The following is a 60948-nucleotide window of genomic DNA, read 5'->3' on the forward strand; positions in this document are numbered from 1 at the left end:
AATTCCGGCAGTGGTCGACCTAATCATGGAAGTTTTGGCAACCACCCCTGACTGGACGATACCGTACATCGCGTATATCCTGAGAAAGGAACTCCCAGAGCACGAAGAAGAGGCTCGATAGATCGTCCGTCGATCCAAGGCCTTTACAGTCATAAAGGGACAGTTGTATAGAGAAAGCGCGACTGGAGTCGGTCAGAAGTGTATAACACCAGAAGAAGGTCAGATAATCCTTGATGATATCCACTCGGGGACCTGTGATCATCATGCGTCCTCTCGGACCATTGTGGCTAAAGCATACCGAGCGGGATTTTACTGGCCAAGAGCGAATGAAATGGCAAAAGAGATAGTCGACAAGTGTGGAGGGTGCCAGTTCTACTCCAACATGTCGCACAAGCCTGCATCAGCCCTGAAGACCATTCCACTCGTCTGGCCCTTCGCTGTTTGGGGACTGGACATGGTTGGTCCACTGAGAACAGGCAGGAGAGGTTTCACACATGTGCTTGTGGCAGTCGACAAGTTTACCAAATGGATTGAAGCTAAGCCCATCAAGAATCTTGATGCTTGCACTGCTATCAGTTTCATTAGGGAGTTAACATTCAGCTATGGAGTCCCGCATAGCATCATCACTGACAATGGGTCAAACTTTGATTTGGACAAGTTCAGAGCTTTTTGCGCCTCTCAAGGCACACGAGTCGACTACGCATCGGTCGCCCATCCCTAGTCGAATGGACAAGCAGAAAGGGCAAATGGTCTGATTCTCAAAGGACTAAAGCCTCGGCTGATGCGTGATCTCAAGCACGCAGCGGGTGCATGGGTCGATGAGCTTCCGTCAGTTCTGTGGGGATTGAGGACCACCCCAAATCGGTCGACTGGAAGAACTCTGTTCTTTCTGCTTTACGGAGCTGAAGCAGTCCTGCCGAGCGATCTACTTCACAATGCGCCACGAGTCGAGCTTTACACCAAAGATGAAGCAGAACAAGCCCGGAAAGACGCAGTCGACCTCCTGGAAGAAGAAAGAGAAATGGCTATGATCTGATCGACCATTTATCAGCAAGACTTGCGTCGATTCCATGCCAGAAATGTCAAGAGTCGAGCCTTCCAAGAAGTAGATTTGGTCCTCCGAGTGGACCAACAGAAACCACACAAGCTCGCCCCTACTTGGGAAGGCCCCTTCATCGTCACCAGAGTCCTCCACAATGGAGCATATCACCTTTACAATATCGGCCGCCAGATCGATGAGCCACGAGCTTGGAATGCGGAACTGCTCCGCCCCTTTTACACTTGAATTCTCACTCGGATGAGATGTAATAAGAAAAACTTCTGTAGTCTATTTATCAAAAACAAGAGTGTTACAATTCTTCCTATAATTGCTGTCGCCTTTGTTTGCGTGTGAAATCCCCCAGTGGGTAGCTTAGCTGCGAATCCATTTCGCCTAAGTTTGTAAAAAAAATCCTACCGAGTGGCGAGCCAGACTCTCACTCGGGGGCTTAGCTGCAGCCCAGTGCTCGCCTAAGTGTTTAAAAAATCCTACCGAGTGGCGAGCCAGACTCCCACTCGGGGGCTTAGCTGCAGCCCAGTGCTCGCCTAAGTGTTTAAAAAATCCTACCGAGTAGCGAGCCAGACTCCCACTCGGGGGCTTAGCTGCAGCCCAGTGCTCGCCTAAGTGTTTAAAAAATCCTACCGAGTGGCGAGCCAGACTCCCACTCGGGGGCTTAGTTGCAGCCCAGTGCTCGCCTAAGTGTTTAAAACATCCTACCGAGTAGCGAGCCAGACTCCCACTCGGGGGCTTAGCTGCAGCCCAGTGCTCGCCTAAGTGTTTAAAAAATCCTACCGAGTGGCGAGCCAGACTCCCACTCAGGGGCTTAGCTGTAGCCCAGTGCTCGCCTAAGTGTTTAAAAAATCCTACCGGGTGGCGAGCCAGACTCCCACTCGGGGGCTTAGCTACAGCCCAGTGCTCGCCTAAGTGTTACAAAAAATCCTACTGAGTGGCGAGCCAGACTCCCATTCGAGGGCTTAGCTGCAGCCCAGTGCCCGCCTAAGTGTTTAAAAAATCCCACCGAGTGGAGAGCAGACCTCCCACTCGGGGGATTAGCTACAGTCCAGTACTCGCCTAAGTTTTTAAAATCCTACCGAGTGGAGAGCAGACCTCCCACTCGGGGGCTTAGCTGCAGCCCAGTGCTCGCCTAAGTGTTTAAAAAACCCCACCGAGTGGAGGGCAGCCCTCCCACTCGGGGGATTAGCTACAGCCCAGTACTCGCCTAAGTTTTTAAAATCCTACCGAGTGGAGAGCAGACCTCCCACTCGGGGGCTTAGCTGCAGCCCAGTGCTTGCCTAAGTATGGAACACATCCCAATCCGCAAGACGACGAGGTGCAATCGACTGCTACTCTCTCTTCGGAGCTGCACCACAAAACAAAGTTATTCGAGTGAAGAACAAGCTCACTCGACAGATTAATCATGAAGATATTCAACGATAAATCAAGTTCAGATAAGATCCAAAGGTCCTAGACCGCAGATCAAAGTACTCGAGCCTCCAGCTCGACAGAGTTTAACGTTACAAAATCCACTCGGCATTCCGAGGCAAATTTAAAGTGAAGCATAAAAGTTTTTATTCCTCAGGCGGAGGACTGGAAGGGGCGACGAACTCGTCCAAGTCGATCCCGTCTGCAATGCGAGTGGCAGCAGCAATGAAAGTCTCCATGAAGTCTTGAAAGTTGTGCTTCCTGGTATTGGCAACTTGGATGGCGGCCAACTTTTCTTCTCGCGCCTCCTTGCAGTGGACGCGGACCAGAGACAGAGCGACGTCAGCGCCACATCTAGCAGAAGATTTCTTCCATTCCGCCACTCGACCTGGGACTTCATTCAGTCGAGTCATCAGGGACTCGAGGTCATTCTGAAGCGTCGTCCTAGGCCAGAGCGACGTGTCGATCCGCGACATCGCAACCTTCAACCGAGCAAGATAGTCAACAACTCCGGCAACACGAGATTCCAGTCGGAGCACGTTCATAGCAGCCTCGTCCTTCACTGGAGAATTGATGGGGTCCAAGCTGTCTCCACTCGACTGGTCTCCTCTTCGAAGTTCTGGCAGAATTCTGTAAACACAATTCAAGGATAAGTCAGTGGCTCTACGCAGGTTTGGTAACTGCAAGTCAGTCGGGACCGGAGTAATTACCCTCGAGCATGACGAACAGCTTCTTGGCGAGTCCACCGAGATAAGCCTCCAGATCGTTCCTCTTCCCCGCCAGTTCACTTGCCTTGTCATTCAGAGCATCTTGTCTTTCTTCAGACGGCTGACCTCTTGATTAGCCGACGTCGAGAGCAGTTTTCAGCCTGGAGTTTTCCTTTTCAAGAGTACCGACTGAAGCCAGTTTTTCTTCAGCAAGCTTCGTTTTGTTCAGGGCCTCCTTCTGCGCTTCGGCAAGGTCTTGATCCTTCTTCTTCAGAGCCTCCTCCATTTTGTCTGCTGAAACAGCAAGTGAGATCAACATCGAGGACGGCCAGAAAGAAAGGACAGTCGACAAAAGCTCACCAGCCATACCTTTTGCTTCGTCCCTCGCCTTCTGCAAGTTCTCCTGAGCAAGCTTCAAGTCAAGGTTCAGCTGGATCTGTTTGTTCTCCAACTCAGTGTAGCGAGCCACAAGTTCGCAGGATTTCTGCAAAAAATCAGTCGACAGACATCCAAGATAAGTTGCTTCCGAGTAACCAAGAGACAATGATGGCGTTTCTAAGACTACAGCCGAATCAAAAACATTCGACAGTAGTCTCGGGGACTACACCCAGTGGGTGCACTCAGCGTGCCCCCACTGGTTCGACCAAAAAAAATCGACTGCCCGCAGTCGACCGTGTACAGTTCCATTCGACATGGCCTGACCAGACCGAGTGAAGAAGTTCAGCTAAAGCAACACAATATAAAGACTACAGTCGACTGCCAGCAGTCCACCGTAGTCTCGGGGACTACACCCAGTGGGTGCACTTAGCGTGCCCCCACTCGTCAAAAAGATTAATAGACACACCCAGTGGGCTGTACAGATATAAAGATCTTCGGAAAAGAGATTCTTCAGATAGCATATCCTAACAGAACACAGCGGTGAATCGACTGACCTAGACGTTGCTCTGAAGAGCTGAACTCGCGTCATAAGCTGCTTGGCTGGGCTCCCGAACCACCTTCACTTGCTCCATCATGATCCCCGCCTGGCGTATAGCCTCTTTAGCGGCACCCACTTGGTCCTCAGGGATGTGGTGTGTGGCAAAAAGCGAAGGCGGATTTGCAGTCGACGTCGAAGGCCGGACACTCGTCAGAGGTTCAGCGAAGGTCACAGAAGCCCGAGTGGTATCACCACCCTCCCGGACTACGGCCTCAGGTGCCGGAGTAGTTTGTGGGGTCTTGCCAGCCGGCGCCTCCTGTGGGGAACGTTGCAGAAAACAAAAATTTTCCTACGGTTTCACCAAGATCCATCTATGGAGTTCATCTAGCAACGAGTGATCGGATTGCATCTACATACCTTTGTAGATCACGCGCGAAGCGTTCAAAGAACGGGGATGAGGAAGTCGTACTCGACGTGATCCAAATCACCGGAGATCCTAGCGCCGAACGGACGGCACCTCCGCGTTCAACACACGTACGGTCAGCGTGACGTCTCCTCCTTCTTGATCCAGCAAGGGGAAGGAGAGGTTGATGAAGATCCAGCAGCACGACGGCGTGGTGGTGGATGCAGGAGTCACCGCAGCAGGGCTTCGCCGTTCTACTGCGAGAGGGAGAGGTGTAGCAGGGGAGAGGGAGGCGCCAAGACTCAAGGGTGCCGCTGCCCCTCCCCCCCCTTTATATAGGCCCCCTAGGGGGTGCGCCGGCCCTAGGAGATGGGATCTCCTAGGGGGGCGGCGGCCAAGGGGTGGAGTGCCCCCCAAGCCAGGTGGGGCGCCCCCCCCCCCTAGGGTTCCACCCTAGGCGCATGGGGTGGGCCAAGGGGGGCGCACCAGCCCACTATGGGCTGGTTGCCCTCCCCACTTTAGCCCATGGGGCCCTCCGGGATGGGTGGCCCCACCCGGTGGACCCCCGGGACCCTTCCGGTGGTCCCGGTACAATACCGGTGACCCCGAAACTCTCCCGATGGCCGAAACTGCACTTCCTATATATAATTCTTTCACCTCCGGACCATTCCGGAACTCCTCGTGACGTCCGGGATCTCATCCGGGACTCCGAACAACATTTCGGGTTACTGCATACATACTCTACAACCCTAGCGTCACCGAACCTTAAGTGTGTAGACCCTACGGGTTCGGGAGACATGCAGACCTGACCGAGACTCTCCGGTCAATAACCAACAGCGGGATCTGGATACCCATGTTGGCTCCCACATGCTCCTCGATGATCTCATCGGATGAACCACGATGTCGAGGATTCAAGCAACCCCGTATACAATTCCCTTTGTCAATCGGTATGTTACTTGCCCGAGATTCGATCGTCGGTATCCCAATACCTCGTTCAATCTCGTTACCGGCAAGTCACTTTACTCGTACCGTAATGCATGATCCCGTGACCAGACACTTGATCACTTTGAGCTCATTATGATGATGCATTACCGAGTGGGCCCAGTGATACCTCTCCGTCATACGGAGTGACAAATCCCAGTCTTGATCCGTGTCAACCCAACAGACACTTTCGGAGATACCCGTAGTATACCTTTATAGTCACCCAGTTACGTTGTGACGTTTGGTACACCCAAAGCACTCCTACGGTATCCGGGAGTTACACGATCTCATGGTCTAAGGAAAATACTTGACATTGGAAAAACTCTAGCAAACGAACTATACGATCTTGTGCTATGTTTAGGATTGGGTCTTGTCCATCACATCATTCTCCTAATGATGTGATCTCGTTATCAATGACATCCAATGTCCATAGTCAGGAAACCATGACTATCTGTTGATCAACGAGCTAGTCAACTAGAGGCTTACTAGGGACATGTTGGTGTCTATGTATTCACACATGTATTACGATTTCCGGATAACACAATTATAGCATGAATAAAAGACAATTATCATGAACAAGGAAATATAATAATAATGCTTTTATTATTGCCTCTAGGGCATATTTCCAACAGTCTCCCACTTGCACTAGAGTCAATAATCTAGTTACATTGTGATGAATCGAACACCCATGGAATTCTGGTGTTGATCATGTTTTGCTCTAGGGAGAGGTTTAGTCAACGGATCTGCTACATTCAGGTCCGTATGTACTTTACAAATATCTATGTCTCCATCTTGAAAATTTTCACGAATGGAGTTGAAGCGACGCTTGATGTGCCTGGTCTTCTTGTGAAACCTGGGCTCCTTGGCAAGTGCAATAGCTCCAGTGTTGTCACAGAAGAGTTTGATCGGCCCCGACGCATTGGGTATGACTCCTAGGTCGGTGATGAACTCCTTCACCCAAATTGCTTCATGCGCTGCCTCCGAGGCTGCCATGGTACTCCGCTTCACATGTAGATCCCGCCACGACGCTCTGCTTGCAACTGCACCAGCTTACTGCCCCACCATTCAAAATATACACGTATCCGGTTTGTGACTTAGAGTCATCCAGATATGTGTCGAAGCTAGCATCGACGTAACGCTTTACGACGAGCTCTTCGTCACCTCCATAAACGAGAAACATTTCCTTAGTCCTTTTCAGGTACTTCAGGATATTCTTGACCGCTGTCCAGTGTTCCTTGCCGGGATTAATTTGGTACCTACCTACCAAACTTATGGAAAGGTTTACATCATGTCTGGTACACAGCATGGCATACATAATAGAACCTATGGCTGAGGCATAGGGGATGACACTCATCTCTTCTATATCTTCTGCCGTGGTCGGACATTGAGCTGAGCTCAATTTCACACCTTGCAACACAGGCAAGAACCCCTTCTTAGACTGATCCATATTGAACTTCTTCAATATCTTATCGAGGTATGTGCTTTGTGAAAGACCTATGAGGCGTCTTGATCTATCTCTATAGATCTTGATCCCTAATATATAAGCTGCTTCTCCAAGGTCCTTCATTGAAAAACTCTTATTCAAGTAGGCCTTAATGCTGTCCAAAAGCTCTATATCATTTCCCATCAAAAGTATGTCATCTACATATAATATGAGAAATGCTACAGAGCTCCCACTCACTTTCTTGTAAACGCAGGCTTCTCCATAAGTCTGCATAAACCCAAACGCTTTGATCATCTCGTCAAAGCGAATGTTCCAACTCCGAGATGCTTGCACCAACCCATAAATTGAGCGTTGGAGCTTGCACACCTTGTCAGCATTCTTAGGATCGACAAAACCTTCCGGCTGCATCATATAAAATTCTTCCTTAAGGAAACCATTAAGGAATGTCGTTTTGACGTCCATTTGCCATATCTCATAATCATAGAATGCGGCAATTGCTAACATGATTCGGACGGACTTCAGCTTCGCTACCGGTGAGAAAGTCTCATCGTAGTCAACCCCTTGAACTTGTCGATAACCCTTAGCGACAAGTCGAGCTTTATAGATGGTAACATTACCATCCGCATCTATCTTCTTCTTAAAGATCCATTTGTTTTCTATGGCTCGCCGCTCAACGGGCAAGTCAGTCAAAGTCCATACTTCGTTTTCATACATGGATCCTATCTCGGATTTCATGGCTTCCAGCCATTTGTCGGAATCCGGGCCCGCCATCGCTTCTTCATAGTTCGAAGGTTCACCGTTGTCTAACAACATGATTTCCAAGATAGGGTTGCCGTACCACTCTGGTGCGGAACGTGTCCTTGTGGACCTACGAAGTTCAGTAGCAACTTGATCTGAAGTTTCATGATCATCATCATTAACTTCCTCTCTATTCGGTGCAGGCACCTCACGGACATTTTCTTGAGTTGCGCCATTTTCCTGTTCAAGAGGTAATACTTCATCAAGTTCTACTTTCCTCCCACTTACTTCTTTCGAGAGAAATTCCTTCTCTAGAAAGGATCCATTCTTGGCAACAAAGATCTTGCCTTCGGATCTGAGGTAGAAGGTATACCCAATAGTTTCTTTAGGGTATCCTATGAAGACGCATTTTTCCGACTTGGGTTCGAGCTTTTCAGGTTGAAGTTTCTTGACATAAGCATCGCATCCCCAAACTTTTAGAAACGACAGCTTAGGTTTCTTCCCAAACCATAATTCATACGGTGTCGTCTCAACGGATTTCGACGGAGCCCTATTTAAAGTGAATGCGGCAGTCTCTAAAGCATAGCCCCAAAAAGATAGCGGTAAATCGGTAAGAGACATCATAGATCGTACCATATCTAATAGAGTGCGATTACGACGTTCGGACACACCATTACGCTGAGGTGTTCCAGGCGGCGTGAGTTGTGAAACTATTCCACATTTTCTTAAGTGTGTGCCAAATTCGTGACTCAAATATTCTCCTCCACGATCTGATCGTAGAAACTTGATTTTTCTGTCACATTGATTTTCAACCTCACTCTGAAATTCCTTGAACTTTTTCGAAGGTCTCAGACTTGTGTTTCATTAAGTAGATATACCCATATCTAGTCAAGTCATCAGTGAGGGTGAGAACATAATGATAACCACCGCGAGCCTCAACACTCATTGGACCGCACACATCAGTATGTATGATTTCCAATAAGTTGGTTGCTCGCTCCATTGTTCCTGAGAACGGAGTCTTGGTCATTTTACCCATGAGGCATGGTTCGCATGTGTCAAATGATTCATAATCAAGAGACTCTAAAAGTCCATCTGCATGGAGCTTCTTCATGCGTTTGACACCTATGTGACCAAGGCGGCAGTGCCACAAGTATGTGGGACTATCATTATCAACCTTACATCTTTTGGTATTCACACTATGAACATGTGTAGCATTACGCTCGAGATTCATTAAGAATAAACCATTCACCATCGGAGCATGACCATAAAACATATCTCTCATATAAATAGAACAACCATTATTCTCAGATTTAATGAGTAACCATCTCGAATTAAACGAGATCCTGATACAATATTCATGCTCAAAGCTGGTACTAAATAACAATTATTGAGGTTTAAAACTAATCCCGTAGGTAAATGTAGAGGTAGCGTGCCGACGGCGATCACATCGACCTTGGAACCATTCCCGACGCGCATCGTCACCTCGTCCTTCGCCAGTCTCCGTTTATTCCACAGCTCTTGCTTTGAGTTACAAATATGAGCAACCGCACCGGTATCAAATACCTAGGAGCTACTATGAGTACTGGTAAGGTACACATCAATTACATGTATATCACATATACCTTTCGTGATGCCGGCCTTCTTGTCCGCTAAGTATTTGGGGCAGTTCCGCTTCCAGTGACCACTTCCCTTGCAATAAAAACACTCAGTCTCGGGCTTGGGTCCATTCTTTGACTTCTTCCTGGTAGCTTGCTTAACGGGCGCGGCAACTCCCTTGCCGTCCTTCTTGAAGTTCTTCTTACCCTTGCCTTTCTTGAACTTAGTGGTTTTATTCACCATCAACACTTGATGTTCCTTTTTGACTTCTACCTCTGCTGATTTCAGCATTGCAAATACTTTAGGAATGGTCTTTTCCATCCCCTGCATATTGAAGTTCATCACAAAGCTCTTGTAGCTCGGTGGTAGCGACTGAAGGATTCTGTCAATGACCGCGTCATCCGGGAGATTAACTCCCAGCTGAGTCAAGCGGTTATGTAACCCAGACATAGTGAGTATGTGCTCACTGATAGAACTGTTTTCCTGCATCTTACAGCTGAAGAACTTGTCGGAGACTTCATATCTCTCGACCCGGGCATGAGATTGAAAAACCATTTTTAGCTCTTCGAACATCTCATATGCTCCGTGTCTCTCAAAACGCTTTTGGAGCCTCGGTTCTAAGCTGTAAAGCATGCCGCACTGAACGAGGGAGTAATCATCGGAACATGTCTGCCAAGCGTTCCTAACGTCTTGTTCTGTAGGGAGAACAGGTGCTTCACCTAGCGGTGCTTGTAGGACATAATCTTTCTTGGCAGCTATGAGGATGATCCTCAGGTTCCGGACCCAGTCCGTATAGTTGCTGCCATCGTCTTTCAGCTTGGCTTTCTCTAGGAACGCGTTGAAGTTGAGGGCAACGTTGGCCATTTGATCTACAAGACATGTTGTAAAGGTTTTAGACTAAGTTCATGACAATTAAGTTCATCTAATCAAATTATTCAATGAACTCCCACTTAGGTAGACATCCCTCCAGTCATCTAAGTATAACATGATCCGAGTTAACTAGGCCGTGTCCGATCATCACGTGAGACGGACTAGTCAACATCGGTGAACATCTTCATGTTGATCGTATCTTCTATACGACTCATGCTCGACCTTTCGGTCTTCTGTGTTCCGAGGCCATGTCTGTACATGCTAGGCTCGTCAAGTCAAGCTAAGTGTTTGCATGTGTAAATCTGTCTTACACCCGTTGTATGTGAACGTTGGAATCTATCACACCCGATCAACACGTGGTGCTTCGAAACAACGAACTGTCGCAATGGTGCACAATTAGGGGGAACACTTTCTTGAAATTATTATGAGGGATCATCTTATTTACTACCGTCATTCTAAGTAAACAAGATGCAAAAACATGATAAACATCACATGCAATCAAATAATAATAGTGACATGATATGGCCAATATCACATAGCTCCTTTGATCTCCATCTTGGGGCTCCATGATCATCTTGTCACCGGCATGACACCATGATCTCCATCATCATGATCTCCATCATCGTGTCTCCATGAAGTTGCTCGCCAACTATTACTTCTACTACTATGGCTAACACGTTTAGCAATAAAGTAAAGTAATTTACATGGCGTTTCTCAATGACACGCAGGTCATACAAAAAATAAAGACAACTCCTATGGCTCCTGCCGGTTGTCATACTCATCGACATGCAAGTCATGATTCCTATTACAATGGCATGAACATCTCATACATCACATATATATCATTCATCATTCATCACAACTTTGGCCATATCACATCACAAAACACTTGCTGCAAAAACAAGTTAGACGTCCTCTAATTGTTGTTGCAAGTTTTACGTGGCTGCAATAGGGTTCTAGCAAGAACGTTTTCTTACCTACGTGAAAGCCACAACGTGATTTGTCAACTTCTATTTACCCTTCATAAGGACCCTTTTCATCAAATCTGCTCCAACTAAAGTGGGAGAGACAGACACCTGCCAGCCACCTTATGCAACTAGTGCATGTTAGTCGGTGGAACCGGTCTAACGTAAGCGTACGTGTAAGGTTGGTCCGGGCAGCTTCATCCCACAATACCGCTGAAGCAAAATAAGACTAGTAGCGGCAAGGAAGTTGACAACATCTACGCCCACAACAAATTGTGTTTTACTCGTGCAAAGAGAACTACGCATAGACCTAGCTCATGATGCCACTGTTGGGGAACGTTGCAGAAAACAAAAAAATTCCTACGGTTTCACCAAGATCCATCTATGAGTTCATCTAGCAACGAGTGATTAGATTGCATCTACATAACTTTGTAGATCACGCGTGGAAGCGTTCAAAGAACGGGGATGAGGAAGTCGTACTCCACGTGATCCAAATCACCGGAGATCCTAGCGCCGAACGGACGGCACCTCCGCGTTCAACACACGTACGGTCAGCGTGACGTCTCCTCCTTCTTGATCCAGCAAGGGGGAAGGAGAGGTTGATGAAGATCCAGCAGCACGACGGCGTGGTGGTGGAAGCAGGAGTCACTGCAGCAGTGCTTCGCCGTTCTACTGCGAGAGGGAGAGGTGTAGCAGGGGAGAGGGAGGCGCCAAGACTCAAGGGTGCCGCTGCCCCTCCCTCCCCCCTTTATATAGGCCCCCTAGGGGGTGCGCCGGCCCTAGGAGATGGGATCTCCTAGGGGTGGCGGCGGCCAAGGGGTGGAGTGTCCCCCAAGCCAGGTGGGGCGCCCCCCCACTCCTAGGGTTCCCAACCCTAGGCGCATGGGGTGGGCCAAGGGGGGCGCACCAGCCCACTATGGGCTGGTTCCCCTCCCCACTTTAGCCCATGGGGCCCTCCGGGATGGGTGGCCCCACCCGGTGGACCCCCGGGACCCTTCCGGTGGTCCCGGTACAATACCGGTGACCCCCGAAACTCTCCCGATGGCCGAAACTGCACTTCCTATATATAATTCTTCACCTCCGGACCATTCCGGAACTCCTCGTGACGTCCGGGATCTCATCCGGGACTCCGAACAACTTTCGGGTTACTGCATATTCATATCTCTACAACCCTAGCGTCACCGAACCTTAAGTGTGTAGACCCTACGGGTTCGGGAGACATGTAGACATGACCGAGATGGCTCTCCGGTCATAACCAACAGCGGGATCTGGATACCCATGTTGGCTCCCACATGCTCCTCGATGATCTCATCGGATGAACCACGATGTCGAGGATTCAAGCAACCCCGTATACAATTCCCTTTGTCAATCGGTACGTTACTTGCCCGAGATTCGATCGTCGGTATCCCAATACCTCGTTCAATCTCGTTACCGGCAAGTCACTTTACTCGTACCGTAATGCATGATCCCGTGACCAGACACTTGGTCACTTTGAGCTCATTATGATGATGCATTACCGAGTGGGCCCAGTGATACCTCTCCGTCATACGGAGTGACAAATCCCAGTCTTGATCCGTGTCAACCCAACAGACACTTTCGGAGATACCCGTAGTATACCTTTATAGTCACCCAGTTACGTTGTGACGTTTGGTACCCAAAGCACTCCTACGGTATCCGGGAGTTACACGATCTCATGGTCTAAGGAAAAGATACTTGACATTGGAAAACTCTAGCAAACGAACTATACGATCTTGTGCTATGTTTAGGATTGGGTCTTGTCCATCACATCATTCTCCTAATGATGTGATCTCGTTATCAATGACATCCAATGTCCATAGTCAGGAAACCATGACTATCTGTTGATCAACGAGCTAGTCAACTAGAGGCTTACTAGGGACATGTTGGTGTCTATGTATTCACACATGTATTACGATTTCCGGATAACACAATTATAGCATGAATAAAAGACAATTATCATGAACAAGGAAATATAATAATAATCCTTTTATTATTGCCTCTAGGGCATATTTCCAACACCTAGAGGCAATAATAAAAGGATTATTATTATGTTTCCTTGTTCATGATAATTGTCTTTTATTCATGCTATAATTTTGTTATATGAAAATCGTAATACATGTGTGAATACTTAGACACCAACATGTCCCTAGTAAGCCTCTAGTTGACTAGCTCGTTGATCAACAGATAGTCATGATTTCCTGACTATGGACATTGGATGTCATTGATTACGGGATCACATCATTAGGAGAATGATGTGATGGACAAGACCCAATCCTAAACATAGCATAAGATCGTATAGTTCGTTTGCTAGAGTTTTTCCAATGTCAAGTATCTTTTCCTTAGACCATGAGATTGTGCAACTCCCGGATACCGTAGGAGTGCTTTGGGTGTACCAAACATCACAACGTAACTAGGTGACTATAAAGGTATACTACGGGTATCTCCGAAAGTATCCGTTGGGTTGACACGGATCGAGACTGGGATTTGTCACTCCGTATGACGGAGAGGTATCTCTGGGCCCACTCAGTAATGCATCATCATAATGAGCTCTATGTGACCAAGTGTTTGGTCATGGGATCATGCATTATGGTACGAGTAAAGTGACTTGCCGGTAACGAGATTGAACGAGGTATTGGGATACTGACGATCGAATCTCGGGCAAGTAACGTACCGATTGACAAAGGGAATTGAATACGGGATTGATTGAATCCTCGACATCCTGGTTCATCCGATGAGATCATCGTGGAACATGTGGGAGCTAACATGGACATCCAGATCCCGCCGTTGGTTATTGACAGGAAAGTCGTCTCAGTCATGTCTGCGTGTCTCTTGAACCCGTAGGGTCTACACACTTAAGAGGTTCGGTGACCGCTAGGTTGTAGGGATATGTATATGCAGTAACCCGATGTTGTTTGGAGTCCCGGATGAGATCGGAGCGTCACGAGGAGTTGAATAGGTCCGGAGGTAAAGAATTATATATAGGAAAGTGCTATTTCGGCCATCGGGACAAGTTTGGGGTCACCGGTATTGCCGGGACACCGGGAAGGGTCCCGGGGGTCCCCCGGGTGGGGCCACCTATCCCGGAGGGCCCCATGGGCTGAAGTGGGAAGGGATCCAGCCCAAAGTGGGCTGGGGCGCACTTCCCTTAGGGCCCATGCCTAGGGAGGGGAAACCCCTAAAGGGGCGCCCCCTTGCTTGGGGCAAGCCCCCACCCCTTGGCCGCCGCCCCCCCTAGGCCCCCTATATATAGTGGGGGGAGGGAGGGCCTCTCACATGCCATTGGTGCCTCCCTCTCCCTCTCCAACACCTCCTCCTCCTCCATAGAGCTTGGCAAGCCCTGCCGGAGTACTGCAGCTCCATCACCACCACGCCGTCGTGCTGCTGCTGGAGCCATCTTCCTCAACCTCTCCTTCCCCCTTGCTGGATCAAGAAGGAGGAGACGTTATGCTGACCGTACGTGTGTTGAACGCGGAGGTGCCGTCCATTCGGCGCTAGGATCTCCGGTGATTTGGATCACGTCGAGTACGACTCCCTCATCCCCGTTCTTTGAACGCTTCCACTCGCAATCTACAAAGGTATGTAGATGCAATCCGATCACTCGTTGCTAGATGAACTCATAGATGGATCTTGGTGAAACCGTAGGAAATTTTTTGTTTTCTGCAACGTTCCCCAACAGTTACTTCCTCCGAGAAGGGCCTGAACTCGTAATCCTCGTGTGCTTATAACCCCTCCATAGATAAGATCTAGCCTCTCCATACATACCCCCCTACATCACTGTCAGAGTTAGAACCACGATAGTCAGCTTTGTACCAGAGGGACGCCCCTGACTGACGTCCTGCAGCAGACAACCCGCCTTGAACATCGCCAGAGTTGTGACAACCTGCACGCGGCTATGGAAAGGGGGAGGTGGGGGAGCGGACGCATCTAGACCGGCACACCCCTATAGCAGTGACGGGTGCCCCGAGCACGTCAGCGCCGCCATTCCCCAACCCCCCCACCACCGGACACACCCCAGTGTTGCATTATCTCAGTTGTCATCGTAAAACGCATAAAGCCACCGTCGCATGCCCGACCTGTTGGGGATCGTAGCAGAAATTTAAAATTTTCTACGCATCACCAAGATCAATCTATGGAGTAATCTAGCAACGAGGGGAAGGAGAGTGCATCTACATACCCTTGTAGATCGCTAAGTGGAAGTGTTCAAGTGAACGGGGTTGATGGAGTCGTACTCGTCATGATCCAAATCACCGATGATCCTAGTGCCGAACGGACGGCACCTCCGCGTTCAACACACGTACAGCCCGGTGACATCTCCTACGCCTTGATCCAGCAAGGGGAGAAGGAGATGTTGGGGAAGACTCCATCCAGCAGCAGCACGACGGCGTGGTGGTGGTGGAAGAGCGCGGGACTCCAGCAGGGCTTCGTCAAGCACTACGAGAGATGAGGAGGGAGAGGGGTAGGGCTGCGCCAACAAGGGAGGAACTTCATGTGTTGGGCTGCCCCTTTGCCTCCACTATATATAGGGGGAGAGGGAGAGCTGCGCCCCCACCTAGGGTTTCCTCCCTAGGGCTGGCGGCAGCCCTAGATCCCATCTAGGGTGGCGGCCACAAGGGGGAGAGGGGGAGGCGCACCTGAGGTGGGCCTTAGGGCCCATCTGCCTAGGGTTTGCCCCCCTCCCCTCTTGGAGGCGCCTTGGGCCTTGGTGGGAGGCTCCCCAGCCCACCTAGGGGCTGGTTCCTTCCCACTATTGGCCCATGTAGGCCTCCGGGTCTGGTGGCCCCACCTGGTGGACCCCCGGACCCCTCCGGTGGTCCCGGTACACTACCGGTGATGCCCGGAACACTTCCGGTGGCCAAAACCATACTTCCTATATATTAATCTTTACCTCCGGACCATTCCGGAACTCCTCGTGACGTCCGGGATCTCATCCGGGACTCCGAACAACATTCAGTAACCGCGTACATACTTTCCCTATAACCCTAGCGTCATCGAACCTTAAGTGTGTAGACCCTACGGGTTCGGGAGTCATGCAGACATGGCCGAGACAACTCTCCGGTCAATAACCAACAGCGGGATCTGGATACCCATGTTGGCTCCCACATGCTCCATGATGATCTCATCAGATGAACCACGATGTCAAGGATTTAATCAATCCCGTATACAATTCCCTTTATCTAGCGGTACGATAATTGCCCGAGATTCGATCGTCGGTATCCCGATACCTTGTTCAATATCGTTACCGGCAAGTCTCTTTACTCGTTACGTAACACATCATCCCGTGATCAACTCCTTGATCACATTGTGCACATTATGATGATGTCCTACCAAGTGGGCCCAGAGATACCTCTCCGTTTACACGGAGTGACAAATCCCAGTCTCGATTCGTGCCAACCCAACAGACACTTTCGGAGATACCTGTAGTGTGCCTTTATAGCCACCCACTTACGTTGTGACGTTTGGCACACCCAAAGCACTCCTACGGTATCCGGGAGTTGCACAATCTCATGGTCTAAGGAAATGATACTTGACATTATAAGAGCTTTAGCATACGAACTACACGATCTTGTGCTAGGCTTAGGATTGGGTCTTGTCCATCACATCATTCTCCTAATGATGTGATCCCGTTATCAACGACATCCAATGCCCATGGTCAGGAAACCGTAACCATCTATTGATCAACGAGCTAGTCAACTAGAGGCTTACTAGGGACATGGTGTTGTCTATGTATCCACACATGTATTCCTATCAATACAATTCTAGCATGGATAATAAACGATTATCATGAACAAGGAAATATAATAATAACCAATTTATTATTGCCTCTAGGGCATATTTCCAACAGTCTCCCACTTGCACTAGGGTCAATAATCTAGTTCACATCGCCATGTGATTAACACTCATAGGTCACATCGCCATGTGACCAACATCCAAGAGTCTACTAGACTCAATGATCTAGTTCACATCACTATGTGATAAACACTCAAAGAGTTCTGGGTTTGATCATGTTATTCTTGTGAGAGAGGTTGTAGTCAACGGGTCTTGCCATATTCAGATCCCTATGTATTTCGCAAAACTTTATACCGTAGATGCTGCTACCACGTTCCACTTGGAGCTATTCCAAATTATTGCTTCATTATACGTATCCGGTATCTCTACTCAGAGCTATCCGGATAGGTGTTAAGCTTGCATCGACGTAACTCTTTATGTCGAACTCTTTATCACCTCCATAACCGAGAAACATTTCCTTATTCCTCTAAGGATAATTTTGACCGCTATCTGGTGATCCACTCCTAGATCACCTTTGTACCCTCTTGCCAGACATGTGGCAAGGCACACATCAGGTGCGGTACTCAGCATGGCATACCGTACAGAGCCTATGACAAAAGCATAGGGGACAACCTTCATCCTTCCTCTTTCTTCTGCCGTGGTCAAGCTTTGAGTCTTACTCAACTTCACACCTTACAACTCAGGCAAGAACCCCTTCTTTGACTGATCTATTTTGAACTCCTTCAAAAACATGTCAAGGTGTGCGTTCTTTGAAAGTGTTATCAGGCGTCTTGATCTATCTCTATAGATATTGATGCCCAATATGTAAGCAGCTTTATCTAGGTCTTCCTTTGAAAAACACCCTTCAAACAACCGTTTATGCTTTCCAGAAATTCTACCTCATTTCGAATCAACAATATGTCATCCACATATACTTATCAGAAATGTTGTAGTGCTCCCACTCACTTTCTTGTAAATACAAGTTTCTAGCAAACATTGTATAAACCTAAAAGCTTTGATCACTCCATCAAAGCATATATTCTGACTCCGAGATGCTTGCTCTAGTCCATAGAAGGATCGCTGGAGCCAGCATACCTTTTAGCACCCTTAGGATTGACAAAACTTTGATTGTATCACATACAACTCTTTCTTATGAAAACTGGTAAGAAAACTTGTTTTTGACATCCATCTGTCAGATTTCATAAACGAAAAATACAGCAAATGCTAACATGATTCTGACGGACTTAAGCATCGCTACGGGTGAGAAATTCTCATCGTAGTCAACTCCTTGAACTTGTGAAAAACTCTTTGCCACAAGTCGAGCTTCATAGACGGTAACAATACCGCCCACGTCCGTATTCTTCTTAAAAATCCATTTATCTCAATGGCTTGCCGATCAACGGGCAAGTCCACCAAAGTCCACACTTTGTTCTGATACATGGATCCTATCTCGGATTTCATGGCTTCTAACCATTTGTCGGAATATGGGCCCACCATCGCTTCTCCATAGTTCGTAGGTTCGTTGTTGTCCAACAACATGACATCTAAGACAGGATCACCGTACCACTCCGGAGTAGTACATATCCTTGTCGACCTACGAGGTTCGATATCAACTTGATCCGAAACTTCATGATCACTATCATTAGTTTCCTGTTCAACAGTCGTAGGTTCCACATAAACATATTTCTGTGTTGCACTACTCTCCGATTAAAGTGAGGGTTCGACAACCTCATCAAGTTCTATCTTCCTCCCACTCAATTCTTTCGAGAGAAACTTCTACTCGAGAAAGGACCCGTTCTTGGCGACAAACATTTTTGCCCTTGGATCTGAGATAGAAGGTATACCTAACTGTTACCTTTGGGTATCCTATGAAGATGTATTTGTCCGCTTTGGGTTCGAGCTTTTTCCGGCTGAAGCCATAAGCATCGTAGCCCCAAACATTAAGAAACGACAACTTTGGTTTCTTGCCAAACCAATGTTCATATCATGTCGTCTCAGCGGACTTAGATCGTGTCCTATCTAAAGTGAATGCAGTTGTCTCTAACGCATAACCTCGAAATGAAAAACGGTAGATCGGTAAGAGACATCATAGATCGCACCATACCTCATAAGGTTCGATTACGACGTCTGGACACACCATTACAACTGTGGTGTTCCAGGTGGCTTCAACTTTGAAACAATACCACAATGTCTTAAGTGATTTTCCAAACTCATAACTCTGAAAATCCCCTTTTGATCAGATCGTAGAAACATGATCTTATTGTTATGATGATTCTTAACTTCACTCTGAAATCGCTTGAACTTTTCAAACGTTTCAGACTTGTGCTTCATTAAGTAGATATACCTATATCTACCCAAATCGTCAGTGAAGATGAGAAAACAGCGATATCCACCGCACGCTTCAATTCTCATTGGATCACACGCATCAGCATGCATGATTTCCAACAAGTCACTTGCCCATTTCATTGTACCTGAAAACGGGGTCTTAGTCATCCTGCCCATGAGGCATGGCTCGCATGTGTCAAGTGATTCAAAATCAAGTGACTCCAAACATCCATCGACATGGAGTTTCTTCATGCATCTTACGCCAATATGACTTAAGCGGCAGTGCCACGAGAAACTGGTACTATCATTATTAACTCTACATCTTTTGGCGTGAACATGTGTATTACCACAACCGAGATTCAATGAACCATTTGTTCGAAATATGCCCTAGAGGCAATAATAAAAGCATTATTATTATATTTCCTTGTTCGTGATAATTGTCTTTATTCATGCTATAATTGTGTTATCCGGAAATCGTAATACATGTGTGAATAATAGACACCAACATGTCCCTAGTAAGCCTCTAGTTGACTAGCTCGTTGATCAATAGATAGTCATGGTTTCCTGACTATGGGCATTGGATGTCATTGATAACGAGATCACATCATTAGGAGAATGATGTGATGGACAAGACCCAATCCTAAACATAGCATAAGATCATATAGTTCGTTTGCTAGAGTTTTCCAATGTCAAGTATCCTTTCCTTAGACCATGAGATCGTGTAACTCCCGGATACCGTAGGAGTGCTTTGGGTATACCAAACGTCACAATATAACTGGGTGACTATAAATGTAGACTACGGGTATCTCCGAAAGTGTCTGTTGGGTTGACACGGATCAAGACTAGGATTTGTCACTCCGTATGACGGAGAGGTACCACTGGGCCCACTCGGTAATGCATCATCATTATGAGCTCAAAGTGACCAAGTGTCTGGTCACGGGATCATGCATTACGGTATGAGTAAAGTGACTTGCCTGTAATGAGATTGAACAAGGTATTGGGATACCGACGATCGAATCTCGGGCAAGTAACATACCGATTGACAAAGGGAATTGCATACGGGGTTGCTTGAATCCTCGACATCGTGGTTCATCCGATGAGATCATCGTGGAGCATGTGGGAGCCAACATGGGTATCTAGATCCCGCTGTTGGTTATTGACCGGAGAGTCGTCTCGGTCATGTCTGCTTGTCTCCCGAACCCGTAGGGTCTACACACTTAAGGTTCGGTGACGCTAGGGTTGTGAAGATATGTATATGCAGTAACCCGAATGTTGTTCGGAGTCCCGGATGAGATCCCGGACGTCACGAGGAGTTTCGGAATGGTCCGGAGGTAAAGAATTATATATAGGAAGTGCTGTTTCGGCCATCGGGACAAGTTTCGGGGTCACCGGTATTGTACCGGGACCACCGGAAGGGTCCCGGGGGTCCACCGGGTGGGGCCACCCATCCCGGAGGGCCCCATGGGCCAAAGTGGGGAGGGGAACCAGCCCAAAGTGGGCTGGTGCGCCCCCCTAGGCCCACCCCATGCGCCTAGGGTTGAAACCCTAGGGGTGGGGGGCGCCCCACCTTGCCTTGGGGGCCACTCCAGCCCTGGCCGCCGCCCCCCTAGGAGATCCAATCTCCTAGGGCCGGCGCCCCCCCTAGGGGAGCCTATATATATGAGGGGGAGGGAGGGGGCAGCCGCACCCTGAGTCCTGGCGCCTCCCTCTCCCCTGCTTCACCTAGCGGTGCTTGTAGGACATAATCTTTCTTGGCAGCTATGAGGATGATCCTCAGGTTCCGGACCCAGTCCGTATAGTTGCTGCCATCGTCTTTCAGCTTGGTTTTCTCTAGGAACGCGTTGAAGTTGAGGACTACGTGGGCCATTTGATCTACAAGACATATTGTAAAATATTTTAGACTAAGTTCATGATAATTAAGTTCATCTAATCAAATTATTAATGAACTCCCACTTAGATTAGACATCCCTCTAGTCATCTAAGTATTACATGATCCGAGTTAACTAGGCCGTGTCCGATCATCACGTGAGACGGACTAGTCAACATCGGTGAACATCTTCATGTTGATCGTATCTTCTATACGACTCATGCTCGACCTTTCGGTCTTCTGTGTTCCGAGGCCATGTCTGTACATGCTAGGCTCGTCAAGTCAACCTAAGTGTTTGCATGTGTAACTCTGTCTTACACCCGTTGTATGTGAACGTCTGAATAAAACACCCGATCATCACGTGGTGTTTTGAAACAGCGAACTGTCGCAACGGTGCACAGTTAGGGGGAACACTTCTTGAAATTATTATGAGGGATCATCTTATTTACTACCGTCGTTCTAAGTAAACAAGATGCAAAACATGATAAACATCACATGCAATCAAATAATAAACGTGACATGTTATGGCCAATATCACATAGCTCCTTTGATCTCCATCTTGGGGCTCCATGATCATCTTGTCACCGGCTTGACACCATGATCTCCATCATCATGATCTCCATCATCATGATCTCCATCATCGTGTCTCCATGAAGTTGCTCGCCAACTATTACTTCTACTACTATGGCTAACGCGTTTAGCAATAAAGTAAAGTAATTTACATGGCGTTTCTCAATGACACGCAGGTCATATAAAAGAATAAAGACAACTCCTATGGCTCCTGCCGGTTGTCATACTCATCGACATGCAAGTCGTGATTCCTATTACAATAGCATGAACAACTCATACATCATATATAGATCATTCATCATTCATCACAACTTTGGCCATATCATATCACAAAGCACTTGCTGCAAAAACAAGTTAGACGTCCTCTAATTGTTGTTGCAAGTTTTACGTGGCTGAATTAGGGTTCTAGCAAGAACGTTTTCTTACCTACGTGAAAGCCACAACGTGATTTGTCAACTTCTATTTACCCTTCATAAGGACCCTTTTCATCGAATCCGCTCCAACTAAAGTGGGAGAGACAGACACCCGCCAGCCACCTTATGCAACTAGTGCATGTTAGTCGGTGGAACCGGTCTCACGTAAGCGTACGTGTAAGGTTGGTCTGGGCCGCTTCATCCCACAATGCCGCTGAAGCAAGAAAAGACTAGTAGCGGCAAGAAAGTTGACAAATCTACGCCCACAACAAATTGTGTTCTACTCGCGCAAGAAGAACTACGCATAGACCTAGCTCATGATGCCACTGATGGGGAACGTTGCAGAAAACAAAAAATTTCCTACTCGTTTCACCAAGATCCATCTAGGAGTTCATCTAGCAACGAGTCATCGGATGCATCTACATACCTTTGTAGATCGCGTGCGGAAGCGTTCAAAGAACGGTGATGATGTAGTCGAACACGACGTGATCCAAATCACCGATGACCAAGCGCCGAACGGACGGCACCTCCGCGTTCAACACACGTACGGGACGGGAGACGTCTCCTCCTTCTTGATCCAGCAAGGGGGAAGGAGAGGTTTGATGAAGATCCAGCAGCACGACGGCGTGGTGGTGGATGCAGGGCGTCACAGTAGCAGGGCTTCGCCTATACTACGAGAGAGAGACGTAACGGGGAGAGAGGGAGGCGCCAGGGGCTGGTGTATGAAGTCCCTCCTCTCCCCCACTATATATAGGGGTGCTAGGGGGGGCGCCGGCCCTAGGAGATGGAATCTCCTAGGGGGGCGGCGGCCAAGGGTGGGGGGCTTGCCCCCCAAGAGGGGCGCCCCCTTTAGGGTTTCCCCTCAACCCTAGCCCGCATGGGCCCTAGGGGAGTGGCGCCCCAGCCCACTTTGGGCTGGGTTCCTTCCCACTTCAGCCCATGGGGCCCCCCGGGATAGGTGGCCCCACCCGGTGGACCCCCGGGACCCTTCCGGTGGTCCCGGTACAATACCGGTGACCCCGAAACTTGTCCCGATGGCCGAAACAGCACTTCCTATATATAATTCTTTACCTCCGGACCATTCCGGAACTCCTCGTGACGTCCGGGATCTCATCCGGGACTCCGAACAACATTCGGGTTACTGCATATACATATCTTCACAACCCTAGCGTCACCGAACCTTAAGTGTGTAGACCCTACGGGTTCGGGAGACAAGCAGACATGACCGAGACGACTCTCCGGTCAATAACCAACAGCGGGATCTGGATACCCATGTTGGCTCCCACATGCTCCACGATGATCTCATCGGATGAACCACGATGTCGAGGATTCAATCAACCCCGTATGCAATTCCCTTTGTCAATCGATATGTTACTTGCCCGAGATTCGATCGTCGGTATCCCAATACCTCGTTCAATCTCGTTACCGGCAAGTCACTTTACTCGTACCGTAATGCATGATCCCGTGACCAGACACTTGGTCACTTTGAGCTCATTATGATGATGCATTACCGAGTGGGCCCAGTGATACCTCTCCGTCATACGGAGTGACAAATCCCAGTCTTGATCCATGTCAACCCAACAGACACTTTCGGAGATACCCGTAGTCTACCTTTATAGTCACCCAGTTACGTTGTGACGTTTGGTATACCCAAAGCACTCCTACGGTATCCGGGAGTTACACGATCTCATGGTCTAAGGAAAAGATACTTGACATTGGAAAACTCTAGCAAACGAACTATACGATCTTGTGCTATGTTTAGGATTGGGTCTTGTCCATCACATCATTCTCCTAATGATGTATCTCGTTATCAATGACATCCAATGTCCATAGTCAGGAAACCATGACTATCTGTTGATCAACGAGCTAGTCAACTAGAGGCTTACTAGGGACATGTTGGTGTCTGTTATTCACACATGTATTACGATTTACGGATAACACAATTATAGCATGAATAAAGACAATTATCATGAATAAGGAAATATAATAATAATGCTTTTATTATTTCCTCTAGGGCATATTTCAAACAGCGGCAGCCCTAGATCCCATCTAGGGTGGCGGCCACAAGGGGGAGAAGGGGAGGCGCACCTGAGGTGGGCCTTAGGGCCCATCTGCCCTAGGGTTTGCCCCCCTGCCCTCTTGGAGGCGCCTTGGGCCTTGGTGGGAGGCGCCCCAGCCCACCTAGGGGCTGGTCCCTTCCCACTATTGGCCCATGTAGGCCTCCGACGCTGGTGGACCCCCGGGCCCCTCCGGTGGTCCCGGTACACTACCGGTGATGCCCGGAACACTTCCGGTGGCCAAAACCATACTTCCTATATATTAATCTTTACCTCCGGACCATTCCGGAACTCCTCGTGACGTCCGGGATCTCATCCGGGACTCCGAACAACATTCGGTAACCGCGTACATACTTTCCCTATAACCCTAGCGTCATCGAACCTTAAGTGTGTTGACCCTACGGGTTCGGGAGTTATGCAGACATGGCCGAGACAACTCTCCGGTCAATAACCAATAGCGGGATCTGGATACCCATGTTGGCTCCCACATGCTCCACGATGATCTCATCGGATGAACCACGATGTCAAGGATTTAATCAATCCCGTATACAATTCCCTTTGTCTAGCGGTACGATAATTGCCCGAGATTCGATCGTCGGTATCCCGATACCTTGTTCAATCTCGTTACCGGCAAGTCTCTTTACTCGTTCCATAACACATCATCCCGTGATCAACTCCTTGATCACATTGTGCACATTATGATGATGTCCTACCGAGTGGGCCCAGAGATACCTCTCCGTTTACACGGAGTGAAAAATCCCAGCCTCGATTCGTGCCAACCCAACAGACACTTTCGGAGATACCTATAGTGTGCCTTTATAGCCACCCAGTTACATTGTGACGTTTGGCACACCCAAAGCACTCCTACGGTATCCGGGAGTTGCACAATCTCATGGTTCCGGTCACCCTCCCCATCCGATGGCCACCGCACTCCTGCCAGAAGACGGCCCTGGTCTCCCTCCCCAGCCACTGGCCCAAGTCACCCCACCCCCACACACCAGCTATCGCCTCCTCGATCGACCACTTGCAGCACGGCGCGCAGGAGGGCCGTGGGGCAGCAAGCACAATAGTCGCTCCGGCCTTGCCCTCTTCCCACACTGCGGCAGCAAGGTCCTCCTCTGGCTTCTTCTTCCACCATCTCACGATGGGCTTCTTCCTATGCAACATCCATGGCCACGGCGGTAATAGCTTCATACCTTCTCTCCTTGTCCGGTCCCTGAGCAGCAAGGACTGCTTGGGGCTATACACATGCGCCCTTCTCACCGCCGCCGTTGGGCTCCACCTTCATCGCGTGATCCTCATCTGCAACCACTGTAGCTACACGGTGATCCGGCAACTTGCCCTCTCCACTGTGCTCCATCTTGCTCCTCAAGAGCCTTGATTCATCATTTTGCCCTCGCTTTCCTTCCCTTAAGGCCTTCTTTGATTCATAGGATAGGAATTTTATAGGAATAGTAACATCATAGGAAGTGAGGTGACATGCATGTCAATTCCTATAGAGAAAGAGATGCCATTTGGTGTATAGGATAGGATTTTTTTCCATTGAGTCTAGGCTAATGTTTTCTCCCTCCAAAACATGAAGGATTGATTCCAATCCTACATAGGAATAGGAATCCATTCCTACAAACCAAAGGGCTTCAAAGGAATTTTTTCTTTGCAAATCCTATCATTCCTACAAAAATCCTACAAACCAAAGGAGGCCTAAGTTACTACACCCTCCAATCTGAATTAATTGATGCAACCTCTATACAACATTGTATAGAAGTTGTATAGAGGCTGCATCAATTAATTTGGATCGGAGGGAGTACAAAATTTCACTGATTCCTGGGATATAGGTGGAGATTTTGGATGAGTTCTTGACGCTCAGATCTGTTCTTCCCTCAACGTATGAAATGGCAAAATCATTATTCAACAAGGAGTAAATCTTACTTGTTCTTGAATATGGATTATCCATTATATGAAAGTAAAAAACTGTGAACTAAATCATGGACGCAGCTTCAGTGACTTCATGAAGCTAAGTCTCAACGTAACTTAGCCCCCTCTATGAGCCGTCCATTGAAGATTCGATGTACCAGATTGACCCATATTTCAAACAAATTTTTTAAAACTGTTCAGAAAAAATTGAAAAAAAATCCAATAAATCATAAATGTTTCGTTTTCTAATCTGGGAAAGTTTCAACCCAGTTGGATGTATGATTTGTGATTAAATAGCCTTTTGAGCGCAAATAAATAAAAAATGTTTATGCACAAACGATACATCCAAATGGATTGAAAATTTCATAGAATACAAAACGAAATATTTATGATTTGTTGGAACTTTTTCAGTTTTTCTGAACAGTTTTGAAAAAATCGTACGAAAATTGGGTCAATCTGGTACGTCGGATCATCAATAGACAGCTGATAGAGGGGGCTAAGTTACGGTGAGACTTAGCTTCACAAAGTCACTGAAGCTGCGTCCCTAAATCATCGCATAGAAGTGCAGTCATGAGCGGGTCCCATGTTCCTATGTGTGTACTACGCTGCAAAATTCAGTCATTTGGCTAAATCATCAAGGTATGACCAAGTGCAAAATTATAATTTTTCAGCTGGCACTTGACGGTCCACTACCAGTGAACTAACGGTAGTGGAATATGTATACGTGTTGCAAAATTTCAGTGACATATTTGGAATAACGTAGGGTACGGGTAAATTTACAATGGCATATATGGAATTCACCCTTACACATTTTACAATGGCATAGGGTTTGGGCAATGAGCAATCTTCATATGCTATAAGTATCTAATTTGGATACCGACAGTCACGGCGAATCTCGCCGTCAGCGGCCGTCTTCACCCCAACCCTGCCGAGCTTTGTCATGGCGACGCTAAAGTCGTAGAAGAAGGTGCTCTAGTTGGACGCGTAGTAGTCTACGGTACTGCGTGATCTCTCGTCTGTGTACAACACCTGGTCGGAGCCCAGGAGCCCCCTGCCGTTCTGCAGGAGCTTGAAGTAGGAGTTGTCGAATCCCACCGGTGTCACGTCGTCCAGGAAAGCGAAGTTCTGTCTGGCACAGGTGCCTTGAAGCTGCGCGTCAAAGCTCGGGTTCATGCTCGGGTCCTTGCCCTTGGTCCTGTTCTGGAAGAAGCTGCAGTCCGCCGCGCCCAAGGTGTGGGCACCTGAGGGGGTGGTATATGGTGGTCAACAACAGGTCGGCCGACGTGATCAGATTCAGAAGTCGACGACGTGTTGAGCTGAATCATGTACCTGATAATGCGATCATGTCGATCTGGGAGAGGCCTAGGGTATAGAAGAAGGCATTGAGGCTGTCGAGGTTGTCATTGACGTGCGGCAGCATGACGCTGTTCGTCGTCGAGATCTTCCCATCGTACCTGCCCAGCTCCACTGTGTAGTTGGGCCCTCCGCTCTACAACACATTTGTTCATGGTCGTCTCATGGCAAAGGAAGATGGTCCTCTTCCTACTGTATTTTATTTTAAATAATGGGCTATTACGCAAAATTAAAGCTGCCCGTGTTATGTACTAGTAAATTTGGACGTTAGTTTAGCGTCACGCTAAAGCTATATATGCCATGCTTTGCTTTATTATGGTTGGATGTTCTCTGCTATGCCTTTGTTATTGCTCAATGGTTTGTTCCTGTAATTGGCTGTATGCACCAAACTTTACTTTGTTATATGGCTGGGTATATATCAAGTACATGTGATATATATGATATTTATCGATTTTCACATATTTGGCTAGAACAACACTACCTGGGAGACGGACTCTCTTGTGGCGAGGGCGATTATGTCGGCGCAGGACACCTTGTAACGGCATTGAGGGTCGCTGTCCACGGCAGCCTTGGCGTCCAGGATCGTCTGGAAGCCCTCCGGCTTCAGCGAATAGCCATCCTGGTTCCGCCACTCGTCGTCGCCGGTCGGGCTGATGATCATCACCGACGCGTCACAGCCCTGCATGCATGACGTGCGTCGGTCAGTCTGTCAGTTGTGCAAGAGAGCGCTGTTATTACTTGCCTGTTAACCGTACCATGACGGCGCAGTCATGGAAGAAGAGCCTGAGGGTAGCGGGCGCGGAGATGGGGGACTTGGCCATGGACTGCTTCACTGAGTACCGGACAATGCCCTCCAGGTTGGGGCAGACGCTGGCGTAGTAGTCCGGCCGCAGCTGCGCGGCCGCGAACGAGGACAGGACAGCGACTTCGAGGAGGATGAGGACGACGATGGCGGCGAGTGAGGCTAACGACTCGAGGTTCGCCATGGAATGGATCGACCCTGCTTCAATCAACTGTTATTTTTGTTAAGTCTGTTGCGTTGCGTGATCTTCTACAAGATGCAGTACGAGAGAGTGATGGCTGCCGCCCTACTCCAGCATATATATTCGACGGCCGATCGGAGCGCCGCGTGCGTCCATCCGCCGGCGGCCGCTGCTGGTCCAACGTGACTAAAGCAAAACTGCACTGAGGCTCACGCCACGACAACGTTGGTGTCTCGGTGATGTTCAAGCGCGCTGGATCCTTACCATCGAATAAGGATGTACGCATTCATGAACATACTTTCAAACTGCCGCGTTGTCACCTCCAAAAATGTCCACGTCGTTATTGCATGTGTCGCTTGGACTCCAGTGCACTGCAAACTGTCATCGTCACCTCCACATATCTGTCTCAAATGGCAGGAGTTGCAAAGTGACAAATATCTCCACTTCAAAATTTGTCTCATGTGACAGCTCACTGTTCTGGTAACGTACAAGTGAAGGACTATTTCTTTAGCGCAGGTTTGTTCTTTGGTGGGAATGGTAGAGACACGAGGTTTACATATCATCACTCAACGGCAACACACTACTACGACGGATATCTTTAATTGGGAATTACCTAGGGATAATGTATGTGGTCTAGTAATAAAAGGGGAGGCGCAGATAATGATAACTGCTTATTTTGTGATGAGAAAAATATATGGATCACTTGTTTCTTCATTGTGATGTAGCCAGCTGGTATATGCTTGGAGCATTGTTAAGTTATTGCTGCGATTATTTGATCGATATGGAAAACTAGAGATAACGCTCATTTCCGGAGTAGATTCAGTATGATCCTATTGCAGTGGTATATTTAGCATTTAATCTGTTTTCATATTGGTATATGGCATACCGTACACAAAGGAGCATCGAGCCAGCGAATAGGGGCAAAAAAAACCATCAAAGAGCTGTTGAGATTTTTCACAGGAGAAAAGGCTGGGGGCCAATGGTGCAGCGGATCACTGGATGCTTTGCCGTTTCACCAGGGGCTATTGAGAAAAAAAAAGTTTTCGGCGAAAAAGGTGCACTGATGAGATGTGAATCAAGTTTTGCGGATAGAAAGTTGTAACTGTAATGTTGAAGACTCGTAGTCTCAGTTCTGTTACAAGAAAGAAACTGTAGTGATGGTTCGCTTTTCTGGGATCTGGTTTAGTTTGGTCTTTGGAGCTCAAATATTGTGTAGGAGTTACTCTCTCCGTTTCAAAATTATTGAAGTTTTAGGTTTGCCTAAGTTCAACTAGTTTAAGTTTCACGAAGTCTAGAACACCAAATTGGTCTAATGAAATTTAGCGTTAAATATATTTTGAACTATGTATATATAGTGTTGTAGATCTTTGTTGGTTTTTACGTAAAGTTGGTCAAAGATAAACAAGTTTGACTTATGACATAGCTAGAACTTCAATTATTTTGGAACGGAGGAAGTATATAACAAGATATTTGAGATCAGGTGGGGGGTTGTGCCTTTCTGGTGATGCTTGGTTTCCTTTTTTTTCAAACCGGTGTCGTGTACGATCAATTTCATATGAATGAAATTGGAGCGGGGAGCCCTTGAACAGAAAAAATAATAATTTGCAAAAATACCACGGATACTTGGTTTTCAGCGTGCACTCTTGGTTGTAAGTGCGTGGCATGGTTGTACTTGTACCTTGTTAATATGTTGATGGCAGTTAACCAATCACACGAACCTGACATCTTCTATTGGAGCCTGACTATGTGGGGTATCTTCTCTATTGGATCTTTGTATGTCGAAATGGCCAACGAGGGTTACAAGTTTTGCACAAATTCGTTTGGAAACTCAAGTTACCACTAAACTTCAATATCTTGGTGATGAAAAAACCGGACGAAAATTAACCGCGGAGACTATCAACTGTTCCATTAGGAGTAGAATTCATGTGCGAACCAACCTGTGGTTGGATGGTTAGAGGGACTGTGGTATCCCCAGCCCATCAGGGTTCAAATCCTGGTGCTCGCATTTATTCCTGGATTTATTTCAGAATTTCCGGCGATGCGCATTCAATGAGAGGAGACATTCCCGTCGATGACCAGGCGCCTACGGTGACTTCGTAAATCTCAAGATGATATGTCGGCTCAGTCTTTCGGAGGTGCTCATAGGGGTAGGGTGTGTGTGTGCGGCTTCATAGGGATGACTGTATGCGCGTGTATATGAGCGCTTGTGTCTGTACTAATGTTCAAAAAAACTTAGAAAGATCATGTACCAATCAATAAAGAGTGCCCTGAACCCTAACCCCCTCATTCCAGCGAGAAGTGAGGCAGCGCACATGTGGAGAACTCCCAGTTCCACTTTAATCGATGAAAATCACCCTAGGAATTGTCGGAGTGCGGCCATACACTCACAGTTTCACATGTCGTCTCATGGTTCTCCACCTTGAGCCATCATATCTCATGTGTATTGAACGTGACCTGCGTTTTCGTTACCCACCGAGAAATGTCGTTACCAATTTCTTTTCTCCAAATTATTTGAATTTGAACTAAACAAATGATCATGTAGTGCGCCTATGACTTTGTAGAGACACAACCTGCTTTACCATAGCGGAAACGCCTACCAACTTTCACCTTGGAGGCCGTGGAATCGGTCGCGTGTTTCTTGTCTCTGCCAGTGGGCCACTTGCGTTAAAAAAAAAGAAGCTTAGCTAGGAGGACTCAGTCCCACGATCTAAGCAGAAGGAGCACAACAAATAGACCACCGGAACAAGCACGAGTTTGTGTATGTTGTAGGTAAACATAACCGGAAATGTAAACTAGCGACCGTTTGCTGGGGGCCAATCCTGGTGAACACGCTCTCTTCCATTGGTTTCGTTGCATGAGTCTTGGCACTGGGGATAGGAGACACGTCAACTTTTGGACTCGTTCGCTGTGATACAAAATCTAGTGAATGTTGTCCTATAAAAGACACTACCACCCACCACAAAGACTAGCGACGTCAACAGCCACATGGGAGACCTAGCATAGAATCGTGGTCCCTCCTTGTCTACTTTTTTTACGATATGGCAAAATATAGTTTCTTTTGCTTGGGTACATGGCAATTTTTCTAAAAATATTAACAAGGCAGTTTTTATAATTTTTTGAACTTCGTCACATGGCAAATTTGATCATTTTTTCCTAATGTTCACAAGTCAGGTTTGTTTTTGTACATGACTGTTTATTATTAATAACATGACATTTATATTTTTAAGAGGATAACATTTTTATTATTAAGAGGATGACATTTTTATTTGCTAATGTCCACATGTCGGGTTTGTTTTTGTATATGGAAGCATTTTATTATTAAGAGAATGACATTTTTATTATTAAGAGGATGGCATTTTTATTTCCTAAGGTTTACAAGTCAAGTTTGTTTTTGTACATGGCAATTTATTATTAATAACGTGGCATTTTTATTATTAGGAGGATGGTACACTTCTAGACTTTTTTTACTGTGACATTGCATTTTGTATTGGTCCATGGCGGAAACAAAGAACAAATGCTATCGCAAACATGGCATTCTTTTGAACAGTGGCATGGCATGAAACATCTCATGTAAAAAATCAACAAAAACAAAGTAATCAAATATGTCACTTGCAATTTTGTGAAAACTGTTTCTACTTGTGGTGTTTGCAAGGGTGCTAATAATTTAACATTGGGCCACAGTCCTTGCTTCTAACAAAAAGAGTAAATTTGGGGGATGGCAATTATCTAGAGTAAAAAATCATGGTCACTTTTTTTAAGCATCCCAAACCTTGATCGAACCCCCACATGAGAATGGTCATTCTATGGTGCCGCCTCTTGGGGAATCGCAACCACTTATTAATAAAGTAATTAGTGCTTCTGCATGCTCATTGGTAATTTTGTTGAGAACTTACTGTTTCCTAAAATGAACATGTGGTCCTATTTTAAGTTAATAAGAAAAAAATCGTTTTTGTCGAAACCCCCACTAATCTTTCGGTTAATGAACTCACGGTCCTGTTTTAAGTGAATCCAGAAAACCTTCCGCTTTCTTCAGAAAGCCCGCTGATAGTTCGTTTAATAAACCCGCAGTCCATGTAGAAAACAACATTTTTTCGGGAGATTCAAATGCTTTTTAACAATACCCATAAATTTCAAACCTAACTCCAATTTTGAAATGTTACATATGAAAGTTAATTAGGAAAATATGTAGAATATGAATATGATGTTGGTTTGCCTATTACATTTTTAAATGATATTTATGATGCAACCTTAATAAAAAACGTATGATCCATCTTTCTTTTGTACCGATGTAGATCTGGATTGAAAATCAACACCTCAGCAAAATCACATTAGAGACAAAAAACAATCTATAAGAGAGAGAGGGAGAGAGAGAGAGAGAGAGAGAGACCTTAAGATTGACCACATTCAAAATGCGTTGTTGGTTGTGTGAGCATTGAGGCCACTGTCAACGAGGGTGGAAAGTTGGATCAGCGGCGATACAGATGGGATGCACATAAACCTATTGGGGTCTTGACTCTTGCATCATGGTTTACAAGGTTAGGGGCGGGTGGTATTCTTTTTTTTCCATTGCAACATACGGCTTCTTTTGCTGATGACAAGTTAAAGTAAAGGACTTGGACCTATTGACTTCTTCAGTCATGGTCATTGGATTAGGGGTATGTCTTCTTTTTTCTCGTGTTGCAACACGGACTCTTTTGCTACTAATACGTATATTATAATACAGTTTTTCAAAGGAGGCATATCCCGGTTCCCTAAAAATAATACTATTTGGTGGAAAAAATAAATTCAAAATCATTTGAATACTTTTGGACGAAAAAAAATCTGAAATTTCTAAGATTCTACGAAAACCAGTTTGTCTGCCCCTTTGGGATAAAAAAATGGTATGGAGAAAAAGAAACCTTTACTGAACTAAGATGCAGGTGGCCTGCTGGAAATGATAATAGTGGCCTAGTATCACTTTTTTTTCAAGTGTGTAACCTCACGTGTATTGATGCATTTTGTTGGCTTATTATTTTGGGAAACGTTTGCCATCACCCAGCGGATCGTTGGCATGCGTCGTCCGCCTCTACAACTATCAGATTACTATCGATCGTACTATAGAGAACAAACCCTCATTACACGCATAAGCTTTGCAATGTGACCCGTATTGCGGAGGTTGCTTTTGCAACATGGGTTGTGTTGCATATCCAATCCCATGACTATGCGGCATGTAGGACCAATGCAACCATTCTTCCATTCTTATGTCAAACGAAGAGAGCACATCCACATGTTTTCCCTTGAGGCTCATCTTCTACCTCCAGGTCCCTCACATGGATGTGCTTCCCCCAAGCACGTGCCCAAAATAGTGTGCCGCGCATGCGAAAAGAGAGCATCCATAAGTGGATCTAGCTGCTGGAAAAAGCTTTTGTTAGAATAACTATGAGTTAGTGTTGCTCCTCACATGAGTTGTAACGTTGAGCAATTAGAGCTTAGTGCTAGAATATAGAAGGTCTAGAGTTCTCTCTTTATTATCCATGATCATGTGTTTGTAACTGCTGCTGTAACTCAACCTGGGTGTTCTATATATAAAGAGAAGACAGCCGGTGAGGTTCATCACGGCTTAACACAGCAATACTTCTGTTTACATGGTATCAGATGCCACCTGACCAATGTCAACCTCTTCCTCCTCTCTCATGGCTTCCGTGCCGGCGGCTACCACCGTCGTCACCGTGCGTCTCTCTCGCGACAACCATCTCATGTGGAAGGCACAGTTCCTCGCATTCCTGCGCACCTACGATCTCCTTGGCATCGCATCTGGCAGAGAGATGGCGCCTGCTTCGACCGTGGACCAGACCACGGGCACAGGCGATGCGCGCACCACCACTCAGGTGGAGAACCCGGAGTACACCATCTGGTACCGTAAGGACCAGACGATCCTCGGCAGCATCCTCGCTACCGTCTCCAAGGACATCTTGCCGTACGTCATGGCTGCCACCTCTGCGGCTGAGGCCTGAGGCAGCTGGAGCGGATGTTTGCATCGCGCTCTCGTTCTTGCCTCATTCAGATACGCGCACAACTGGCTACTCCGAAAAGGCACGACATGACGGGCACGGACTACTTCAAGATGAAGAAGACCTTGGCTGACACACTTGCATCCATCGGGCAGCCTCTTCATGCTGATGAGATCATTTCTTACCTGTTGTCAGGCCTTGGGGCGGAGTACGAGTCCCTCCTGGACTCACTGAACGTGAAGACTGATTTGACTCTTGATGATGTCTATGCTGCTCTTCTTGGCCATGAGCATCGTCATGAGCAGTACAGCTCCGACTTCCAGCTTGGTTCGAGCTCCTCGGCTAGCTACGTCGGTACAGGCTCCAACCACTCCGCCAACTTCTCCGGCAAACAGTAAGGACGCATCAATCAAGGCGAACAAGGTCGTGGTAATTATGGTGGCGGTCGAGGCCGCGGCCGCGGAAATGGTGGAAATGGTCGTAGCAGAGGCCGTGGTTACGGTGGCAACAATGGAAATGGTGGGGGACAGCAGCCCACGTGTCAGCTGTGTGGCATAAAAGGACATGTTGCCTTGAAGTGCCGCAAGCGCTTCGACAGCTCCTTCCATGGCGATGAGGAGCAGCACTCAGCGAATATCGTTGGCACTAGCGCCGGGTACCAGGTTGATCCTAACTGGTACTCGGACACGGGCGCTACAGACCATATCACTAGCGACTTGGACCGCCTCTCCTTCCGCGAGCGCTACAACGGCCACGAAAACGTCCAAGTCGGCAACGGAGCAGGTTTGCACATCGAACATATTGGTCAAAGTTCTATTAATACTTCCTCTTCTAAACCTCTTATTCTTCGAAACATACTTCATGTTCCACATATAAAAAAGAATCTCATATCCATCCATAAACTTACCAAAGACAATGATGTATTCATTGAATTTCACCCTGATTTTTTTGTCATTAAGGACCAAGCATCGAAGACAAGTCTGCTCCAAGGCAGATGTAGAGCCGGCCTCTACCCCATTCCACCGTCCACCCTCCACCATGTGAAGGCTGCCATGCTTGCGTCGGTCAATAAAAAGCAGTGGCATCATCTCCTCGGTCACCCATCGTCCCAAGTCGTTCAGTCAATTCTTCGTTTGAATAAACTTCCGTGTAGTCGTTCTCATGATGCATCCATATGTGATGCATGTCAGCAAGCCAAGAGTCACCAACTTCCGTATGGTTCATCTAGTTTTTCCGCAAAATTTCCTTTAGAACTCATATATTCGGATGTTTGGGGCCCTGCTACTATTTCAGTTGGTGGCTATAAATATTATGTCTCTTTTATTGATGCATTTAGCAAATTCACATGGATCTATTTGTTGCATGCTAAAACTGATGTTCAGCAAATTTTCATCTGTTTTCAAGCCCATGTTGAACGTCTTCTTAACCGAAAAATTCAATGTATTCAATCTGATTGGGGCGGCGAATATCAAGGCTTGCATAAATATCTTCAAGCTCAAGGCATTGCACACCATGTTTCATGTCCCTACACCCATCAGCAGAACGGCGCAGCTGAACGAAAACACCGACACATTGTGGAAACTGGACTTGCTCTTCTTGCACATGCTTGCATGCCCGTTCGCTTTTGGGATGAGGCGTTCCTCACTGCTACCTTTCTTATTAATCGTCTACCAACTCGAGTCATAGATAATGCATCTCCCATGGAGCGTCTTTTTGGTGACAAACCCGACTACACCATGTTGAAGTCATTTGGTTGTGCGTGTTGGCCGCATCTTCGCCCCTACAATTCTAGAAAACTTGCTTTTCGATCCAAAGAATGCATCTTTGTTGGTTATAGTTCACACCATAAGGGATACAAGTGCCTTGATGCTAGTACTGGGCGCATATATATTTCTCGCGATGTGGTTTTTGATGAAGCAGATTTTCCGTTTGCTCGCAAGCTTGAAGCTACACTTGCACCTGCAAATTCATCAACACAATCATACGTCCAACTTTTACCCCCCACATCAAGTTCACCAGCCCATATTCCAGCAAGCGGAAGTATTAATAGTACTAATGATCTAATGGCCGATGTGCAGTCTGTGTCTTTTGATGCTCATGCAGGCTCTATGGCTGATTCGGAGTTGGCACCGTCCTCACCACATTGCATGGACTGTTCTCCCCGACAAGCATCGCTTGGCTCTACAGCGGCCGACTCTGACACTTCTGGGTCGTCTCCTGACTCAGTTACTTCCACCACCTCGAGCTCAGGTTCTTCCGCCGGAAATAACTCCGTGGCCCCGGCACCTCCTGCTCCAAAGCAGATGCGTTCGCACACTCGTCTCAGTCGGGCATTGTCAAGCCATACATCCGCACTGATGGCACAGTTACATATGCGTGCACGACGTCATCTAATGAACCAGTAGAGCCTACTAGCTACACTGAAGCTGCACAACATCCATCTTGGAAGGCCGCAATGGATGATGAGATTGCCGCCTTGCATCGAAATGAAACCTGGAGTTTGGTTCCGTTTCGTCCAGGACTCAATATAATTGATAGTAAATGGGTTTTTAAGCTCAAACACAAGGCGGATGGCTCTATTAATCGGTACAAAGCTCGTCTAGTTGCTAAAGGATTCAAACAACGCCAAGGAATTGATTACGATGATACTTTCAGTCCAGTCGTGAAGCCCACTACTATTCGTGTTCTATTGTCTCTTGCAGTCACTCATCATTGGAGTATGCGGCAGCTTGATGTTCAGAATGCATTCTTGCATGGTTTTCTGAATGATGATGTGTACATGTATCAACCGCCGGGCTACATCGACCAACGGTTCCCTCATTATCTTTGCAAACTTAAGAAGCCTCTTTATGGGTTGAAGCAGGCGCCACGTGCATGGTTTTCCTGCTTGAGCTCTCGTCTTCTTGATCTAGGCTTCCGCGCATCGGCTGCTGATGTATCTCTGTTTATATTTCGGAAAGGGGGCATCCACATGTATTTCCTCATATATGTTGATGATATTATTGTGATCAGTTCGAGTGATGCAGCCATTGGTCGTTTACTCGATCAGCTTCGTCAAGATTTTGCCATTAAGGATGTTGGGGGATTGAGCTACTTTCTTGGTGCTGAAGTTCAGACTGTTGAAGGTGGTCTTGCTCTTTACTGCATGTAGCCTAGCTTCCTTGCATATCTGTCAGCATCCATGATCTCAACCCCATCAAATCTGTAGCGTCATCCTCTCCTGTCTCATCACTAGCATTGTAATCAAGCTTGTCTTCTACCCACTTGCTCTGGCTTGGGATCTCTCTTATTCATCTCTCTATCCTGATTTAAGTTGTCAAAATTCATCTTATCCAGTGCCCTTCATTTGGAATCCCTTATTACAGTATTTCTTTCTTTCTTTCTCAACATCATTTGTTGTCCAAGCTGATCCTCCATTTTCTTGTCCAAACCTTGACTTGATTGGACCTCTTCCATATCCAAGTTATGATCATTTGTACCATTTTTTTCCACAAGCGCCTTAACTTCCAAGCACATGAAATAACAGTTTTGTCCCTCCCTGCTCAATTCTGAATCTTTTAGGATCTGTCACATCTCTGTCCTGCCGCAAATTCTTAGAGCATTTTCCATCGAGATTAGTTAACTCAAAGTAGTCAGTCTACTCTGTACATTGCACTAGATCGTTGCTGACGCTAAGACTAACTACTCCGCGCGACGTTGAAAATAGTTTGGTCATTGCATAGGGAGCCTTTGAATGCTAGTGGGCGCTGCGGTGGTTCCAACCAACACCATACTCTTTGTCTGCGGTGGTTCCAACCAACACCATACTCTTTGGCCTCTTTCACAATTTTACAAAAAGGTTATTAAAAAAAATCTCGAGGTTAATTAGTCTCCCTCAATAGCAGCTACAAGAAACACTCACTCAATCCTAGCAAAGTAATACCTCCGTATCTAGACAAATTTAAGACAATTAATTTGGGACAGAGTAGGAGTTAGCTGACACCCAACACTCTGCTTATGATAAAATCGATCTTAATTTGCATACAATAAGACATTTTAATAAATGCTTTACCATAAAAAAGAAACCCAATGCAATGCTCTAAAACAAGACAAAAATTGCCAAACCCAGAAAATATAGCACAGATCTCAAATTGCCGGTAAACAAGATTTTTTTTTCAAAACTAGCATGTTTTTTACAGCAATTTCGGAAATTAGCAGTGTTAATAAGTTATTTGCAAAACTAGCACCCCGTCGGCCTCCCATTGGCCGAAGAGTGGCTCTTCGGCCAGCCGTTGACCGAAGAGGGCACTTCTGCCTCCCGTTGGCCGAAGTGTGCCCCAACTAGGCCGAAAAGGACACTTCAGCTTCCCATAGGCCGAAGAGCACTCTTCGGTCAACCGTAGGCCGAAGAGTCCCCGGGCCCAACCTTTTCGCGTGAACAGGTGACCGAAGTTGCATGGTCGCGCTCTTCTGCTTACTGTAGGCCGAAAAGGGAAGTTGTGTAACCATTTTGCAATGAAAAAAAATTGCACAGCCCTTTCCGTAAATATTTTCCCGCCAACTCTTTCCCCTCCATATGTTCCCGCCAACCCTTTCCCGCCATATGTTCACGCCACCCGTTTCCCGCCAACCCTTTCCCGCCATATGTTCCCGCCAACTCTTTCCCTCCATACCCCAGTCGTTCTTTCCCGCCATTTTCTCTCCTCTCTACCTATAAAACCCCCTTGACCCGGAGGTGAATAAGCAGTCCAGTGTAGTCAAGATGTCCCATTATCCTTTCGATCATAGTTTTCACCCTGAGATGAGCAGCACTCTTCTGAGGCTAGCTACCGATTTCAGGATGGACAATAGGATAGTTCCATGGGAAGAACTCACCGGTAGTGACACCATAATGAATGAGTTGGCTCACCAATTACGTAGGGCTGGGTAGCCTGAAAGGACTTATGCGGAGGTACGTAAAGAACTTCTTAGGTTGAATGAAAGGTGGAAGAAGGTAGTGGAGCCGAAGAGTGAAACTTTTAGAAGGACTTTAGAAAAGCATCCATTTTTATGGACTGAGGAGAGCGAGGACGAAGATGATATCTTCATGCCGCCGCTCCCGGGTTCCGCATCATCGAAGGGCAAGAGTTCTGCATCCACGAAGGGCAAGAGTTCTGCATCGTCGAAGGGCAAGAGTTCTGCATCCACGAAGGGCAAGAGTTCTGCATCGTCGAAGGGCAAGAGTTCTGCATCAACGGAGGATGACGATGATGACTTCATGTAGTATGTAAGCTGTATTCCAGTTGTACCTCAACAAGTAGGGCATTATGTTCTACGTTAATTTCATTTTGTAGTATGTAAGCTGTATTTATTAAGTTCAACCGCACCGTTTAATTCAGATGTGCTTGTATCTTAATTATCGGTTGTAGTCTCTTTGAAAATGTAACTGGAATAACAATGCAAATTAATAGTAATATGTCTCTCGCATACATAAAACGATATATGTCTCCTGATCAGATAGAAGCAAGTGCAATAGTAACACATACATGAAGCATGTCTCATACATAAATACTGACTCACGTATGCGAATAGTCTGAAACTAACATAGATAATGACTCATACATAGATAATCATATCACTGCGGGGGTCGACGACGAATCTGGGTCTTCCTCGGGCGAGGACCGGAAGGCGATAAGCGCTGAGGCGGTGGACGATGCTCACGAAAACCACGACCATAGATAACCTCGTCTGTCACTGTCTGTGTCTCCTGCGACGGTGGTGGTGGTGGAGTGTGAGACACCGTGTGCGAGAAGTCATAAATGTTTTCAGCTTGGTCATCGTCATCGCCATAGCCCTCTAATCCACATCCAGCACCACTAAGTATCGGTGATTGCACTGAATGCATGAACTGTCGCGACTGGTTGCCTACCGCAATATAGTAAAACGGGTAAAATTAATTTGCGAACCTACAATGTTGAAAAGAATGTACAAAGTAGTGTTACCTAGTTCCATTTGATGAGACCAGGAAGAGGTGCCTGGTTGAGAAGGCGATGGCTGATTCCAGGAAGAGCTCCCTGGTTGTGAAGGAGATGGTTGATGCACAGAGAGGCGTGGTTGCTGCACGGAGTGTCGTGGTTCTGAACGCTGCACAGAGTGTCGTGGTTCTGAACGATGGACAGAGGGACGTGGGGGCCGATGTGCGGGACGAGGAACGACAACATCCGTAGATCGCCTACATGTAAGTGATGCATAAATCCCTCTTAACTTCTCATCCATACGCCTCAACCATGAGAGGTGCTCTGGCTGTGGGATAGTATCCCCCCTCTCAACCTGCCGCATTAAAGCGGAAACCTCCTCTCGCGCCTGGACTGTCAAGTCACTCTGCACATGAAGAGTTAACCCATTGTATATGATAAGGTTATGATAGAACTACACATATGAGAAGCATGACACGTACCGCGTGGTGTCTCGTTCCCACAACAGAGGTAGTTGGGTACATATCGCTGGTCAGAGGGGCTTCAATCTGATCAGGAGCAGCTGATGGAACCAAATAGATCCTCGTTGTATGCCGGTAAGTTTGTAAATACAACCCAAACTTGTCCCAGTCAAAGGGCCCAACCTCATTCCAGATATTTGTCGGTGTCGTAGTCCATTCTTGAACGTAAGGGCTAATGCTCTGAAGCCAAACAGCCATGGACTTGTTTCCTCCTACGCGACTGTACCTAAGATTGACAGATTAATCAGATTGACATGCGCGTTGCATGGTTAGATATATTCTGAATGTAGTGCTGACAACTTTAATATTATTACTTACTTGTGAACGTGGTCTGGTATCCGTGGAATATCTGGAATTGCAGGCTCTTGACATAGACCAAACTGTCTCATCAACCTATGAAGAGCCATCTCCTCAACCGTCACGTCGAACACCAACTTTGCCTTGGTCATCCAGTAGTGCCGATCTCTAGTGCATAAGGCAGAGATCCCAACTGGATACCTGGATGTTATAGTCTGATACGAGTAGGGCTCCCAGATAACTTGATCCTCGTGCAAACTATCAAACTGCACCGTGAAGGACGGGTAGCAGCCCTTCACCTGGGTATGTGCAAACTGTCTCTGTACATGACAACAAATTTACATTAGTAATACTATTGCACGGCAAAAATAATCGAAGGAATTACATAATTTAAAACTACCTCTCCCCGTGCCCAAACAGATCCCATAATAGGCAAGTCACCGATAGCAGGCACGTAAGCCCCTGCCATGTCCTCCAACCCAAACGGTGTGTCAATGGAGACATAGGGTCGTCCAATAGGGAATCTCTCGTAAGACCAGAGCTGCAACAATAGTGGACATCCAACCAGACCTGACTTTCTAGACTTCAATAAGCAACCTTTGCACAAGCCTCTATACGTAGCTGCTAACACGGCAGAACCAAAACTCCTCTGGACAATATCCGCAGGGCAACGTGCGTCAGCTATCTCTCGTGCAATACCGATGAATCGTGCATCAACAGTGGTCACGTGGTTCTCCGTGAACATCGTCTTGCCGAACAACCATAGAATATATGCCTCTAGGGATCGATCAATCTGTGCGTCTGACAAATCTACTGCGGGGTATCCTAATGAGACAATCTACATAGAAAACATACAATTGTGTGAACGATGTACTATTTGTAACTAAAAAAACATAGTCATGTGACCAGGAAGGTTACCTGAAACTGGCTCAACCACCTAAAACGTGGCCCGTGAGGATCATCGTTTAAGCCCGTAGCAGTTGGCACCGCAGCTAGAAAACGGGCCTGCATATTTGCAAGCCAGCCAGGTTCTGCCTCTAAAGGACCTATGGCATCACCGGCCAAAGGTAATCCCAACAAGTAGGAGACATCTTGTAAAGTAGGTGCCATCTCTCCCCAGGGAAAGTGAAAGGTGTGTGTCTCTGGTCTCCATCTATCTACTAAGCAAGTAAGGAGTGACCTGTCGTAAGAGAATCGTTTCACTTGCCTCTTTTTCAACTGCATTGGTTCACCTGCCTCATCCAAGTTCGGATGGTCAACCCACTCTTCCAACGTACCCTCAACCAGTCGTGCCAAGGGTAGAAGTCCAGCCCAACTTAACCTACAAAAAAAGAGAATATAGCATGAAAAGTAAGTAATTATATGTTTCAATACCTATGTCAAACATGTAAGGCACTATATGTATCAATACCTATCAACCCATGAAGGGTGTATCATCCAGTTAGTCTTCGGGGTGCGAGTGACCAAAACGTCTAAGTTCTTGCCCCCTTGCATAAGTGCAGCCCGGTGACCTCTATCAATCGTGCCATTAAGCAACGGATACAAAGACATATCTGCAATCAAAACATAGTCCAGACATTGCAAATTAATACATAGTTCAGACATACAAAGTGAAACATAGTTCAGTCGACATTACAAATTAATACATAGTTCGGACATACAAAGTAAAATATAGTCCAGCCGACATTACAAATTAATACATAGTTCAGACATTGCAAAATAAAACATAGTCCAGACGATATTACAAATTAAAACATTCTCCCCCACATTATATAGCTTCTGAGTTATTCCTTCCTCGTCCTCCCCTTCGGCCTCGACTGCCACGTCCGCCTCTTGCTCCTGTTGTTGCAGCCGTCGATGTGGAAGCACTCGTCGATGTGGAAGCACCATCTTTGTTCAGGTCAGGACAATATTTCATACTATGCCCATAAGCCGCGCATAGCAAACATTGTCTGGTTGCTCCACCAGCTTCAGATTGGTCCATATCATTTCGGATTCGACGGGCCTTACGTCGACCCCTGCTTGTTCGCCGAAGTTCTGGATCCGGGATGTATACTCTCTCACCGTCGTTAACCTTGTTGAAATTGCCAACGACTCTAAACCCTGTCATCTCACCGGTCCATGTGTTCAGTACAGCCTCTTTTAAGTAGTATGGCGACACAAAGGAGACGACAGCTAACTCAATCTGGCCACAGGCAGCCAACACATGTGAGCAAGGCAGGTGCAACAACTTTGGTTTGTTGCATGTACACTCACATGTTGGATAAAATTCCGTTCCAATTTTTACCTCATGCGTCTTCACCTCATTCGCAGAACCAAAACCATCGGTAGGTAGCTGAACCTCATACCTCCTTTCCTGATTACCTACGAGTCTCACAGTGTGCTTCTTTGCTTTCTCTATCTTCTCTGCCATATACTCCATGACACGGCTACAGTAAGGTGTGTTCTGATTATCTATAATATGCTTCTTTGCTAACTCGTGTCGGTCTCTAAAATATCTCAAAGTGCCATGGAATACAGCCTCCACAATAGCTGTGAGTGGCAATGCTCTATTCCCTCTGAGTACAAAGTTATACACCTCTGCAAGGTTGGTTGTCATGTGGCCATACCTAGCTCCATGGGTGTCATGCAACAAAGACCAATTCACGGGAGGCTCTTTCTCTATCCACTCTGAAAAATCCTTTATTGCCCTCCCCTTCTTTCTCTTAGTATTAGGAGGGTCAATTGCTGGCAAGTCACAGAGACCAACTGGCTCCTCTAGCTCCGCCATGAGTGTTGCTAATTGTTGTTGGTCCTTTTCCATTTTCTTCCTGGCACGGACCTGCTTCTTAGTAAACTCATCAAGTTTTGACCAAATAAATTGGTATTTACGCTCCTGGTTCTGCCTGCACAATTTTTTAAACAAGTTCATCAATCGCTTGTTCTTAAACTGTGAGAAAAAGTTAGCCCCAAGATGGCGCATGCACCACCGGCTCTGCAAATCCTTCCAAGGTGTTGGTTCGTCTACTGTTGGATTCCTTAGTGTCTTCACAGCCTTCAATATACCAGCATGCCTATCATGAATGACACACACGTTTGGTCGATCCTTCACGATGGCAATTTTCACTTGCCGAAAGAACCACACCCAGCTCAGAAAGTTCTCACCCTCCACAAATGCCATGGCAAGTGGAATGATTTGATTGTTTCCATCCACGCCAATGGCAGTCAGGATTTGCCCTTTGTACTGACCAGTCAGGAATGTACCATCCACAAACATCACGGGAGGACAATGTCGGAAAGCTTCAATGCACATAGCGAAAGAGAAGAATACTCGTTTCAGCACCTTGAAATCTGGTATACTCAGCAACCTTGTATGTTGTACGTTAACATAAGTGCCGGGATTCCTCTCCTTCAGTACATCCAGGAGACGGACAACATTATCATACGAGTCAAAGAACGTCCCAAACCTTTCCTCCATAGCCTTCTGCTTAGCCCTCCAAGCCTTCCCATAATGATGTCATAATTCCATCTGACCTTCACTGCTGTCTGGATGTGTTTTGCTTCCATATCTTTTTTCTCCACTATCTCAGTATACATGAGTTGCGCAATGAGAGTTGAAGTCAGGTTTGGATGACGAACCAACAAGTTTTTCCTCACACAATTATGTGGGACCACATTCGTGACAACCCAGTGGATGTTATACTTCGGCACGTGCCCGTGCACCTTCGCAGGACAACCTGTTTCAACACACTTCACGGTATAGTTTGTTGGGTTTCATCTGTCTGTCCGGAAAACCCTCTGAGTAGACATAGCCCACTTTATCACTGCATACTTCAATTTTTTCTTTGTATCAAACATAGCCCCTATCTGGACTTGGTTCAGATTATATTGCCATGGAGTCTCATGGCCATCGTTCACAGTAAGGCCGGTGGATATGTCCTGATTCCATGCAGAAGGAATCGGTACCTCCACTTCATCCTCAGAATTTTCAGAATCCAGATCCTCTGCATATCCATCATCGTTCTCTTCCTCCATCACCCTCTGCATTTCATCGCCTTCCTCATCCCCATCAGCAACACCAGAACCAGCTAATATTATCGACTGAATATTCTGCCCAGTATCATGACCACAAACATTGTCCAACATGTAGTCTGAATCCTTCTCGGTTTGGCTAGGATCCACATCCGGTGGCTGTGACCCGGATAAATGAATCTCGTTAGCAACTCGACTACCCTGGCCGGGTTCATACCCCACATGGAGTTGTACGGTATTCTCCTCCTTCGCCACTGACTGCACTAGAACATATGGGTGGATTCTTCGGTCTCGGCAATGACTTAACAGGGTCAACCAATGCTGGCTCCTATCTATCGGCGTCAACTCCCACTTGACATTTTTTCAGGATTTGGTCCACAATGCATGAATACTGACGGAACATACTTCAGAATCCAACCCAAAACTAGTAGTCAACCAGTGCTTCAACTGTCTAATGTCCACTCTGTCCGGGTCTGAAAGTGTCATGACGCCATTTTTAAACTCGCTAAGATCAACCCCCAACTCATTATATCGAACATTACCAGGGCCATAGTAAACAGTCAAATTTACTGATACTGACATTTTCACCTGTCAGACATTGCCACCTTCTAATTAATCGCAATGAACAAATTGTTACCGGCTACACTAAATATCCGCTAAAATGCCAACACAAACCAATTAACACTAATAAAATGTGACGCGTGATTATACCTTCGACGCGTGTGGCCACCTCACGAAGAACTTGCACCAACAGACACCACCAACGCCACCCCCTCGGCGGCACGAAGCTGCACCTCCTCCTCACCAGCCAAACCGCCTCCTCCTCCTCAGCCCACCATGGCCTCTCCTCCTCACCCCATCATGACTCCACCTCACTTGTACGCACAAATAGCTATCCCATTGGGAAAAAATGACCGTAGGCCGGTGGAGATGGCTACGATCTACCGTTTCTGTGCTTTGGATTCGAAAATAGGTGGAGAAACGAAGAGATCAGCGAGGGGGGCGATGTACAGAGAGGAACGAGAGAGACAAAGGAAGAACAACGAGAGGAGAAAGAAGATGCCGCTCGGGCCTTATCCGCTACTCTTCGGCCACTGGTAAGCCGAAGACCTCTTCGGCCGCTGGCTGGCCGAAGAGGCCCATCTTCGGTCGCTGGCTGGCCGAAGAGGCCCGTCTTCGGGCCAGTTCGCGCACGCTTCGGCCTGGCTTAACCGAAGACGTGTCTTCGGGCTTCCGTAGGCCGAAAAGGTCCACTTCGGCCAATGGGAGGCCGACGGGGTGCTAGTTTTGCAAATAACTTATTAACACTGCTAATTTCCGAAATTGCTGTAAAAAACATGCTACTTTTGAAAAAAAATCGGTAAACAACACTAGGCCAACTTGTATATTTGTCGGGTTTCACTTGATTACTGAGTTCATTTTTGTCCGTTCCCACCATATATCAGGTTTTGCCGAGGTCCCGATAGACAGTACTCAGCAAACTTCTGAAACTAGGCATCTTCGTCGATTCCAGTAGTGTACAGAACAATGTAGAATGAAGCATTTTAGCAATGTTGTAACAAGAATTATATTTTCCTAATGCAACGTTCTACCACAAGACAAAAATTGTCGACCCCTCAAAATATAGCACATATCTCAAAGCAACGGTGAACGGCGAACCCACATGCACATATTCGGTTCCGTGCATGGTAGAATTGCTTTTCTCCGCAAAAACACCAATTCTTACTTGGGTTCGATTACCATTTAACTAGGGAATAAATGACTGAGTAAGGAGTAAGGATGACATTGCTGAACTGAAGATCCGAAGATAGACAAGGAGGATACAAGCTATGCATGACATTGCACTGCCATGCTGCTGCCATATGGCCAAAGGGGAGCAAGAACATAGACCTACATCTCCGAGCTGCCGCGAGTGGGTCCCATCCCGATGGCGAGGTCGCGGAGCACGTACTTCTTCATCTTCCCGGTGGACGTCTTGGGCAGCTCGGCACGGAAAACGACGGTCTTTGGCACCATGAAGTCCGGCATGCGCCCCCGGCTCCACGCGATCAGCTCGTCCGCGGTGACGGTGCAAGCTTCCTTGAGGCTCATGAACGCACATGGTGCCTCCCCCGAGACCTCGTCCGGCCAGGCCACGACCGCCGCCTCGTTCACCGCCGGGTGGCCGTACAGCGCCGACTCCACATCCATGCTGTTGATGCTGTCCTCGCCGCTCACGATCACGTCCTTGGAGCGGTCGCGGATCTCCAGGTAGCCGTCCTGGTGCATGACCCCAATGTCCCCGGGGTAATAGCTCATGTGCGACACATTTGAGGTGAATTGGCAAGAGTGCGACGTTGTTCGAGGGAATGGCTGTGGTGCGACAATTTTGAGCAGGTAAATAGCCCACGCACGACATGACTATTAAATGTGGTTAAATTGGTCGTCAACCAAGCCCGCCCGTTTATGTTAGGACATGTGGGTCCAACTTAATTGTTCGTCAAAACAGCTGACCGTGCCCTGCCGCCCGACCGTGCCGGGCCTGCCACTCTGCCCCCCTTCTTCTCCGGTGGCGGCGGATCTTGCGTTCTCGGCGGCGACGGCGGAGCCCTCGTTCTCAACGGCGGCGGAGACTTCTTCCTCAGAAAATGGTGAGTGAATTCAAACCCTAGTCGCCCTCCCGTTCCTCTCTCGGACCCGTAGATCTCAGCTCGTTTCCTCTGTTTTCGCTTGCGGAATCGATAGGTTGTGAGGGGAGCCCGTGGGCATACTGAGATGGAGCCGCCAGATTCAACTTCGAATAGGTGATGCGCCTCTCCCCGATCCAATTTTGCATGCAATTAGGGGGTGGCCTCGTCTGCTTTTTCCCCTTTTTCTCACGGGCTCACACTGTCCGCCACTGACAGAGGGGATGCTGCCGCTCGGACCTTCGAATTGACAGTTAATTTCTTTCCATCAAAGGCAAAATTAGTTGATGGTAGCATACAGAACATTGAGAGAGACACAATTGTTAAATGGGAGGTTGAGTTTACAGAGATTGATCCACAAGTTCTACAAAACATGGGAGAGACGGCAGTGAAGAAATGGGTGGAAAAAATTGGGGAGAATGTTGTTTGGGGTCCAGAGAAAGAAGTATCACTGTTGAGGTTTGATGATTGGAAAGGAGAGTATGTGAGAATAGAAGATGGTGAACAGGTTGTTGAAGAAATCGATCGGCAAAACGGCTGGACAAGCAAACGGGCTAATTTTTTTGCTGAGCTCGTTGATCTGAACATTTTTTCGAAGGTTGGATATGTGCCATCACAATTGGCTGCGCAAATGGTAGATGATGATTGGGCTACACAGAGGCCATTGATTCCCATGTGTACTGAACTTACAGTAATAGCCGAAGAGGGACATGTGACTGGAACTGAAACTGAAACTGCAGCAACTATTGATTGGAATGTAGTTGAATTAGATGAGCCTACTAATTTGGTCATTGCACCAATGCCTGACATTGAGATGGCCAAACTTTTTGGCATTCCAGTCGATGACAGAGATAAGCAGGAGAGGGGTGAATCTAGTTTGCCTGCTAATGCTGATGAAGAAGTAGATGGACAGTTGATGGAACAAGCTGTAGATGAAGTAGATGATGCACATGATGATGAGCTGGTGCATGTGTATGACAAAGAAAACACTGTCATTGAAGTAGGCAAGTTGTTCCCAAGCATGAAGGAGTTTAGGATGTGTTTCAATACTTATGCAGTGAAACATGAGTTTGATGCCAAGACTGTTTGGACTGATAGAAAGAAGTTTTATGCGAGGTGCAGAGGATTTGATGGTAGTGTGAAGCCTTGCAAGTGGTACATATCTGCTAGACTGCAACCTGATGGAAGTACTGTCAGGGTTAACCAAATCCCCAATCAACATACTTGTATTACAAGTTCACAGAGAGTATCAACCATGACATCACAACTTTGGGTTGCAGAAAAGATCACCCCAATTTTAGCCAAAACACCAAACACTACTACGAAGAAACTCAAAGTAGACTTGGAAAATATGTACCCCGTTAAACTGAAATATACCACCGTGTGGAAGGCAAAACAAAGGGTAATGAAAAATTTATATGGTGATTGGGCAAATACATTTAGGATGCTTTACAACTTCAAAGCAGAGGTGGAAAAGAGGTCACCTGGCAGTGTTGTGGAGATAGATACAGAGGTATCAGCCAAAGGTGAAGTCAAGTTCTCCAAGTTTTTTATGGCTTTGAAGCCTTGCATTGATGGGTTCAAAGCAGGGTGCCGTCCATATTTGAGCATAGACTCATCATTTTTGACAGGCAAGTGGAATGGTCAGTTGGCAGCATGCAATGCTCTAGATGGACACAACTGGATGTTTCCTATTGTTGTTGGCTTGTTTCAGTCAGAAACAGAGGCTTCATGGACATGGTTCATGATCCAGTTGAAAAGATGCCTAGGGCCAGTGTCGCCTTTGGCTATACACACAGATGCATGTAAGGAACTTGAAAATTCAGTGAAAAATGTTTTTCCACATGCTGAGCAGAGGGAGTGCTTCGGTCATTTGTGGATGAATTTGATCAAAAAATTTAGAGGAGAAGAATTTGGGCGCATGTGGCCAGTAGCAAGATCTTACACTAGACAGACACACAAATATCATCTTGATAAGATAATGGCAGCATGTGATGAGTTTGGTCCATGGCTGAACACCTACCATTCTTTGTTATGGTACAGGTCAGCATTCAACACTGCCATCAAGTGTGACCACATCAACAACAATTTGGCAGAGAGTTTCAACAACAAGGTGAAGGAGTTAAAAGATTTGCCTGTGCATGACATGGTTGACCAAATCAGGATCATGCTCATGCGGTTGTGGGAATTGAGAAGAAGGATAGGTGATTGTCTGCAAGGTGATAAGCTTCCAGCAGTGGTACAACAGGTGGTCAATAGGAGCAGATGTCTTTCACATTTGTTTGTTGAAAAATCTTCACCTTGGGGTGCTGAAGTTAGAGATAACAAAACTAGAAGGATACATGTTGTTAACACTGAATTGCATGATTGCACTTGCCTCGAGTGGCAATACACTGGTAAACCATGTGAGCATGCCATTCTCTTCTTAGCATCCCAACCGAAGATAAACATGCACCCATATTTGCATGAATATTATTCGGTAGCAAGATTCAAAACTGCATATGCTACTCCAATTCCAGCACTTACAGATCAGTCTCAGTGGCCTGAAGTGGACATTGAATTTTCCATGTGTCCTCCCTTGACGAAAAGAAAGGCTAGCAGGCCTAAACAGAGTAGATTCAAGGCATGGTTTGAGAAAGGTGGGAGTAGTAAGAAGGGAAATAAAGATGGAAAGCCAAAAAGGGCCCAAAAGGTAACAAAAACATATGCAAGTTGTGCCAGGAACTTGGGCACAGAGTGGGATCTGTCAAATGCCGTTACACTCCTGATAAGCCAAAGTATGTTCTTGTTTATTTGTCTGTGTTTTGATTTGGTGCTTTTTTCCAATTACTATATCTATAATGAAAGATCGTGGATGTCGCCTAGAGGGGTGGTGAATAGGCATTTTAAAATAATTACGGTTTAGGCTTGAACAAATGTGGAATAAACCTAGTGGTTAATTTGCCAAGCACAAAACCTAAAACAACTAGGCTCACCTATGTGCACTAACAGCTTATGCTAAGAAAGATAAGCAACTATGTGATAGCAAGATATATGACAAGAAACAATATGGCTATCACAAAGTAAAGTGCATAAGTAAAGGGCTCGGGTAAGAGATAACCGAGGCACGAGGAGACGACGATGTATCCCGAAGTTCACACCCTTGCGGATGCTAATCTCCGTTTGGAGCGGTGTGGAGGCACAATGCTCCCCAAGAAGCCACTAGGGCCACCGTAATCTCCTCACGCTCTCGCACAATGCAAGATGCCGTGATTCCACTAAGGGACCCTTGAGGGCGGTCACCGAACCCGTACAAATGGAAACCCTTGGGGGCGGTCACCGAACCTGTACACTTTGGCAACCCTTGGGGGCGGTCACCGAACCCGTCAAAATGCTCGGGGCGATCTCCACAACCTAATTGGAGACCCCGACGCTTGCCCGGAGCTTTGCACCACAATGATTGAGCTCCGAACACCAACAACCGTCTAGGGCGCCCAAGCACCCAAGAGGAACAAGCTCAAGGGTACCAAGCACCCAAGAGTAATAAGCTTCTCAACTTGCAACTTCCACGTATCACGTGGAGAACTCAAACCGATGCACCAAATGCAATGGCAAGGGCACACGGAGTGCCCAAGTCCTTCTCTCTCAAATCCCACCGAAGCAACTAATGCTAGGGAGGAAAATGAGAGGAAGAACAAGAAAGAGAACACCAAGAACTCCAAGATCTAGATCCAAGGGGTTCCCCTCACATAGAGGAGAAAGTGATTGGTGGAAATGTGGATCTAGATCTCCTCTCTCTTTTCCCTCAAAAACTAGCAAGAATCCATGGAGGGATTGAGAATTAGCAAGCTCGAAGAAGGTCAACAATGGGGGAAGAACACGAGCTCCAAGGATAAGGTTCAATGGGGAAGAAGACCCCCTTTTATAGGAGGGGGAAAATCCAACCGTTATGAGCTCAGCCCGCACACGAGCGGTACTACCGCTCAGGAGGAAGAAACAGGGAAAAGGAGCAACAAAACATGAACCTTGGGACGGTAGTACCGCAGGAGACAGCGGTACTACCGCTGGGTTAGGCGGTACTACCGTACCCTTCGGCGGTACTGCCGCGCAGAACGAAGGGTAAAGGGAAAGAGGGAATCGGGCGGTACTACCGCGGAGGAAGGGCGGTACTGCCGCTAAGGAGCGGTACTGCCGCGCTACTGCCGCGGCGAGGTACCGCACAATCCGACATAGAAAAAGACCCCTCGAATCGACGCGGTAGGGACCTGGTAAGCCAACGGTAGTACTGCTGCGGAGTCACCTCCGGTACTACCGCTGCGAAGCGGTACTGCCGCTTGTGACTCCTTAGCGGTACTACCGCTGGGACCCTGACAAAAACCACACTCAAGAAAACCAGAACTGCCATAACTTCTGCATATGAGCTCCGAATTGAGCAACCTCAAGCTTGTTGGAAACAAGACGACGAGTAGCATCAAAACAGCGACTGGTTATAGTAAGAAGAGGCAGGGGAGGTATGCCAACAAATAGAGGAGAGAAACCTCCAACCGAGAAGAACCAGCAAAAACCTCCAACATCGAAAACATCATAGAAGATGCGAGTGGACTCCGTTTTCGATGAACTCGAGCTTGTCACCAAGATGACCATAAGCTCCAAAACTCACAAAGAGAAGAACCAAACAAGAACCAATAAAGATGATGCAAGGATGCAATGGTTTGAGCTCTCTATGAACGATACGATCAAGCTACTCATTGAGAGCCCCCCTTGATAGTACGGCAATCGATCCTATAACCCGGTCTCCCAACTACCATCATGAGACCGGTAAAATAGAAAACCTACCAAGGGCAAACCTTTGCCTTGCACATGGTCCACTTGAGCTAGATGATGACGATCTTGACTCCCTCAAGTTGGACCACCTTTCTTGATTGTGTTGGCTCGATGAAGACTAGTTGATTGCTCCCCCATACTCCACTATGGGTGAGCCTTTCTTCCGCACATCTTCACAAGTCCATTGTCACCACAATGGACGGCAAGCTTCAAGCATTTGATCTCTTCGTGATTCTCCACTTGAACTTGCACACCACAACCTTTCTTGATTGTGTTGAGTCGATGAAGACTAGTTGATTGCTCCCCCATACTCTACTATGGGTGAGCTACTCTTCCGCAACCTAACCCCACAAAGAACCCTCACGAAGACCATGGGTTAGTACACAAAGCGTAATTGACAATGCTTACCATACCATGGGATCACTTGATCCCTCTCGGTACATCTTCTACGCTTTGTGGGTTGATCAACTTGATTCACTCTTTAACTTAGTCTTGATCAACCTCTCACAAGACCAATCTTTAGGTAATTCCTTGAATAGCACCTTGGTTAACACAAACTCTCCTTGAAACCAACACATGTACTCCAAGAAAAGCCTATGGACAAAACCTTCAAATATAACTCAAGGCAACCATTAGTCCATAGAGATTTTCATCAATAACCAAAACCAAACATGGGGGCACCGCATGTTCTTTCATATAACATTTTCCCAATGACCAGGAGGAAGCGAGCAAGTCAGCCCCTTGTTGTTGAACAGTGTTGGCCAACAAAAAAAGCAAGAGTCAATGGCGGTAGAAAGAAGAGAAGTGTGCCTCAGCCTGAGCAGAGTGAAGAAAATCCTGCTGCAGTCAACATTCAGATTGAAGAAACTGCTCTCGAGGTTGAAAATGAACCTGAGCGTGTCGAGGTTCAGACTGAAGAAACTGCTCTCGAGGTTGAAACTGAACCTGAGCGTGTCGAGGTCCAGACTGAAGAAACCCATGTTGAGGTACACACCGAAGAAACTGAAACTGCTGTCAACATTGAGACTGAAGACACTGATCACAAGGGTGTTGGCGAGGTGTTGAAAAGACCAGTGAAAAAACCAAGATGATCAGTGAACTTGTGTGTGTAGTTGAACCAAAAACAAGAAGTGCTAAGGCGAAGAAGGGCACGCGACGTGGTAGGAAGAGGTAGAACAGAGAACAGTTTGGAAATTTGGGGCATGTAATAATATTTGTAACTTGGTGCGTACTGGTAGTCACTATGTATCCCGTATTTCTATTCGAACTTGCTTGTTGGTACCTTGTCTAAACCAGCCAAATAAAATTCAAATTTAAATTCAAATTTGGGCTCAAATTTGAATTAGGGATGGGGTATTGATGTTTTAATGCTATCTAAAGTACCTCAACTGAAATATGTTTGTTTGCTGATCATTCCGAGCCCTTTTGGTAAGTTGAACTCATAGTCATGAAAAGTGTGTCTCAAATGACCTCCAAAGGTAGGGTAAACGGCCTCATATTTAAGCAAGTTTTTTTGCACCTTGTCTAAACCAGACAAATAATTTTTCTACACATCTATTCTACCTATATAGTGTAAATCTAAAGTCTCACTATTTATTGAATTAATTTTCTATTATTTTCTTTTTTTGGAAAAACAAGGTTTAATAGAAAATTATATATAAAACAAGTTTAAAACATGAAAATGAGAAAAGTAAGTTAAGATCTTTCTTAGTCAATCCAAAATGAAGTTTTGGTGAGGTTTTCACACTTTTCATTTTCAAAACCCCACCTATACACTCAGGTGCCCACTACTCTCTCCCTTGAACTCCATACTACATTATTCGAGGAATGACAATTTTGTGAAGGATTTTTCGCAAAAATGTATGTAAATCATATTTATATTTTTTTCTCATTACTATACGACATAATAAGACTATGTGCGCAAGTTTTATATTTTTTGATTTTTTTTTTGAATTAGTTATGCTCAACCCTAATCAGCCAAAACCCCTCAAAACCCCTCAAAACCCCTCAAAACCCCGCACACTACTGGGTCGTCGATCGTTGTGCGTGGACGGTTGAGATCAGGCGCTAGGGTTAGCTACAGTGTGCATTGATCTGCATGAGACGCGCTGATTGGTTGAATCGGTGGGGTTTGGATCAGCCTCTCTCGTTGGGGCATCAGGACCGTTCATTTGAATCCAATGACAAGAGTTGACACGGTGCATGGACCAAGCCTACGCAGTGCTCTTTCCATTGTTGCATGCGTGCCCGTGCCTACCCGCAGCATGCATGCTCACCCGCAGAACTGCGCCCGTGCTTGCATGCATGGCCTCGACGTAGCCCTGCTCCGCCACCCCTATGGACGCAGTAAGCTGTCGCATGCCTACCATTACAACCGATGCATCGTCGCATCAAAGCATGCACCCGGCCACAATGCAGCAGCCCGATGAAGACAACCAAAAAGCCAACGCTGCATGGCGTGCTGTACATGGCGTGCTCCTCTTTGAGGACGCAATACTGGCATGGGGTATCAATGTGGGTATCGATGCAGTTCAAACGGCGTGCTGCCCGTTACAAGATGGGCAAATGAAGGCGTCCATTATTGTCACGTCTCCCATTGACCGAACGTTGCCCTCTAGCCAGGCCCTGGCAAGATGTGCAAATTAATGGGCTACGGGCATGAATGCACGGGCGGCACACGCAGAGAACCCGGGGCAGGCGTGTCCCCTTGACCCACGACGGCGCAGACGCGTGCGTGAACCCGTCCCCCTTGACCCGCGACCGGTGGCACAGAAGGATCGCAACCCGTTTCCCACGCTCGTGTACACACTTTCATGGGGCACCACCAAACGCCGCCCGCCCATTAATTCTATGGGATGAAACCACGTCGCACTTGGGCTATTTAAGCCGGGCACTATCGTCTTCCTCTCCCTCCTCATCCACACCCCATCCTCTGCCTCCTCTGCCCTCCTTCTTCCTTCTTCTCCATCAAACCCTATCGAGCCCTCGAGCCACCCCGCCACCATGCAGTACAATGGCCCCACCTACCGCTTCCCCCCAACCACGCCGGAAAGGCTCTACCCGGCCGGAGTGTATGTAGAGAGAACCCTTAGGGTTTGGGCGATCTCGAGGTGGAGGGGTGCAAGGGAGTTAACGGAGTTCTTCCTTGCGGCCGGCTTCCGCCACCTCCCCCGCGGCTCTCCTCGGATGTACCATCTTGAGGAGGTCAACCACAACAGCGCTGTGGTTGGGCTCCTCGCCACGTTCACTAACCCTTTCGATGCTTTCCATCTCCTCGGGCGAGCGTATTGGGTTGGTTGTGAGTTCATAGCTTTCACAACCTACAATATCTTCACCGACTTCAACGGCATCTTCCCCAACAACGGCGTTATGCACACGCTCCCGTACCCCATCAACAACAGGGAGGGGGAGGAGTGAAGGGCGGCGCCCGGAGGAGCGAGGGCGCCCGAGGAGCGAGGTGGCCCCGGAGGAGGAGGAGAAGAAGAACCCGAAGAACCCGCGTTTGGTGCCCCCCTATCTATCTAGCTTGCTATAGATCTATCGTATTAGTTTTGTTAAGTTGTAATCATTATGCTACTATTATTAAGTTTTATTAGTACTTTAAGTTGTAATGCTATCATGGAGTTGTAAGGCTATCGTGGAACTATGGGTTGCAATCGTTATGCTTCTATATAATCATTGGGTATGCTACTATATATATTGTGTGTTTTGTGCTATTATTAGTGGATTGCTATGGGTTGTTTTTGCTTATTATTCGTGTATTGCTATGGGTTTCTATGGGACCGGGTTTCTACACCCCAATCACCACACACAACATCTTCAAAATATTGGCCAAACCATGGACATGCAACTAGGAGCCCCATGCAAACCCACTATGGACATGGGTGCAACTAGGAAATGCAAACTAATTTACTTCGGGCACTTCATGCAAGCATGCAACTCATTTAGTTCATGGAACCGTAGACATGCATAAAAACAATTAACATTTAGCTTTAGTGCATCAAAAAATGATCCATCACAAAATTTAGTGCAAGAAAAAGGCAAAATAAAAGGACAAGTAACATTTTATTGGGCCCCATTTTATTTGCCGAAGTTAGAGGTGGGCTGGTGCCCCTACGCGGGTGGGCTGGTCTTGGGCATGGTTATTTTCTCAGGGCCCATTTTATCACGACCCAAAATCTATTCGGCAGCCCAGTTTTGTTTTTTTACTAGAAACTGAATTTGGGTGTGTACTTTGTTAACTGAAGAACAAAAACAGAGGAAATAGAGCATGAACACTGCATAGGGCCCCTGAGAATATCATTACAATAATTCAAGCAAGTTTTGCTTCACACTAATTCAAATTCATCTAACAAATGGTCCCTGGCTAACTCAAACTACTGGGCACCCCTGAAACTAGTTGACACACTAACTGAAACTCTAACAAATTCTAGCGATTGATGAACATCAAGTAAAATAAACCCATAGCAATGACACAACCATAAAATGCTCCAGCCATCATATTTGCTTGCTGCTTCAAATCGATCAGATGCTTTAGTTGCTTGCCAATTTTCTTCAATTCACACTTCAGTTATGCATTGTGCATCATCGGATCGGCTCTGTCCGCCAAATTGGGGGCTTGTTCCACGGCAAGCCGCCCCCCAAAATTGAGCTCTTGGGTTCCGGTTGATCCCTCCAATTTCAACCTTTCAACATAGTCATCGAGCCACTCAAAATGTCCACATTTCTTCAGAACCTGAAAAACAGGGGGCCGGAGGCGCATGAATCCTAGATCCACCACCCAGATCCACCGCCCTAATTCGAGGAAAAAAGAAAGAAATCGGGAGAAATTAAACCATAGGATTGGTCAAGAACACAGATCTAACCTGCCCCGGCTGTGGCTTGCTCAAGCATTTCACAAACTCGCGCCCACGGTTGCCATTTTCTTCCCTCACACAAGTCAAACGCTTCAGAGGCTCCATGCGCGGGCAATCGGGGCATCTTGTCAACGGCAGTGGACCATACTGCATCCATGATTGGCGGGAGGCCGAAGTCGAGCTAGACATCACTCGCCGGTGGCGCGCTTCGTTGCTGGAGCAGAGGAAGAAGAAGGTGGGAAAGGAAAGGGGCAGGGCAAGCAATGGAGGGCGGGGGGGTGGGGTGGGCTGGCTCGGGCTCGTGGCTGGCTCGGGTCGGGGCACGCTGATGAGCACGGGCATGCTTGCGTGGATAAGTTGTGGGTCCCACCCGCATGCGAGTAATTGCTAGGTCCCGCGTGTCATAACTCGAATCGCTAACCCATCATGTTTTTCATTTCATGGTTAAACAGAGCCATGCCGCATTGGAGCTATTGTTTGCTTCTAAAACGTCGCATCGCAGCCATCATTCCAATAACATCGCACTCCTTCCAATTCGCATGAAAAACATCGCACAGGAGCTATTGGCCCCGATGTCCCCCGTGTGGAACCACCCGTCGTCTCGGATTGCCGCCTCGGTCGCCTTGTCGTCGTTGAGGTACCCCAGCATGACGCAGCTGCCGCGGAGCACGATCTCGCCCATCGTGGATCCGTCGCGGGGCACGCTGCGGCCCGTTTCGCTGTCGAGGATGTCCACCTCGGCCATCACCGGCGTGCGCACGCCCTGCCTCGTCTTGAGCCGCGCTCGCTCGGGCGCCGGCAGCTTGTTCCACTCCTCTTTCCACACGCACGACACCACCAGCCCCCCGGTCTCGCTCAGCCCGTACCCGTGGCTGACCTGGAAGCCGACGGCCTCAGCCAGCTCCAGCACGGCGACCGGCAGCTGCGCGCCGCCCGTCAGGACTCGCACCTTCCCTGCTGCTGGGAGCCTCCGCACGCCCTCGGGTGCGTTGGCCAGCACGTTGAGCACCATCGGCGACGCGCAGAGGTGGGTGACGTCGTGGCGAGAGATGGCGGCGTAGACCTCGGCGGCGTCGACGCGGCGGAGGCAGACGTTGGTGCCGCCAACCATGGCCATCCCCCAGGGGAAGCTCGACCCGTTGGCGTGGAACATGGGCAGCGTCCACAGGAACGTCGGTCGAGCGGGCACCGCCCAGTCAATGAGCGAGTTGACGGTGATCAAGAAAATCCCGCGGTGGCAGTTGACCACACCTTTGGGCGCCGACGTCGTGCCGGAGGTGTAGTTGAGGATCATGGGATCCCACTCGGTCGCCGGCCGGACCCAGGCGAACTCCGGGTCTCCCTTCTCGAGAAGCATCTCGTACGTTGTGAGTGCTGCCAACTCCTCATCGGACGTCGTAAGATCCAGACCTCCGTCCGCCTCGTCCTCCCCGGCGAGCTCGCCAAGCACGCCGTCTCCGAGGGCACCAAGGCCGTCACCAAGTTCACCTCATCCTAGACCAGTAGGCTTGATGCTCGTTTCATGCATTCTGTATGTAGTTGGCAGTATGATGTTACAACCTCTGTAAGAATTGTGCTGCTTGCTTGCCGCGTTGAAAGAAATAGTGACGATGTTGTCTGAATGATTGTTCGTGTGTGCTCGCGTGTCGCTTCAGTTCAGACTCTTCTTGATGCCATTTGTTTATGTCAGCAAATTTCTGTTTATCTAATTTTAATTTGCTGCCATTTTATCTACTGTGGTAGTTTGTAAGTCTACAGACAGAAACCTCTAATGATCCTCTGGACTTGTCATCCATATGGCAAGAGGCCAAGAACAGCTTGACCGCTACTGCTCAGAAAGTCACAATGCATTAGATTCAGATTAGCTTTTTGAGATAAATTAGAGACTTTTCGCAAAAAAAGTAGAAGAGATAAATTAGAGGCAGTGCACCCATGTTTTTTTGAGTCAAGGAACAAGCTAGATGGAGCCATCTTTTTAGGATGGCATGCCTGTTTTTTTCTCTATATACGTTTATACCACAGTAGCTAATTTTTCTTTGTTCTACTACTACTTAATTTGTGATCATGAAGCCACCAATTTTGTGAAGGTGCAAAGTTTTTTCTATTGATTCATTTCTCTTTATTTATGTACATCTGTATGGATATATGGATTCTAAGTTGCGTGCATTGGCAAGAACCATTCACCACTCGCCATCTTTGGGTACAGGAGCTGTTCCTCATTTGTGTTAGATGATGTTACTATCTTGTAAGAGTTGTGCCGTTTGAGTCTGAAGAAATAGTATTGTTGCTGTTTAAATTAATGTTCAAGGTGTGCTTGCATGTCCACATCAGATTCTTTACATAAACTTCAGTAAATATAGATAAGAATATTTTATATAACTACCTAGCTGTCGAGCATATCCATTTTGAGAAGCTTTGTGCCATTTTCTTTTGTTCCAGATTAACATGTCGATTGATCTCAGAATGCAGTCCCCGCAAAAAAAAAAAATCTCAGAATGCAGTCTTCCCCTCGACGAGGATGACACGCGGCGCAGGTTGGCCCCCTGGCGGCAGAAGGCGGAGCGCGTCGGCGAGGAGCGACAGGAACGCCGGGTCGGCGAAGATGATCTTGGCGCCGGAGTGGGCGAGCAGGACGGCCACCGTGGGCGCGTCGAGGCTCGTGTTGATGGTGTTGAGCACGGCGCCGCTCATGGGCACGCCGAAGTGCATCTCGTACATGGCCGGCACGTTGGGGAGGAGCGCCGAGACCACGTCGCCGCGGGAGGCGCCGAGCGACACGAGGGCGGAGGCGAGGCGGAGGCAGCGCCGGAAGGTCTGTCTCCAGGTCCAGACGACGTCGTGGTAGACGACGGACCGGCACTCGCCGAACCCGGTGGCCGCGCGCTCAAGAAACCCCAGCGGCGTGAGCGGGCACGAGTTGACGGGGTTCATTCCCAGCTTCTCCATGGCTTTGGCTTTGTGAATCTGGGACGGTGTAACAAGTGTAAGTGCAATCTGAGGGACCTTTGAGGTAGGTAGGTAGGATTTATAGAACGGTTCGGCAGATTGGATGCCAATCAATGGAAAGACTACCACAATATTGTCATCTTTTAAACTAGCAGGGTGGACCCTGCAGTGCACATGCGCGAGCAGGAGCAACATCTTATATAAAACATATAGAACTAGATGATACTGCGCGCGTTGCTGCGGAACATGTAAATTCTACTTTTCGTAAGTTGCTTGGAAGGAGCACATTATAATACTTGATGAAGAGTTAACATCAAATAAAGATCTGATGGTACATTGATATTACCCTTTGCAATGGTGAATGATACATGGCATGGACTTGGACTTAGCACTAATATGAAATAGTTATGTGTTTCTGTCCACGGTAGTCAAGCTAGCTTTTGTAAGAGCATTGAAACAATTGAAGTTTGTCACGGGTATTTTTAGTTTAGACTATATATGTTCAAAAAAGGCATTTAAATTCACTTGTACCCAAATGTAAAATCTTGTAGAGTTAACCCTGTTGAATTAGAGAATAA

The 60948-nt window shown here is 47.2% G+C and overlaps 1 protein-coding gene and 1 pseudogene across 1 annotated transcript; both read right to left on the minus strand.

The window, feature by feature from the left end:
- Positions 1-26869: 26869 nt before the first annotated feature.
- LOC125516961 lies at positions 26870-28402 on the minus strand (annotated as a pseudogene).
- An 18587-nt stretch (positions 28403-46989) lies between these two features.
- Positions 46990-60370, minus strand: LOC125516190 (2-methylpropanoate--CoA ligase CCL4-like). Its single transcript, XM_048681671.1, has 3 exons — positions 59939-60370; positions 57999-58850; positions 46990-47376 (listed from the first exon to the last, which is right to left on the minus strand). The coding sequence occupies exons 1-3, from the start codon at positions 60368-60370 to the stop codon at positions 46990-46992; spliced, it is 1671 nt and encodes a 556-aa protein (XP_048537628.1).
- Between the last annotated feature and the right edge of the window lie 578 nt (positions 60371-60948).

The sequence above is a fragment of the Triticum urartu genome, chromosome 6 (genome assembly GCF_003073215.2).
Source record: "Triticum urartu cultivar G1812 chromosome 6, Tu2.1, whole genome shotgun sequence".
Lineage (NCBI taxonomy): Eukaryota > Viridiplantae > Streptophyta > Magnoliopsida > Poales > Poaceae > Triticum > Triticum urartu.

What these genes read in the sequence shown, in the direction of transcription:
- LOC125516190 (XM_048681671.1), bottom strand. Translation starts at nt 60,370, where the DNA reads ATGGAGAAGCTGGGAATGAACCCCGTCAACTCGTGCCCGCTCACGCCG. An exon ending in CTGCGCCGCGTGTCATCCTC is followed by an intron (nt 58,851 to 59,938) that starts GTCGAGGGGAAG and finishes CTCGCCGGGGAG; the next exon opens with GACGAGGCGGACGGAGGTCT. An exon ending in GGTGGTTCCACACGGGGGAC is followed by an intron (nt 47,377 to 57,998) that starts ATCGGGGCCAAT and finishes TACCCCGGGGAC; the next exon opens with ATTGGGGTCATGCACCAGGA.